Source organism: Protomyctophum bolini (assembly GCF_963924005.1).
Source record: "Protomyctophum bolini genome assembly, chromosome: 4".
In the NCBI taxonomy this organism is placed as follows: Eukaryota; Metazoa; Chordata; class Actinopteri; order Myctophiformes; family Myctophidae; genus Protomyctophum; species Protomyctophum bolini.
In genome coordinates this window covers 39,399,310-39,460,257 of record NC_137865.1, presented here as the reverse complement: position 1 = coordinate 39,460,257, position 60,948 = coordinate 39,399,310, and the positions used below count along the sequence as shown (strand labels likewise).

Genomic DNA, 60,948 nt, shown 5'->3' with positions numbered 1-60,948 from the left:
TTAAGAATATCACAGTGTACAACTATATTTGCACTTGAAGCACTTAAGTTTCCACATGACATCATCATCCATTGTCTATTAATAGCACTGGGATGAGTAAGCAGGGATGTATATGTGCGTGTGAGCCAGTGTAGGCATAATACCTGCTAAATTGAACACTTTTTAAGGGGAAGTGAAACTCAAAATATATAATTTTATCATCTGCGTATTAATCAGTGCTACTTTTCCACACGATGTAGGCCTACGTGGGCACGTTGTCACTGCATTTGCCGATGAGTCACTTTCACAGGAAGGAAGTGTCATTCGTTCAGCTGATAGAAGACCAATAAATAGCATTTCCAAACATTAAAAAAAAGAAACCAAAGCATGGTTATTTTTGCTCCACTAAAATCTTTATTCCCAAACTATAAAATACAGATTCAGTCATTCTTTGTGCAAGATGGATTACATTCATTGTGGCTGCTGTGCAGCGTTTCTCATGACCCCAGATTGATCTGGATTGGTCCATCCATTTGATTTGATTGATCTGGGAGGGACCCCAATCTAAAATCATCAGTGTTAATTAAACCCTGACGGTGTACAAATCCATGGGTAAGAGTAGTTACAGACCCGTAACTTACGGGTCTGTAACTACTCTTAGGAGAGACCTTACGGGCCGTAAGGTCTCTATTTGGTTCCTAACTATCAGCAATTTAGCCTCCTGGGGTTCACATTGAGAACCAGTGGTTTAGTGGGTAGACTTTAGGGGTGCGTTCGGAAATGCGCCCTGAACGCACTGGTGTGCTCTCTTGTCGTTCGTTTATTCAGTGCACTCTGTGTGTTGTCGTTCGAAAATCCAGGGCGCTGCACACCGGGTGTGCCGAGTGCCCGCACTGAGAGACCCTACCCTGAAGCTGGGGTTGTCCGGTGTCGGCGGTGTGAATGCGTCACAGCTGTGGTCGTTCGTAAATAAGGCACACTGTGACGTAACCGCCCACCACACTCAACAAACTGACCACATTCCCGGTGCGCATTTCCGAACGCACCCTAGACTAGACTGAGAGACTTTCTTGTAGTCAGGTCACAGGGTCACCTGTCCAGTATGTGTCGACATAGACATAGAAAGGTAGCCGCCTCCTTCGGCTCCAGAGTGTCTGTATCTCGAGGGAAGGCAAGGTTGTTTGTTTGTTTATTTTCACTTACAAGAATATTTAAAAATGATACACAAGGTCAATAAAAATGTGAAGGAGAATGCCTAAAAACCCACCAGGGGCTTCAGAAGTCGCATTCTACAGTAATATTTGTGCATTCATAGGATAAAGATTACATCAACTCAACGTTGATCTATTACACATAAGACATTAGACCTGTCATACAGAGAAAAAAATCAACATAGACAATATCACAAGTAAAGAAAACAGCAAGAGCATATCACAATAGTAAAACAAAACAGTAAACTGCTAGGGGAAATATTGAATGGACCCAGGTTAATTTGGCAGACTGTATGGAAAGTATTTGGTGTTTAAGAGAAGTGAGAATCTTCTTGAATAGGTGAGCAGACAACTCCTTAAAGGCAGAGAATTCCATATCTTAGACCCCCTGAAGCCTAAATTAAACTTAGTTTGAGACGTAATGGAGGTCTGAAGTGATTTGAGCTACGTGTTGGGTAATTATGGACCTGAGAATTATACCCAAATAGAAGAAGGGAAGGGTTTTCCCCAATGAGCCATGAACAAATAGACCAATTTGAAGATGGTTCACTTGGTAAACACTGAGGACACCTAATCGACTAAATAAAGGCTCAGATGAATGTCTCGGATGTACAAGTTATTGTTCTTATACAGCTCGTTTCTGAACACGGTATAATGGTTCACGTTTGGTCTGATGAGTACAAGTCCAGACTATATTACAATAATGAATTGTCACATAAGGGGATGTTTGGTAGGCCAATCCGAGGCAATGTAAACGTTTGTTTTCTCATGCCAATAAAGCTCCTTTGAATTTAATTGATATGTCCCGGAAAAGACGCGCTGTGATTGGCCAGCCGTCACTTGAGTGGCAGTGGCCTTCTGCACATACGCCTTCCCTGCGACTCCCTGCGATGCAGGTCGCTCCGATGAACTGCAGTGGTGAATGAGGCATCTAGGTTCTTTATCTACAGTATGTGCGTCGACATGTCCCTAAGCAAGGCACTTGTTCTAACCCCTAACAGCTCCACCCGCAAGCACTCATCATGGACATCTGAGCAACCATCAACTGGGTAAAGTGTGTACAAAATGCACATGGGTCCATTTGTACACTCTCCGAGTTAAATGAACACACAGTATGTCAGTGTAGCCGTAGCGTTAGTGGTCAGTTAGACCCGGTGCCAGCAGTGTGCTCATGTTGAATCCTTCCTCCCTGGTGCTTTATGAGGGTTGCCAACTGATGTGTATCCTACTGCCAGTGCCAAACACTAAAACCTGCATTCTAATTACAGCCTTGTGAGAGAGAAAGGTCTGGTTCAACCCAGTTCACCTTATTCGTCCTCAAGGGGCAATTGCAGGCAGGTAGTGCAATTAACAAGTAACAAAATACATCAGTGGTGTGTATGTGCTTGCCTGCCAGTGCTTTGCAAGTCTCCTTGCAAATGGACCTACGTATAGCTTTTGACCAGGTGATGAGCCTTGAAACCGATGCCCCTTAGCCACTGGATTGTGTTCAGTGTGTTGCTATGGACACAGGAGCAGGAGGAATCCTTGCGGCCTTCGAGGCAGCGTCTCTCTCCTGCGGCAGTGACATCTCTGGACAGTGAGCGATCGTCCTAATCGGGGTAGAGATGTCACATCAGACACTAATGCCTAATTCATGTTCCGTTGTACGATGATGTCACGCGTCGGACAAGCTCACAATGTTGCATCCTCGAGGCATTGTGAGCTTCTAGATTGGCTATTTTCGGTACATGCCGCCTGACAGTTTTTACAATGACTCATGTCGATCAAGGCTTTAGCATCAGAACAGATCCAACATGTGGGTTCGTTGAAATTCAGTGTTAACAATAACAAATTGGGTGATGAGAATACAGAACATTATGGAAAAAATCACACCTGTGTGAACTTAGTGGTGCAACTCCCCCCACCACCCCTTTCCCTCTCTCTTTCTCTCTCTCTCTCTCTCTCTCTCTCTCTCATTAGCAGGCAACAGTGCAGCACTCTCTCTCTCTCTCTCTAGCACAACAGCGCCCCTACTGGTACTAATAGTCATACTCGTGCTCATTAACACATAGGCGGACACATAGACACATAGGTACATACAGTAGGTGAACACTGACATTAATACGACATACAATACGCAGATCACACTGCAAAATCATCAAGTGTCAATTTAACAATGTAACCATGAACTCTTAGTAGGGTGTGTACCCACCTTGAACTAGTTTGAGTCCTTTTCTTTTCCAGTGGAGGAGTTGTCCCTTCAGGGCCTCCGACTTCTACTGGAGTTGATGTTGAAGGATCTCCTGAGTGAAGTAATGTCCTGGCACCAGGTCCATCGATTTTAACACTGCAAGCAATTACCGTACAAGTAGTTTATGTTTATGTTGACATTTTTATTTGTGACAGAGAATATACCTCTATACTGTGTATAATTATATACTGTATACTTACTCAATACTGTATATTCAACCGTTTAAGCACTATAATAATAATAATAATAATAATTATTATTATTATAATATAGCACCTTTCATGACATAAATGCAGCACAAAGTGCTTTACAGAGCAAAAAAGAGAAAAGCACAAACATAAAATAACGAGCATGAAGTAAATTTAGAATAATATAAAATAACAGAAAACTACAGAAAAAAGTCAGCAAATCAGGCAGAACAGTGAATGACATGAATAATGACATGAATAACAAAAAAAACGAAAAAACTAAAAGCAAGAGTGAAGAAATAGGTCTTGAGCTGTGCTTAGAAGCTGCCTGTCTAAAGTGTAGTGGGAGTTTCCATACAGTCACACGTACACAAGCACGCACGCGCGACATGCACACAGTCACACGCAAACATGCACACACGCATGCATGCACATGCGCGCGCACACACACACACACACACACACACACACACACACACACACACACACACACACACACACACACACACACACACACACACACACACACACACACACTTAATATAATTCAGTGTTTTCTGTTCCTAGTTGTTTTGTTTTCATTTGCCACTACACGAGAACAACTTACTGAATATGGATAACGATAGATTCGGATTCAGATCTATTTGGGTTCTTCTATCAGATCCAGAGCCAGTATATTATGGTACCTGAACTTGTAGTCTGGAGGGAGACTCTGGCCCAGTCTGTAGTCTCCTCTGGTTCTGGAGATCTGCTTCTGGAGGGTCCTGGCTGAGCAACAGTAGCCGTTGAAAATGTAATCTGCAAACAGCAGCTTCCCTCTGATATACATCTGTCACATTAACAAAGAGACCTCATGTTAACTGCGGAAAATACTGTTAAAGGTCATTAATCCTATTTATGTTGCATCGTCGCCCACATGTTTGCAAGACATAATATATGGCAGCTATGGCCATTTCTGGTTGTGATACATCAAAACAGACCACTTCCCGTAAACTGATCTCTGTGTATTCTTACGCAGTTTACAGGGAAGTGATCTCATCTCCATATACATTTCAATTACCCTCCTTCAAAATTTGAATGAATTTAATACATATGCCCTTAGGGCATTTTGTGTTATCCTTTTAGCACCATTGTATAATCGTACCACTGTACTATTTGCAAACTGTTACTAAATTATTCAATCAATCAACCAATCAGTTGTTTGTCAAACCCTGGCTTTAGCTTTTCACAACTGAAGAACCTGCTTATCCTGTATGTGATAATAGTACCTCTCTCTATGAATAAATTAGACCTAGGATCTGTAAGCCTAAAATCGGATCGTACAATGATCACTTGTGACTTTGTTCAGGTTGATTTATGACCCAGTATCTGCATTGCAAATTTCCCCGACTGCCATGGCTGTAAGCAAGATTTAAATGTAATGCTGCTGTCACTACTGGATCAATGCTGTCATTCAAGGGCAAAGTACCGTACATAACATGCATAACTACAGTATAGTCCCACACATCCCCTTCTGTCCTGAAAGCAACTGCACTGCTGCCACCCAGTGGGACACCATAATGTAGTATGGTACATTATGGTACAGTATACAGTATACAGTAACAGTGGGACACTGGGACACCATAATGTAATATGGTACATCTCACTGACCAGCACCATTCCTTGCCCAGCGTTGTGTCTGTGTTGCAGCAGAACGTTGTGTTGGACTCCAGGACAGGACCTCCCAGTAAACACCTCATACCTCACCAGGCGGAATGAGTCCATCTGACACTAGACACGACGAGGAGGAAGTCAAGTCTGTTACTGTTGCACCGTTCTGACGTTCGCCCATTAGCACATTTGATTTCTCCCTCAATATCACCCAGGAGAACCCCATCACCACCGAGGAGAACCCCATCCCCACCCCTCAGGAGAACCCCATCACCACCGAGGAGAACCCCATCCCCACCCCTCAGGAGAACCCCATCCCCACCCCTCAGGAGAACCCCATCCCCACCCCTCAGGAGAACCCCATCCCCACCCCTCAGGAGAACCCCATCCCCACCCCTCAGGAGAACCCCATCCCCACCCCCCAGGAGAACCCCATCCCCATCCCCCAGGAGAACCCCATCCCCACCCCTCAGGAGAACCCCATCCCCACCCCTCAGGAGAACCCCATCCCCACCCCTCAGGAGAACCCCATCCCCACCCCTCAGGAGAACCCCATCCCCACCCCTCAGGAGAACCCCATCCCCACCCCTCAGGAGAACCCCATCCCCACCCCTCAGGAGAACCCCATCCCCACCCCTCAGGAGAACCCCATCCCCACCCCTCAGGAGAACCCCATCCCCACCCCCCAGGAGAACCCCATCCCCACCCCTCAGGAGAACCCCATCCCCACCCCCCAGGAGAACCCCATCCCCACCCCTCAGGAGAACCCCATCCCCACCCCCCAGGAGAACCCCATCCCCACCCCCCAGGAGAACCCCATCCCCACCCCTCAGGAGAACCCCATCCCCACCCCTCAGGAGAACCCCATCCCCACCCCCCAGGAGAACCCCATCCCCACCCCCCAGGAGAACCCCATCCCCACCCCTCAGGAGAACCCCATCCCCACCCCCCAGGAGAACCCCATCCCCATCCCTCAGGAGAACCCCATCCCCACCCCTCAGGAGAACCCCATCCCCACCCCTCAGGAGAACCCCATCCCCACCCCTCAGGAGAACCCCATCCCCATCCCTCAGGAGAACCCCATCCCCATCCCCCAGGAGAACCCCATCCCCATCCCTCAGGAGAACCCCATCCCCATCCCCCAGGAGAACCCCATCCCCATCCCTCATGCCTTTTCTTGAGTTGGTAAATCCACCGTTGTGCTATGCGGTGTCATTTAAAAAAAAACCAAAGTCTGGCTTGCAGAAATTACATGTGGCAGCCATGTGGCACACCACTCATGATGTCATGATGTGGCAGCTATGAACTTACAATGTTTGATTAGCAAAGCACCTAACCCCCCAAAAACCAAACAGGACCCCAGCCAAGTCCATGGACTTTTAATGTTTGCTTTAAGCAGTGATGTCATTTGGCAGCCACAGTGAAAACAAAAAATCCTTTTCTGGCCAGAAAGTGCATTTTATACGTGTGCTCAGAGTGCGTCCACCAGCGAAAGTAGTCTTTCTAATGACCAAAACCGTATTTGTATTGGTGAGTAGCGAAAACATTATTTTTATTTTAGCAGAAGTTGAGAGGCTGGTCTGCATTTAATGCGAGGGCAATTCATTGAAAGTCCTATAGCTCAAAATTAACGGCAGCAATGGCATTAGGGCTATGGACCAGAGCTGATTATTTACTATAAGATTTATGCACACACTTTCATAAGGGGAAGGGAAATTACTTTTATTGCTTCACCCAGCAGATGGCCGCTCAGAATGCCTCTAATGAGCACGCTTTGATGGGGAACGCCGACGGGTAGCCTGGGCGAGCCTAGGGTCAAACCAGGCAACCGCCCGGTTCCCAGATGGCCTCGTCTCAACCCACTGAGCTATACGGTAGGCCACGTCTGAGCCTGCGTGTGTGTGTGTAGTAGTCGTTTGTGAACATCTGTGTCAAGTGTGCAAAACGCCGTTCAGACCTGCGTGCACGGTGCGCTCCTGCCCTTGTTCATGCTCTCGTAGAGCTGCTCGAGCGCGTCCAGCTGGCCGCCGGACAGGGCGTCGACGTGCGGCGGCGTCCCGAGGGGCTGCCGCCGCGGCGGAGTCACGCACACCACTATGATCTGCTCGCTGCAGCGCGCGGGCTGGCCGTGGATGAAGACGTCGTACTCCAGGTCTGTCACGAGCGGCATGGACCTGCAGCTGCAGCAGCACAGCCAGCGCTGCTGCAGCGTCCTCTCCCCCAGCAGCGCAGCCCGCAGCAGGGCCGGGCAGCACACGCTGATGGGGGGAAGGGAAGGAACGGAGGAGGAAGGCTGCGCGGCTGGTAGAGAGGTGAAGACAGCGGAGGAGGAAGGCTGCGCGACTGGTAGAGAGGTGCTGACAGCAGAGGAGGGACTCCTGGGAACGACCACTGAACTGGGTGAGGGATGGACGGGGAGCACAAACAACATGTCGACTGTTGAGCAGTGGTGGAGAAAGTATACTCACATTTCTTACTTAAGTAAAAGTATCAATACTGCAATGTGGAAATGCACTCCGTTAGGTAAAAGGTAAAAGTCCAGAATTCAAAATTGCCTTGAGTAAAAGCATCGAAATGTACCAAAAGTAGAAAGTACTCATTATGCAGAATTTCATACGTTTTCAAATGTATAAAGTGTATTAAAATGTTTTGAAAATAGCAGATCTACAAGCTCACAATGCGTTGCATCTCGATTTTCAAATGGCTGAAATGTATATGGGGCTGAAGTTGTTAATGTTTTGTAATAATAAAAAATCTCCAAAGTAAAGTAAGTTTAGGAGTAGAATTACAAGTACTGGAAATTGGAAATACCTCAAAATTGTACTACCTCAAAAAAGTACAGTACTTGAGTAAATGTACTTACATGCTCCGGACATAACGTACAAGCTAACAACGTGATGCGTTGTAGATCTGCTATTTTCAGCGCTGTATTTTCAGAGCTTATACTCCACTGCGTGATGCAATATAATATAAATTAGGTATGAGTTCAGATTAATGTTATGGCAATGAGGAGCATTACTGCTTGATGGCTACAAACATGGGGTCTCACTCCAGTTTGATGTTGCTGCGAACTCGAAGGGTTCCTATTTGAGTGACATGGGACTCCTCCTTCACACGCTTCTTTGGAGTCCTGATAATACACAAATGCCCAAATTAAAATGACTATACAGTATATTACATAAACATATACAGTATAACCTTTTCATAACGTTATAAATACGGCTGCTTTAACAGTGGGTACTTACGTATTTAGGTGTATCAATTAGCAATTATTATTGTTATTATTGACTAATCAGTACTCCCTTCTTCTATAGTTTATTAATATTTGTACCGAGAAACATTGACAGCTGCAGAAGCACTGTTCCACACACTGTACACATGCATACGGCCAAAGCTAATTTCCAACACTCTCTTGATGGACATCAGTAGTTGGCATGACTAAACCAGACTCGTTATTAATTTAATTAGCTGCATCTGTCTTTATTCTACTGTGACAAATACACTAATTGGGTCCATTATCTATGTACATTTCTGTTCCTAAACAGAGTCCCAAAGATGCTGGGTTTTCAATGTTCAACACGTTTTCTCCGTTGAACTCAAACGGCTGTGTTTTAGTGTTAGCCAAAACTAAATGTACAGTTGATTTAGTCGACTTAAATGTATTTTGGCGGGCCTTGATGGCGACATAAAGGCTGGTTTTACACTTGGTTGCGTGCTGAAAATAGCCGATCTACACACTCACAATGCGTTGCAGCTCGACACGTTGTGAGCTTGTAGATCTGCTATTTTCAGAGACCAAACATAAAATGACATGTCTTTTTAGTTCTACTGGATCTCTTCTCCACCAGTAAGTCCATCCCTAACATTTTAGTCTAGTTTTTATTTGTTGACGAAATTGTCAATATATTTAGTCATAGTTTTAGTCATCATAGCTTAGTTTTGATATAGTTTATATTTGGGTTTTCGTCAGTGAAAAAGGTTAGTCGCCGAATATTTTTCATCCTAGTTTTAGTGGATGAAATCAACACTATACCGTAGAAGGCAGTCTGCCGGTGCAGACAGGTGTCTTGGCGGGCCCGGCTGCCGTAACTCCACGCTGCCCTCCGATGGATGTCCTTGCTGAGTGACTGGCTGCTCCGCTGGGGTCAGGGAGGGCAGGGCGGCCGACTGTACCTCTCTCCTCAGCCTGGTCCTCAGCGGGGACTCTGGCAGCTGCTCTGTGTCGGGACACTTGATACCTGAAGGACGGGGAGAGGCCATTCAGAACTGCACACACACACACACACACACTGAGTGACACAAGTGACCGTGAACAAGATCCTTGTGTTGGAACTGCTCGATAGTGTTGAGGTTGCACACGTCGGGGCGATGCGGTAACTTTCGCTCTACCGAACAACCCTATTATGCCGTGTGAGTTTGATTTTTTCGAAAGTGTATCGAATTGTTCGGTATTATTATGTACTATATTCATAGATATTTATATAAAATCGAGTACAAGTTTAATCTGGATTACAACAACCGGCGATTGGAAGCAGTATGCATACAGGTGTTAGACGTTACATCAAAATGTAGCGCAGACCTATGCTAGCCTGGAAACCAGATGAATCTGCCACAGGAAAGATATGCCCTGGCAGATTGGGTCTGGCACTCCTCAGTTTGAATTGTTGTGGGTGTTGTGGGTGGCCATCTGATTGGCCACCCACAACTCCCGCCCACGGTTCAAAGTGAGACTTTTTGCTGTGATGTTGGAATCTGTTTGTAAATCTTCCACACCGAAGTTCCAGACTAATATCTACGCAGTGATATTAGTCTGGCCATGCCAGGCTAGACCTATGATTCCTCTGATTGACTTCCTTGACTGTGGGTACTCGGCTACAGTCAAAATTTTGGGCTCAGGTTATTATTATTATTTTTTGCTACGTCAGGCTGCTAATGTGTTCTTCAGAGGATGCGATGAAGGCCGAAACATGTCAGCTGCCTGATGTAGCAAAATGAACACTGTCAGGTGGAAACCTTGTATGTCCAAAACCGTAACTTTTCAGGAAATGGAAAAAAGAACCAGCGGATACAATGAAGTTATTATTTAGTCACTCTTGTTAATACTTTTCATTGGTCAAAACCAAATTAAAAAAAAATAACAAAAACATTGATGCCTTGATGCTACGAGTATATCGGCTATTTTCTCTTGTATAATGAAACTACATGTAAGGCATTAATTTACGCAAATTCTTATTTTTATTTCAAGGTTTCTGTCTGACGGCAATGAAATGTCTTGTGTCTTATGTTGTGGTTTTTAATACTAGGGCTTATACATCAGTGTAAAAGAAACTGAATAAAAAAAAAGAAACATTCCAGGAACACTAACAAAAGTTACCATATTAGTGTAACCTCATAAACCGTTATATTTTGGTCACATCATAATAGACGAATGAGCCGATGTATAAGTGCACAATGCATTCAGTGAAGAGATTTGTTGGTGTAGAGGGAAAACATGCAGGTTAAAGCGGTTAAGAAGATAATGAGTAATGCATAAAGACTATCGCGGTATATTTGGGGAATGTGTTTTGGTAACACCAGAAACCTCTGAAATGCATTCAGGTAACATATAATATCCTGGGAACACTACTACAGTATTGGGATCCCTGTAATGTACACTCTGAATGGAGCAGAGACTTGAGAAACATTATATATAATATTATATAACACGATACTCCCTACGAAGAAGAGCTTTTATTTTTTTTATTTTTTTACTTTTCCCAATTTTATTCTTTGTGTTGGTCTCTCTCTCGCTCTCATTAGCAGGCAACAGTGCTGCACTGTCTCTCTCTCTCTGTTTCTGACAACTATACTACAACTACTGGTACTAATAGTCATATTATACTCGTGCTCACAGTCACATAGGTGCATGGGTGGGTGGGTGGGTTAACGTCACATAGGCGGACACGGACATTGCTGTTCCTTGGAGTGGTTGCATCACTCAAAAATACAAAACATTAATGCGTGAAATATTCTACTCACATGAGAATCCCCTCTACGCTATGCAGTAGTGCTGGTGCGTACTTGCGGTAAGGGAAAAAAATCGATTCACTCAAATATCAAATGTTTAATGCCACAATTAGGCAACAAAGTCTTATGCACACCTGATATGCTCTGAGACGGGTGGGTGCGTAGGCAGGGCTCAATGTATTCAGAAAAAAAAGAAATTCGGTCAAAGACCCTTGCCTAAATAAAGTGTTCGTATTGCAGATGGTGTGTGGGTCTTTGTGCACATTTTTTCTAATGCCACAATTAAAAAAAGTGTATGGTTCAACTTTTCATGGTTTATATTGTTTATAATTGTTTTAAAGAGTAATTTGGAATCGCAACAATCATTTAATCACAGAATCGCAATCAATATGATTGGTTGGTATGTGGTAATGGTAGTGCTAGTGCATACCGGTGGCTACGCGGTAGTGCTCCAGCCAGTCTTCCAGGGTGTTGCGCACTCTGCGCTGAAGTCTGCTCAGCTCCCTGCCGTGGCGTGGCCTTCCCGTCCACATCACTGGAGGCTGCTCCTCCAAGCCCTCCATCTCCTTGTCCATCTGGAGAACCTCCTGGGAGTGCACACACACCTGCCACATGTCATTAGACGCACGCTAGAGTAAATTATATAGAACATATGGCGTTTAGCAGGAGCTCCTATATCCATAATGACCAGTGTTCTCTAAATACGGTTGCGATTTACTCAACCACATTAACCCTGACATATTGGTCTTTTTTTTTCTTTTTTCATAAATAGCGAAAATTGCAGAACTACAAGCTTCTTGATATGGCTTAGACCTAGACCTGAGGCCGATTCTAAATACACCTTCTAAATCCTGACCAAAGTTTTCTGAAAAAAAAGAATGTTGCTAAATAGTGTAAATAGCTAGCCTGGGTTACAGCCTGAATTGCTGCGTTCCGCGGGCAAAGTGACATTTCAGACCCGCGGAATGCAGCAAATCAGGCTAGTAAATAGCAACAACAACCCAAAAATTAGTTCCCGTCTTAAAATGTAAAAACCCAAAAAGGGGTTCCCATCCAGATAATTCAATCGGATTGTGCTTTACAATTAACCTCTTTCATCCTGGTGTACATATTTTTGGGTGAAAATCTTCAACATTATATTTCTAAAACAGTCTCACCGTGTCCTTTTGCCGGGCGGCATTCGATAGGGAAGAGAGAAACAACTTGACACATTCACTGTGAGTTCTAAAACTGATCATGGCAGAAGTACCACTGAACAGCCTGATTGAGATGACCTCTGACACCTGCAGGGGGACAGAAAGACTCAGCATGAGACTTTATTGTCATGTCACAGGTTTGCAAATGTGAAGAATTATAATTTATTTGTGCGCAAGCTATGTAGTTTTCAGAAAGGGTAAGGATAGAGATAGAAAAACACATTTAGTAGGGGCACGGTGGCACAGTTGGTAGTGCTGTCGCCTCACAGCTAGAAGGTTCTGGGTTTGATTCCCACTGGGGACACTGTGGCTTGCTGGAGGCGTGTTCTCTCCTCTGCGTCATCAGTTCCCATACCCGAGGCAGGGTTGGCGAAAGGGCCTTTCTCTGTGGAGTTTGCATGTTCTCCCCGTGTCCCCCAATACCCTCACAAAAAACATGCAGTAATCCTGGTCTCTAAACTGCCTGATGGAGTGGAAAGGAACTAGTTGGAATAACGTGTTCCTTCCACGCGCTACGTCCAATGAGGGAAACACATTATCACATTAGATAATTGACACAGGGGTGAACGGAGGGTTACACTCTCTGTAACCCAGGTTCTCTGAGTGGAGAGACTGGCTCTCCACTACATATTATTCAATATGTACGGGAACTGACCCGACGGGGCAGTGTACATGGATATCTCTTTAAGACACATCCTCTATGGTGGCCCTGCGCAGATGCCAATCAGCGGGCTATTTAAGCCCCATCTGTGCAGAGCCACTTCGATTAACTTGATTGACACGAATTTCGGAGCGGCTCTTTTGTGGAGAGCCAGTCTCTCCACTCAGAGAACCTGGGTTACAGAGAGTGTAACCCTCCGTTCTCTATCGTGTTCGAGACTGGCTCTCCACTACATATTATTCAATATGTACGGGAACTCTCTAAGACACACCGCGAGGAAATAAGCAGACCAGCTGCCCCCGCGGCAGCCCGAAGCAGTTTACCCTGAATTCAATCAGAGCCTATAAGTGGTGAGTGCCCAGGCCGTAGCCATCCCTGGCGCCAGCTCACCAATGTGCTCCAAAACCCTTGGATAAGAATATGATGCTCGTGGCCTAGGTGCAAGACGCAACCTAGGCCCAGCTGGCCCAGCCAGACGCTGTGGCCAGTCAATAAAACTCGTGGCCTAGGTGCAAGACGCAACCTAGGCCCAGCTGGCCCCCAGACACTGAGGCCAGTCAACAAACTCGTGGCCTAGGTGCAAGACGCAACCTAGGCCCAGCTGGCCCCCAGACCCTGAGGCCAGTCAACAACTCGTGGCCTAGGTGCGAGCCGCCACCTAGGCCCAGCTGGCCCAGCCAGACGCTGCGGCCAGTCAACAAAACTCGTGACCTAGGTGCGAGCCGCCCCTAGGCCCAGCTGGCCCTGACAGATAGTGAGGCCAGTCAACAACTCATAGACGCTAAGGCCAGTCCAAAGCTACTGCCTGGAGCCCAGTACACGCTCTGTGAACTGGGTGCTGGCTGCCACGTTCACACAGTAGAACCTTGTGAATGTGGAGGGCGTCGACCAAGATGCTGCTGTGCAAATCTCGGACAAGGTCGCGCCTCGCCACAGAGCCCATGAGGCCGCGAGGCCCCGAGTCGAGTGTGCCCGCACCCCTGACGGGGCTGGCTTGCCTGCCTGTCTATATGCCTCCCGGATGGTTTCCACTACCCAGTTAGAAAGCCTAGCCTTCGAGACCGGCTTCCCGAGGCAGTTCTGTCTATAACAGACGAACAGCTGGTCCGTTGTCCTGAGGTCCTGCGTCCGCTGATGGTACGTCCTCAGGGCCCTGAGGGGGCATAACAGAGCCTGCCCGCCCGATCCCCCTTCTCCTTGTGAGGGGTTGAGCGGGCGCAACTCAAGGGACTGACTGGCTCGAGACCCAGACCAAACCTTAGGGTGGAACGCAGGGTTCGGTCGCAATATCACCCCCGCCTCCTCGGGCAAGAAGTGGCAGCACTCCTCATGCACTGACAGGGCATGTAGCTCACCTATTCTTTTTGCGGATGCCATTGCCAGCAAAAATGCGGTCTTGCGGGAGAGCCATTCCAGCTCCACCGTTTCCAGGGGCTCGAACGGCCCGTGCCGCAAGGCCGTCAGTACCACCTCCAGATCCCAAGGGGGGGCTGTCGGCCTACCGTGCGAGGGATGAGACCTTGTGGCGCCTTTAAGGAACTGATTAATCAGGTTGCAACAACCGTCTGCCAGTTTACGGGGCCCAACCCGGTTCGCCTTTATGGCCGCCACCATGCCTCTCAAAGTCGTGGGAGACTTGCCTGCCTCCAACCTTTCCTGGAGAAACGAGAGGATGTCGCAAGCCCCACAAGAGAGGGGGTCCACCTGCCTCGCAGTGCACCATACTTGGAAATTTTCCCAGCGGTATGCGTACACCCTCCTTGTAGATGGAGCCCGGGCTTCCTGCAGAGTCCCAACCACCGATGGAGGCAACCCCATGGCTAGGAACTCGGCCCTCTCAGGGGCCAGGCCCAGAGCTTGAGTCCCTGGGGAAAGGGATGAGCCAATACTATGGCCTGCAGGTCTCTCTGTGCCTGCTGAGTGGCCTGCCGATACCCCTGGGTCATGGTGGAATACACCCAGGGGTCCGCCCCAATTGTCCCCCGGAACAATGTCTGTTCCAGGGGGCGGCGAGAGGGGGCTGAGCCCCCCCCACCGTCAGGAGCGAGCATGGGGCGCCCGGGGCCCTCTGCCCCGCCCCCGTGCACGCCTCTGGCCTCGGCCGGACCTGCCGCGCCGGAAGGAGTCCAACTGGCCCCTTAGGTCCCCTGGAGCGTCATAAGTCGGTCGGGGTGGCTCTGCCCGTGGGGTCGTGCCACGCTGGCTGCGGCCCTCCTGGATAGCCCCCGACACCTCCCTAGCACACTTGCGGGCCTCCTGGGCCTGCTGGAGCAAAGTCATGGCACTTGGCCCGAACATGGCCGATGGTACCACGGGTAGCTCCGTCAGACATTTCCTGTCAGCCGCTTCCAGCTTCGACTGTGACAGCCAGAGGTGGCGCCTTGCCACGCAGAGCGAGGCAAGCGCCCTGCCTGATGCCACCGCTTGCTCCTTCATTAATTTGGCCACAAGCGCCGACACCTGCTGCAGCTCAGCCGCGAGGTCGGGGCTTCCGCCGTCCAGCTGTCTGGCCAGACCGCGTTGGTACAGGGCTAGGATCGCTGTTGTGTTGGCCAGTTGACCCTGAACTGACAAGGCTCCGTGCACTTTGGTCAGCATGGTGTCCATGGCCTTGGTGTCCTTTGTGGCACCGGCTGGCTTCCCCAGAACTGAAGTGGCAGGGGCGATCAACGCCCCCAGGGCCTGATCCAAGGCCGGTGGTGGGCCACAGCCGATCCTCTCCCGGCCTTGCACATTCCCCAGTCGCTTAACTAGGCCTGACCAGCGATGGGCCTCCGTCGGCTTTTGGAACTGCTGGAGCACTAGGTCCTCCACATCTGGAAGTAACGGCACCGATAGGGGCTGGTCCCCCACTTCCTCGTCGAACCGGGAGGTTCTCTGTGTCCGCCCTGAGGGCAGCTCCACCCCCAAGGCCTGTGCGGCCCGAGCTATAAGCTCAAGAAGGGGGGAGGGGTACTGCTCTTGTTCCTGCTCCTCGTCCGCCTGTGCCTCCTCCCCCTCCTGCTGCCAGGGGGGGAGGTCTTCTTCCCCGAGATCATCGGGGTCATCCCCCAGAACATCAACATCCTCCTCCTCCGACCCAGCCTCCAGATGCACCTCCTCCTGGCCTACAATGGCAGCAGGGTGCTGTGGAGCCGGTGGGGCCGATATTGTGGCCGTAGGGCGCCGCAGGGTTATAAGACGCCGTAGAGCCGGAGGAGCCACCACTGTGGCTGCAGGACGCCCCGGGGTCGTCAGATCTAGCGGAGCTGGTGGGGCTGACGAAGCTGAGGCTGACGGCGGTTGCCTCTGCCGCTGGTTGCCAACGGCAGTCTTTAGCCGCTTGGCCCGAGGCTGCTGGGCTAAAATAGCCTCTGCCGGTACCAGAGAGAATGATCGAGCCCTGGCCTCCCTCACTCTAGCCGGCAGGATGAAACAGTTCATGCAAAATGCCGGGTCCAAACTGGCCGTGTGCGCATGGTCCAGACCCAAGCACAGCATGCACCTGTCATGGCCGTCCTCCATGGGCATTTTCACCGCACACACCGAACAGGTGTGCACTGGACTGGCCATGTTTATCTGTTTCCCCTATGTACCTAAATATATATAGCTGTGTGTTATAATCTACATATACGTATATTCATATACACATATATGTCCATATACTTATTTAATTATTATTTAAGTATATAGACATGTATTATAACTTCATATATTTAATCTATACATATACAATCTATACGTATATATATATAGACATATAATATGAATGTACAACTATTTATTTAGTACCTGGATAGGTATATAGATAAGTATCACAAGTATACTATCTATATATATATATAAGAGTGTGTTGTGTGTATAAACCCACTTATATAGACGGCCGGGCAGACTGTACGACGAGAGTGGGTGCAGTGTTGTATTTGCACTAGAACCCCTCCCCCCCGCCGCCGTGATGACGTCGACGCGGAAGTTGGAAGTTTGTTATTGTTTACCCTCTGCCGTGTGGTCTGACCGGGCCGCGGTGCAACGAACAACGGCCGTAGATGGCCTCAGAGTACGCCGACTGGGTCAGCTCCTCTGGGTTCTACCCCGCCGATCGCCGCCGCGGTGTACAGCCGCGATGATAGACCCGGAGGTCTCACCGCTTCTGCAGCCAGGGAACCAAGGCTCCGCCAACGTGGTCGGCTTCGCACTTGGCTTTGGCCACACCGAACGCCGTCTCCTAGTTTCCCCCAACGTGGTCGGGTTTCACTAGGGAACGGACGCACGGACCGAACGCCGTCTCAAGGTTTCCCCCAACGTGGTCGGGTTTCGCCAGGGAGCGGACGCACGGACAAGCTGAGGCTTCCTCCACTGTCTAGCGGATTAGGCCTGCAGCTTGTTGCTGTTGCTGTTTTTTTTTTTTTTTGATGGAGCTACGCGGCGCCCTGAGAGGAGTCGCGACGACCGGCTCTCTTCTTACCTAGGTAAGTGGACTGTGCCACGCAGCTGTTCTAATATAGTCTTTATGGATGCGTTTCCAAACTGCTGAGATAGCCTACGTAACGTCTGCTCTCGTGGAAATCAAAAGATCGAAGTGGCTCTGCACAGATGGGGCTTAAATAGCCCGCTGATTGGCATCTGCGCAGGGCCACCATAGAGGATGTGTCTTAAAGAGATATCCATGTACACTGCCCCGTCGGGTCAGTTCCCGTACATATTGAATAATATGTAGTGGAGAGCCAGTCTCGAACACGATAGAGAACAATGGGTTACAAAATCGTGGGATGAAAAATTTAGAAGTAAAAGAAAAACACATTTAGCAGCATATACCATGAAACGGAGGAGATATTTGGTTTGATATTAAGGAAGTAGGTTATCAATGTCAGGAAACGGTCATACATTGCTTTTGATGCATTCATGACCATCCGGCTATCTGGGTGACGGCTCTATTCTCAAACAAGCGGCCCAGCAGTCGTGGTGAAATGTGAGTCTCTTTGTGCTGTCAAATGCTGACAGTGATTGTCCATCAGTGCGTCATACGTCACGGGACACATCCCCTGCTTTGTTGTAACGGCCATTAACTTCCCTACATGCACTTTATCACAGGCTATCAAATAACTGAGGGATGCAGGCACTTTGCTCGTCTTGACTGGCGTTGTCATTGAATGGTTGTCTTTTTTAGTAGTAAGTAGGCTAGTACAGACTTTACAGTATGTTGTAAGCGGAACTGGCCTGTTTTGTTACTATGCCGTTGCCATGCAGTTTTGTGTCATGCAGGGACACACCCTACGGTACATATTAAAGTCAGATAGTGTATTGGTGCTCACGTGTGTTTCATCAACCCAAAGAGAGCAACACAGTCTGTACAGGCAATGCCGTTTGTTCTGTTGTTAAGAAGAAAAGAAAAGAAAAACGGATCACTACAAACTGCCACTGGCATTCATTCAGGATGTCGCGACTGAGTTTAGTTTAGCTTGTTTATTTCACGGAGACAGAGCACATTAATTACATTATTATATGCCAGAGTTAGCAGAAATACAGTACTCCCGTATACTCCCAAATGGCTCGTCCTCAGCTACGGCTAGCAGCATGTTTACTGTACCTGTAAAAGTGTCTTCTCCTTCAGCCGTGCTCCAGCATGCCAGGTCCATTCCTTAGTCACAGTCCCATCTGGGTCAAACATGAGTCCACCACTCTGATCCCACACAGCTGTAATGGTGCCACTAGAGACAGACGGAAAGTAACCAAGTACATTTACTTAAGTAATGTTGTACTGTACTCAAGTATTTCAAAGTTCCAATACTTAGTTCTGTCCTACTCCACTACATCTCAGATCCAAATATTTGAAAACTTTCTTTCTAGTTACTTACAGTACGTAGATTTTGATTATTATTACGAAACATACATTTTGCATCGCTACACAACGCGTAGCGATGTGACGCATTATGAGCTTGTAGATCGGCTATTCTCTAAAGCTTTGTATTTTGACCTATATATTTTGAACTAATTCTGCACAATGAGTACCTTATCTTTTGGTACTTTAAATATATATTGATAACAATACTTTTGTACTTTTACTCAAGTTACTGTAGTAGTAAGTTTAATACCCTCACCCATTTTTCCCTCTACACACCAAATAAATCTGTGAAAATAGCAGAACTACAAGCTTCAAGTTTCAAGTGGAAGTGGTTAAATGCCCCTCTTTTTAGTACCCCCTTTTAATGCCCAGAACATAAATCCCCCCCCTTTACATGATCTAAGGTGAAAGTTGACTCGATGTCACCTAGCACTACACATGGTAAATACCAATATTAATAACAAGTGGGTATTTGCATGCACTGAATCCATAAACGGACTAACCTGATAGGGTGTGTAACAGTCCCGTGCCCAAATGCTGTAATACTAGCGAGTGTAACGGGACAGTCGCTGTCGCAGAACACATTGGTGTAAAACCCTCCGCAGGGCAAACCCGAGTGGCTCTGGCACACCGCCACGCGACCCGATGGATAGCTGGGAGGTCACGATCAAGGTGTCAAAGGTCAGCCAGGTATATTAGGTACATGTCATCTCCTACAGTGGATGTTCTGGCTCAGCGGGTAAAAAAGAATGAATATTCAGCATTAAACATGAGAATAAACATGAGAAAAGGATACTATACGACGGAAGAGCCGTCGTTGATTCTGTAGTGCAGTTTTTGCGACAGAGGGACCTCTCCTTTCACCTCTGGTATCCGAGGCATCCCGTCCACTAAAGTGACAGGGCGGGCGAGGGTCTTCAAATACGGCTTGTCATCATCGCCATAGCAACGAAGGATGAGGGGCTTGTTCAGGCCCTGCTTTGCTTCTTCAGTTGCTTGCTGTTTTCTGTGGCAGATCGATGAGATCGCATTTTTATGTTTAAATGGCCACTTACAGTAGCTTGGACTCTGAACGAGTTGGCTCAGGAGTGTTCACCGGGTTGCGCCAAAATGGCTCTGGCAGTGGACCCGACACTATGTCAGGTCCACTGCCTCTCCTTTGTGAGAGGGAGAAAGCAGAAACGGATCATAGCTTCAACATAAAACACAGATTTATCGACCTAATATATCCTTTATATCATTAATATATCATTTGTACATTTGCTATAGCCCTTTTCTAAATAAAATGGATGCATAGCATTTAAATTAAAACCCAGGGGTAACAATTTACAAGTTGCATGCAGAAAGTCCAACATAGAATCTCTGATGCGCTCTCGCTCTGGATTAAGAGCGTCTGCTAAATGCCTAAATTGTAAATTGTAAATTGATGCGTGTGGACAACATACATAGGAACTGTTGCCTTCTGCAGTCGGTCTAGCACCCATTGACACGTCTGCTGAGGTTTGTCAAGGAATGAGCCCTTGCTTGGCTGAATGATCCAACCTAGACGCAAATAACATTCAACTGACTCAGCACACTGCAAAAACCATGAGTGAATAAAACTAAGTGTAACAAAAACACATTTGGAAAGATTTGTCAAACATTTTCTAAAAAAAACTACAAGTTTACACAAAGTGCAGCTATTTTCAAATAGAAAGTGTAAAACAGGGCTTATGGCTGTACGGTCACACCTAACTTTGTATCTGTGGCCGTCTTTTTGCAATGATGGTTTTCAATGGAAATTGAACATTTTCACACAGAAAGCTGCACAATGGCAACAAAAACTTTCCCTTCCCATTGAAAACCATTGCAAAAAGACGACTATACCCTAGGCGGTTATATTGAGACTGAGGATTTTGCAGTTCAGTTCAGGTGCTACACAGCAGCTGGAGAGGCACATTAAGCTGACATGATAACGAGATTGTACCACAGCTTACCTTGCTCTTTGCAGATATTCGATGACATTGAGAAGCTGATTGTCGTGGAAGCATGAGCTGTTGGGAAGTCATTAGAAAGGTCAGGAGATGGTTTAGCTAAATTCCACCCCAGGCATAAAAAGCACAACTTTGCATTGGCATTTTAAAATACTGTACAGTGTACACACTACTGGCAGTGCCAACCACAGTAGAGTGGGCTCTCCTCTCAATCATGTATTTAAATTAAGACAATATTGGGCCTGCATAATGTTGTGTTGCATGTTCCCGCTATCTTCACACATCCCTGTGTAAACCGACTCTCCCACTAGATTGTAATCATAGATCTGTGATCTCAATTAATGACAATGAGAAGCACTTAAGAGGTGTTCAATCTTTAATGTCCATTTTCATTACTTCTCACTTTCAGCCTGGTGCAGGGTGGGTTTTGAATTAAAACTGCTGGACTGTGGCCCACAGTCCATCAGTTTTAACTGCCCACAGTCTGTGGGGCTGAACAAAGGCAGTTCTAATAGTAGACTTTTATCATTTTTACACAGGCCACGATGACCTATATCCTACTTTACCTTTCTGGCCATTAGATAGGCCTCCTGACTTCTTTGTGGGTACATTTGGGTCAGCTTTTGCCTTTCTCTCCGGACGACCGACATTTCCCACAACAACCGGATTTCCATTTTCAGTTTTCCTCTTGTCACAGTTTGCATTCAGCCTTTGAAGGGTTTCAAAGGTCATGATGGAGCCTTTAGACTTTCGATCTTTCCCACGTTCACCAGGTTTTAAGTGCAGGCTCGGCGCCCCTGAGGTCATATCCCGCCAGGAACAGCTGTTGAAGATGTTCACGAACCCGTGTGGAACGCATCTCACCTCAGTCCACCTGTGTTGTTCAAGCAGGCAATCCAGTTCCTTTAGCAGCTGAGGGGCTGCATGCTTGTATATGTCCACCGAGCTGTCATCCATACCCTCAGATGTCTTTATCTCTGGGTTCGTCTTGGCAGTGGATGCGGTAGGATCATGTTTATCACTCCCATCACTTGGCACTGTCTGCACATTAATGTGCACTTCACTTTTGGATTCCTTTGCCAAATTGCTGGAAGAACACCCAATCCATTATTATTATTAGTTAATAAAAAATAAATACATACAAATAATTATAAAATATGTGTCCTCATTTAACGTTGAGATAAACTCGAGATTTTACCTTGTAATTGTATCTAATCGCACTCCTCCTGCCTTAGCCAAATTAAAGTGTAAAATGTTGGTTCTTGTGCCTTTTGTCCGATCCCGTCCTGGCTGGAAATATTAAATTTAAATGGTAAAAAGTAGGCTAATGAACTTGTCTTTCACCAACAGTGTATAATGTTTAGCCTACCTGGTCAAAGAAGAACAGCGGTCCTGATCTGAACTCTTTCAGCGCGCTGCCTGGTGAAGTAATCATTTCTTAAAAGATAGATAATCCAAATATTTTTCCAAAGATGTGATGAGCACAAGATTTCTTAAAATAACAAAATCAGCCAAACGAATCATTCAGCCACCGAGTTGTCGTCGTCCCAAAGCCATGACGTCTCTGCACCGTAGCGTAGCCTACTGTAAATGTAACCTTTATCCTCTGAGTGTATCGGCCTTGTTGCTTGGATACACTGCATGCGTGCTGCGCCCGTCTCCAAATGCACCATTACGCGCTATAAATTATCTACTACTGGCTGGACTGGTAACAATTTCAAATGCTGTCTTTCTTTACCACTATCGCCAAGACTTATTTATGCACTAAAATAGACCCTGCATGGCATGCACGTGCTGGGCATTGTGAACACACGAGTAATGTGACACATGACAAAGCTGCTCCCCCATGTGTGCAGAACGCAGTAACTTGAGCCGACATAATTGGATGGCAAATGTGCTTGTGCACAGAGAAAGTTGTTATTCTAGCATTCATTGCAGCATTTACAGCCAGGTCATTTACCGAGGACACGCGGTGCCACGATGCGCATACAGGGGTTTTAATCCAGCTAAAACATTCACTTTTGACTTATCTGCAAAATACTTCTGTAACCGTTATCACAAAAGACGGCCACTGTTCCTTTGATGATAAAATAATGTAGTTCCCCACGACAGGGAGTGTCTCTCTTCTCCCTCTATTCGGGTCAAGTTGTTGCACAGAGATTGTCTTCTCTTAATTCGCACATTATTGGCTCAGCAGCATGATCCTTCCAGTTCCAGCAGCAGCACATGCACTTTCAGTTTCAGCTCTGACCACTGGAGGCTCCCAGCATCTTATTATGCGTCACTTCATCTCTCAGTCGCTGATCATGGCGGAGCCTCGGACGGAACATGAAGCGGAGCCTGAAGTTCTCAACGGGGACGACTTGAACGATGAGAGAGAAGACGCCGACGCCTCGGAGTCAGGGAAGAGGAGGAGGAGGAAAAAGAAGAGGAACAAGAATACCGCATTAGGTGAGATGCATCACTTTGTATATCTTGAAAATCACAGAGGGAAAAAATAGCGCAACATTGGTCCCCCATCCTGTGCCAGGCAATAGAACAAGAGCATCCTCTATGCGGGACAGGAGACTTTTCAACCTGTCAGACTCAGAGGGGGCTGCTATACTATACTATCCCAGCGCTGTCTGGCTCAAACCTGAAAGTGATGGGTCCTGCTGAGAGGGGCCAAGACAAAACTGTTCATCTGGAACTGGGATAGCTAATTTGCTCAATGCAACAATAATGCTGTAATTGGATCAACATATTAAAACAACTCAAATATATTTTATTCAAGAGTTGATGCATGTTGTATACATTCATTTAGAGTTTAGACCATGTGCCATCTGTAAAATACATTTTGAGATTTTGGTGCAATCTGATGACAACCATTGGCATGAATACTAATTTCAGCCTATACCCATGAGGCATTATGGTAAATCGTGAAATTCTGAGTTGCTGAACGTAACCCAACTGTGTGTCAACTGTTGGCAACAAGCACGCTCTCTGTCATAATGCTGCATGGCATGGTACATATGCCCTTGGGGATATTGATTGCCAAGGTATAGAAACAAATTATGCATGGACTCTGCCAAGTTCTGATCACAGTCAGTGAATGCACTTGCTTGAAAAGACTCAGAAGGAACCAAGATTACTCACATACTGTGTGTTTGCGTGTGTGCGTTTTTGTTTGATTGTTTAATTGTTTGTTTGTTTGTTTGTGTGAGTGCACACATGCAATGTGTGTGCATTGTTGGGCTGTTGTATGTGAGGTGTGTGCGTGCATGCATGTTGCATCTGCGTTCACATCCATGCATGCGCGCGTGCGCGCGCGCGCGTGCGTGCGTGTGTGTGTGTGTGTGTGTGTGTGTGCGTGCGTGCGTGCGTGTGTGTGTGTGTGTGTGTGTGTGTGTGTGTGTGTGTGTGTGTGTAAGTGTGTGACTTTGCAGCAGGGACAAATGAGGCTGAGGGGAACGGAGACAGCGGAGGTGTTGGGGATGTGATGAAACTGTTGGAGCAGCAAGCTTTGGAGGACAAGGAGAAAGAGGAGGATGGAGATGAAGGTAATTCTTCTAGATCTCCTAATCTTCCACCATTTCCACAGTTCCACTGGAGGATTAAGTTCCCTCAAAGCATACAGGCTACATTTTGGACAGTTTTCAGTACAGTGTGGTTCTTTATGGTCTGTCAATGTTGGTCAGAATGGTCACCCTCAAAAAGTTGCATCGAAACAAGTGACGTTTTTCAACAGATGGAGACGAAGGGGAGAACTCTGCAGGGAAAAAGAAGAAGAAGAAGAAGAAAAAGAAACGCTGTAAGTTTTGCTGCATCACCGTCTTTCTCATCTGCCAAATGAGAGAATGTGTTCCTTTTCATTTCTCTCTTCCTTTCTTCAGAGAGAAGCAATGTTGCAGTGTTACTGCTATCAATTCTCTTTCAGTTCATCCAGTACGAAAGTCTTATGCACTCAGAGACGTTCACTCAGAGTTCATTCAGTTCCCAGTTCTCTGAATATAAAACGGTCACATGTCGACATTTTCACAGCGCAGCTTTTCCAATGTATTGTTGATAATAAAATGCACCAAATGACTGAACTGAGAATGACCCTGCATGTGTTTTTGCGATGCACTGTGTAACTAACTTATCAGCATGCCCTGCCGCGCATGCTGATATCAAACGTCCATGTGTTGAATAGTACTGTACAAAGGCTAACTACTGTACTGTTTCCTTCTGTGCTTTTTTCTAACTGGGGCAGTGAAGGGACAGACTGACCCTCCCTCAGTTCCTATTTGTGAGCTCTATCCCCACGGAGACTTTCCAAAGGGAGAGGAGTGTGAATATCCCCCATCAAAAGACGGGTATGCAACGCATGTGACCTCCACACTGTCCCTCACTCTGGCCATTACAACATGCACAGCATGAGATGTTCTTCAGCTCATACAGTATGTAGGTCTCTGTGTGGTCTCCTCCACATCGTATACAATAAGGCCATCACACGGCTAGCACTTTCGATATCAAATGACACTGATCATCCCCTGTATCGCTTCTTTAACCTCATGCCATCTGGACAAAGATACAGAACATTGCCATGGAAAAAAGGTCCGTTTAAGTAGGAGCTTTGTCCCCTCAGCCATCGCGGCATTAAACAAACTGCCCTGCCGATAGGATGGTTCTGTACACAGTGGGGACCTCATGTTTTTTTTGTATTGTCTTTGTGTAATGTGCTCTGTGTTGTTTTTGATGTGGGTGTTGAACAGATTGTGAAGACAAATATCCTTCGGGACAATAAAGATTATTATTATTATTATTATTATTATTATACTGCGTCACTGAGTGCGCTCGCTCTTCACACCTTACGTTTGACAGCATACTTTGACAGTATACCTCTGTGTTAATGTGCCTAGCTGTGCACGGATACCATACCGTCATTACAGGACATTTGCATAATGAGAAAATAAACTTCACACCTCCTCTCACACCTGCCTAGTGGTGGAAGGTAACTAAGTATATGTACTCAAGTACTGTAATAGTTTTACTTCTACTCCACTACATCTCAGAGGCAAATATTGTACTTTTTACTACACTATTTGAAAACTTAAATAAATTAGGCCTACTATATTTTGGTTATTATTACAAAACATACATTAAGTTTCCACTTCAGCCCTATATATACAGTATACTTTTCCTATTTGAAAATGTCTGAGCTTGTAGATCTGCTATTTAAAAAATAATAATTTGTATATACATTTGAAAACGTGTGAAATGGGACATTTGATGTCATGGCAATACTCTTTGCACTCAAGTAAATTTTTACAGTACAGAGTATTTCCACATTGCGACATAGATACTTTTACTTAAGTAGAAATATGCGAGTACTACTTCCTTCACTGCGTACTGTATATGTCCCCCCCGCCAGGCGCAGCGCAGCATGGCGGACCACCAGCGATGAGAAGCGTGTTCTGAACGAGGCCAACGAGGAGATGTGGAGTGATTTCCGGCAGGCGGCCGAGGCTCACCGGCAGGTCCGCACCTACGTCAGGAGCTGGATCAAACCGGGCATGACCATGATTGACATCTGGTGAGAGAGAGAGAGACGCAGTGTTGATTTTAGATTTTAGTCATAGTCTTTTGAATAAAATCCTATTTAGTTTTGGTCACATTGTAGTCATCTGAAATGTTTTTGTTTAGTTTTAGTCGACTAAATATGAGATTTTAGTCAAAAATATATCTTTTTTTCCAGCCCTTGATGGCATCGTAATGCCTGATTTTGTTTGGTAGCATGCTGAAAATAGTACATTATTACCTCTATTGAGGTTTCTGCGGTTCAATGACCTGGCTTGCAACGAGCAGTTTTTTAAATGGTGGTGTTTTGTTCATTTTATTTTCGTTACCTCTACACGGTTCATTTAACGCATTAAGACCTGAGACCAATTCTACAAAATGCCTTCTAGTTCAGTAGTTCTCACACTTTCAAGCGTTTTCACAGATTTTCAAAAATGTACAAGCCACAAGTACTGTACATCGCATGTCTGCAATTTTTTTAAATAGCCCACGCAGAAATGACACAGATGCTTTCGAGGTTTAAATGGGTTAATAATGAAAGTGTAGGTTTCAGGAGTTAAACGAACACTCCAGATTTGATGGTGTGTACTGTGTGCTTTATGTATTGTGTGCCGTGATGATTGTTCCATTGTCCTTGTCATGGCTTTGTCCCTTTGTGGCTGCTATCTTTGCGCGGCAGTGAGAAGCTAGAGGATTGCTCCAGGAGGTTAATCAAAGAGGACGGGCTAAATGCCGGCCTGGCCTTCCCAACCGGCTGCTCCATCAACCACTGCGCCGCTCATTACACCCCCAACGCTGGAGACCCCACTGTGCTGCGCTACGACGATGTCACCAAGATCGACTTTGGAACGCACATCAATGGTAAGGACCAAAGACAAATTTGCCCCCCTGATGTTATCGCCCAATATTCACGTAAAAATCACACCTGTGTGAAGTGAGGGGTGCTCTTATCATCATACATCATCATACATCATCTCATTCCGGCCAATCACAATTTGCGCCCTCACACTTTTGTCAAAGCTAGCGCCCCTCAAAAATGTAATATCGTAAAATATCAGTATTGGTTTTTGAGGGGCTAGCGCCCTCCTATGTCCAGCTTTGTGTATTTGTGTGAATAATAGCGATGATTTGTTTGGCTGATCACCCCATAGCGATGATTTGATTGGCTGAGCAAAGTACGTAGAACGGAAAGGTGTGGACCAATCATATATGATGATAAGAGTGCCCCTCACTAAGGGGTGCAACCACTCCTATAGACAGCTTTGTTTGTCCCTGGGTCTGTCCCTGGCTGGCTGGCTGGGTCTGTCTGAGCACAAAAATAGCATTGTCACTGTTGCGCAGCCTAATACACACACACACACACACATATTGCATGCAGGCTCGCCGGAACCGGGCCGGAACCCTAGGCTCGTCCCTGTGGGTCTTGAACGGGTGTGATTTTTTATTTCAACAATTAGTTCGACTGCTGCAGGCTTCAGCATTTCAGAATCTTTATATTTGGAAAGCCTTGTTGCATAATGTGTTTATTCCACGACAGGAGATATGTGAATAGTTTGGGTGAAAAGGCACAGGGGGATTTTCTGAGCTTTTATTTAATAGATATAATAGTCGAGACTGAAGAGAGAGGAAACACACAGAGAGAGAGTAGAGGGGTGACATACAGCAAATGGCCCGGCCCCCATGGGACTCGCTGTCAGCCAGGTATTAGAGCCAATGTGGTACGCACTTGGCTAGTGGGTCGCCCCGTCATAGATGTCTACTAAAGCAATAAGCCATAGCCTCAAGAGGCCTTGCTGTGGACAGCTAAGAAACATAGTGAGTCACAAAGTCAAGTGCCTGCCTTCTAAAACGGTTAACAAATATTGCAACATGGACATCACAGAATCAGCTTTATTGTCACGTAATGAACAAAGCTGATAATGAACCTGGTGGTGCTGTTCTTGATACTGTGGTAGTCCCCCTCGCCCGGCTGCGGTCGTTGTAGAGGGGTTGAACAGTTTGTGACTTGGGTGGTGCTGTTGTTGATACTGTGGTAGTCCCCCTGGCCCGGCCGCGGTCGTTGTAGAGGGGTTGAACAGTTTGTGACTTGGGTGGTGCTTGTTGTTGATACTGTGGTAGTCCCCCTCGCCCGGCCGCGGTCGTTGTAGAGGGGTTGAACAGTTTGGGACTTGGGTGGTGCTGTTCTTGATACTGTGGTAGTCCCCCTCGCCCGGCTGCGGTCGCTGTAGAGGGGTTGAACAGTTTGTGACTTGGGTGGTGCTGTTCTTGATACTGTGGTAGTCCCCCTCGCCCGGCTGCGGTCGCTGTAGAGGGGTTGAACAGTTTGGGACTTGGGTGGTGCTGTTCTTGATACTGTGGTAGTCCCCCTCGCCCGGCTGCGGTCGCTGTAGAGGGGTTGAACAGTTTGTGACTTGGGTGGTGCTTGTTGTTGATACTGTGGTAGTCCCCCTCGCCCGGCCGCGGTCGTTGTAGAGCGGTTGAACAGTTTGGGACTTGGGTGGTGCTTGTTGTTGATACTGTGGTAGTCACCCTCGCCCGGCTGCGGTCGTTGTAGAGCGGTTGAACAGTTTGGGACTTGGGTGGTGCTTGTTGTTGATACTGTGGTAGTCCCCCTCGCCCGCCTGCGGTCGTTGTAGAGGGGTTGAACAGTTTGGGACTTGGGTGGTGCTTGTTGTTGATACTGTGGTAGTCCCCCTCGCCCGGCCGCGGTCGTTGTAGAGGGGTTGAACAGTTTGTGACTTGGGTGGTGCTGTTCTTGATACTGTGGTAGTCCCCCTGGCCCGGCTGCGGTCGTTGTAGAGGGGTTGAACAGTTTGGGACTTGGGTGGTGCTTGTTGTTGCGTTGCACGTTGCCACGTTGCCGGATCTGAAACCAGCGTCCCGTTCATGTAGTTGTACCCATTATGATTGGGATAGAACCAAACTGTCTTTTCTTAAAACTATGTCGTCTCTGCACGTATCGATAAAACCAGTGACTGAGTATGAGAGCTCGTTGACATTATTCCCAGCGGCCTCTTTAAACATCCCCCAGTCAGTCTGGTGAAAACAGGATTCTAGCAGTCAGCCTGGGCACACTTTAGATTCCATGCGTGGACAGAAGAAGCTGTGTTTTGCGTAATTTCCGTTTTTTTTAGACAGCTGGTGGATGGAAAAGAAGCTCCACCCACACGGCAGGTTGCCGCTAGGGCAAGCTTTTCCGGGAATCTGGCCGACGCGGCAACCTGCCACGTGGGTGGAGCTTCTTTTCCATCCACCAGCTGTCTAAAAACCCGGAAAAGACGTCGGGAGTCGGCTTCCTTTGGCCGCGCATGGAATCTTAGATGTGCCCATAGTACCCATAGCGTCCTCAGAACAGGTTTGGACCTCCTCCTTTTTGCCTGGAGGCAGACATCCCAATTAAAACGATTTTAATATAAATGTAATTGCGAGAATAATGTCTAAGTAGTTCTACAAGAAAGTAGCGACTGCCTGCATAAACAAGGAAGTTCCTGTGCAAATGCATGGAAGGTACCGAACAGTACTGGCTTGTTTTAAAGGAATTTAAAAAGTAACACTTTTTTGTAAAATCGTGCACAAACAAAATAACCAATGGTAAATAAAAGGCTCTTGTACACTCACTTTTGTTTAACATCCATTCTTTATCTGATAAAAATGTTACGCACACACACATTGCACACTGAAGCTTATTTTTCTACTATAGACAAAGAGACAATTGGTGCTCAGCTCACCGGAGACGTATAAGTCAATAATGTTAAAATAGTATGTACCCACGCTTCCTGTTTATTTATTTTTTCAGGTGTTTTATTTTCTGCTGTGTTTCTCAGTGAGGCATGTTGTTTTCAAATGGCTATAACTGGAGAACGCATGAAGCTCGAAATGTAATATTGTTTTCCCTGTGAAATGAGTTACAAAAAAATCACACACGTGTGAACTGAGTGTTGCAACTACCCTCTCCCCCTGCCTCTCTCTCTCTCTCTCTCTCTCTCTCTCTCTCTCTCTCTCTCTCTGTAATTAGCAGGCAACAGTGCAACACTATCTCTCTCTCTCTCTGTTTCTGGCACAACAGCACCACTTTTGCCCCTACTGGTACTCTAAACATCGGGTATATAGTCCCATATACATTGCTGTTCCTTGGAGTGGTTGGAGCACCACTCAAACATATCTTGCAAAAGTAAGATGAAAAGGCCTGGCAAGGCTCCCCTTGCCAGGCTTTGGGTGAAATAAATCTGGCAGTCAATGACCACCCAATTCCACAATTGATAATGAACAGCAGCTGGCCCACACACACACACACACACACACACACACACACACACACACACACACACACACACACACACTCGCACTTGAATATTTTGATTGCCATTCCAAATTGCATTCGCATCGGAAAAATGCATGCTCGCTATAGGTTATGAGTTAGTAAGTAAGTAAGTAAGTACATATATTTATAGAGCACTTTTCGAAACAAGGTTACAAAGTGCTGAACAGTCACACAATATAAAACAATCAGGTTAAAACAAACATAGTAGTAAAATAATGCAAGAAATATATATATACATATATATACACACAAACACGTACATACACATACGTACATATACACATGTAAATGTACACATGTACACATACACATATATATATATAGATATATACATACATGCATATGTACATACGTCATAATCAATACGCAAAGATTTAAAATGGAGACAAAACAAATGGACCAGGAAATCAAGTGACAACATGGTTTTTAAACTGCTTTTAAAAACTGACTTGGAATTTCTCAGAGGCAAGGGCAGAGCGTTCCACAAGGTAGGGGCAACCACTGCAAAGGCCCTATCACCTTTTGTCTTTAACTTGGTCACTGCGGATTTTTAAAAGTTCTTTATCCGAGGACCTGAGGGGTCTCACATTATCCTTAGGATTTAAAAGGTCGATGATGTGACAGTGGGGCCAGTCCATGAAGTGCCTTAAAGGTGGTTAAAAGGATTTAAAAATCTACTCTGGCCTTGATGGGTAACCAATGCAGTCCAGCTAATACCGGGTTATGTGTGCTCTGAGAGAATGAGCCATTCTTGAATCCGCAGATAGGCTATTCAGGGTAGAGACTCAAAACACTTCAAGTGTGTGTGTGTGTGTGTGTGTGTGTGTGTGTGTGTGTGTGTGTGTGTGTGTGTGTGTGTGTGTGTGTGTGTGTGTGTGTGTGTGTGTGTGTGTGTGTGTGTGTGTGTGTGTGTGTGAGTGAGAGTGAGTGAGTTCGGACATAAAACATAATACTCGCTAGTCTTACGCCTTGTTTCCACTGAACTCTGTGTGATGCCTGTAATTACTTTTAGTACACACAATATACAAGGACATTTATTCATTTCACGGATGAATTGAAACAATAATTTAATCTAATGAGTATTGACTACCCTGAAAAGCGCTCATTAAATAAAATATTATTATATTCAAGCAACATAATTGAATGAAATTATGTATTCTGCTGTTTCCTGCACAAAATGAATAGGACTGGAATATCCTCAAAGTCCATAGACTTGGCTGGCAAACGATTGCCATGAGTGCTAACAAATGTTAAAAACCCTATAGACGTGGCTGCCATATGACGTAATCTTCAAAAGCCATGCATTGGAGGAAAAAAATCACACCTGTGTGAAGTGAGGGGCGCTAATATATTAAAGTCTAACTCATGTTTTTTTTTTAATATATTTCTTATGGAGGGACAGACAGTAGGCTGACAGGAAATGGGGAGAGAGAGAGGGGGGAAGACATGCAGTAAAGGCCGTCAGGATTGGGAGTCTAACCCGCGGCACACTGCCAGACTGGATTACCAGCCAAGCTGCCTGGACCACTGAGCCATGGCCCAGGCCCTAACTCATGTTGATTAGGTGATGTAATGGTTATGTAAAACAAGCAGTGCCAACCACCATTAACAATAAAGAGACAACATAACGTAATGAGGTACATTATGATGTACATTTTCCCTTCATTGTCAATGGCGTTTACAAAACAACCATTGAACTAAAGACAAACATTACACAGCATTGAGGCGAGGTGTTAATACATCCTTAGAACGTTATGGTGAATATTAATAACTGGAATACTGCGGAGACGGGGACACCACTGTTTCAGAACATACACTATAGCAATGATTACTATCACAATATAGAGAGAGACTATAGAACTTTAACCTTTTTATATACAAAAAGATTACGCTTTTCTATTCCAAACCACACCAAAGGGTCACCATGCAACTCCTTGCAACCGTTTGGACCCAAGGAGTTGCATGATTAGGTTTGATGTGGTTAGGGCTTAACCAGTATCTTCACAGCTCACTAGAGAACTTTGATCTCCATTAAACCACATACTGTACAGCTATTTGTTTTGTGGGGCTAAAAACACAAGGAAATGCATCATGGTGTAACAAAGAATGTAATCATACAAATAGAATATGCATGAATATAATCATACAAATAGAATAAACATGAATATGTGATGTAAAAGAAAATCTGATTATTTTCGATAGGAGAGATGTTAGATCAAATGTAGTGTCGTTTCATTGTCAAAAGGTTATTGCAGAAATCTCAATCTTAACATTATAAATAGCTCCTATAAAATGAACAGCCCCGTTTTTATGGTCATTGTCACCTTAAATGGCTGCTGAATAAGACTCGCTTTTGGCGTTTTATGTTTTATCTCCAGATAGGTCAGTCAGTGTACAGTAGAGTGTACAGTAGAGAGACAGAAAACCAAGGGCAGCGAAGACAGAAACGCTGACGAAGGCCAGAAGAGCTGAAACACATTTGTTCCTGTGATTGCTGCTGTGATGCATCGAAAATAAGCTTTGAAACTTATATTGGGATGCGATTGTTCCTATTTTTCATCAGAGATAGGGATCTGAACCTGCCTCAAGGAACACATGGCTGCCGACGTGCATCGACTGACTGAGCAAGCCACCTCTAAAACTTTAAAACAGTAGTTCTCAAAGTGGGACTCAGGGACCCTCAGGTGGTCTTGAGGGAGTTCCAGGAGAAGCATTTTTTCCCCTTTGAAAATAGCTAAAATAACAGACTTTATTGACATGCCCAAAATATGGATACAAAGTTGAAAGTGGTAAACTTCACTGTTATTTCACCTGCTTCAGTCCAATGAGAAAATTCATAACTTAGAATAATTACTTTAGGTTTCACTCTCTCAACCTGTCCTACAGTATAGATAATTTTTCTGTACTGAATTCAGTAATACATCTAATCTACAACAATAAGTTATTTTATCGGGGACCCTGGCACAAAATAATGTTCAAATGGGAGGGTCCGTAGCCTAATATGTAACAATTTGTTACATATTACATATATTTTTATATAAAAATGTTTGAGACTCACTGGTATAAATCAATTACCCCACAACAGCTTCGACATAATGACTGTGCTTGATCTTCCAGGCAGAATAATAGACTGTGCCTTCACAGTCACTTTCAATCCAAAGTATGACAGGCTGCTGGAGGCTGTGAGAGATGCTACTAACACTGGCATCAAGGTAAGGCACTTCTCTAAGACCCGCCTGCCTGTTAGCATGATTAAATTATAGGCATCACAAATGGTCCTGCCGGAGATTACTCTGGCTGGTGAAGAATAATGCTATGCATCCATGTAAGTGTAAACACCTCTTCTGTCCTCAGTGTGCGGGGATTGATGTGCGCCTATGTGACGTCGGCGAGACCATTCAGGAGGTCATGGAGTCGTACGAAGTGGAGATTGACGGTAAAACATATCAAGGTGAAGACGGAGTCATTTATCTCTCTTTCGTCATGTACACGTTAGACGGCATCTCGTATTTATCAAACTTTCCACTCGTTCCTTTCTACAGTGAAACCGATTAGGAATCTCAATGGCCACTCTATTGGACAGTACAGGATACACTCAGGCAAAACAGTTCCTATTGTCAAAGGTGGGGAAGCCACCAGGATGGAGGTTTGTATATGCTCTCATGTCCAAATCTTAAACGTTATCTTTTAACGAGGCTTATATTAGTCAAATGCATTGGGATGGTTCTTTGACAATTTGCTGAGTCTTGGGATTCCGCTAATGGATTCTGCAACAGAGAATGAGGCCATGGACTCGGTTGATCTTTTTACCGGTGCGGTCTGACCTTGAATAGAAATAATCCTGTTTTAAATGTTAAGTGTAATCCGAAGAACTTGTGGCTGGTTAGGGTTACGGTCAAGGCGTGGACAAGTGATTCCAATTTACTTGCTGTGGCAGCTCCTTAGTCGGCGCACTTTAATTACACCATTCATGAAGTCACTAGATACCATGAAGTATAGCAACACAGGCCCTAAAGTAATTGCACCGTAAAAGCATTGCATCGTGGGCATTCGTGGGCCCTGTGTTTCAGGAAAGAGAAACCCCATACATGGCTTTCTGCACAAAATGTCAAAGTACATATCACTGAGGTGACGCACGCACGCACGCACACAACCACACACACAGCTGTACACAGCCGCTATTTGGACAGAACTGAGAATTTTAACTGTCAAGCTGCTGACTTGCTGAGTCAAGCTTTTTACCTGCTGGTTCCAGGAGAGTGGAGGGTGGTGACGGTGATGTTGGGGGCTTTGCTGATGTGGCAACGTTGTGTATGTTGATATTTCCTGTTGGGAGTGTGTTGGTGTAACGGAGCCATTACTGTCGTCTGTGTGATGATGGGAGAGTGGCAGCTGGGGCGTGCCACAAGGCTGCTAGCACTTTGACTGATTGTCAGCGCAGCGAGAGAGGGTGTTGCAGTGTTATCAGCCAATACCACAGAGACCCCCACCTACAGCCACGTGCTGATAGAGATGCAGAAACACTGGTGAAGGCCGGCAACTTAATTCACATAACAGACTGCACTCCTGTCTTTAATACAATGCACAGCAGCATGTCGACTATACTGACATCTTGAGTTATTGAATCAATTTTCTCAGAGTTCTTCCTGGAAAAAGATTTGCTCGAGTCATTTTTCTTCTTTCAATTACCTCTTCATTATGCCCGTTGTGTGATTACCTTTCTATAACGGTGTGTGGACACAGCTTTCATTAAATATGGCTTGTGGAAGAAAATAGGGCTTCTAGGCTTAATAATCAATCAGGGAATCCATTAAATGCAAAATGTATTTTCTTCCATTGTGTGATAATGTATAATTAGCATAAAAAAACTTGAAACAAGCACTATGTGGACACATAGTGCTTGTTTCATCCCAGTTCCCACTCTTTATTGCAAGGTCACAAGATCAACGCTTCGATCGCCAAACTCCTTCAGGATTAAATCTTATCCTATGATACTATTTTGATCCTGATGAAGATACTTAAACTTAAACATTAATCTTGTAATCTTGCAATAAACTGTGCGAGGAAGTAACAGTGTGTGGACTCTGTTCTTATCTTTTCTATTGATCTCATGTTTGTATACTGTACTCTGATTGAATGAATTGTATTCATGAATGTCTATGATTTAAAAAAGAAAAGTGCATCATGCTTAATTTTTTTGCGTGGTACGGCGGAGTTGCATGCGGAAAATAGCAGATCTACAGTACTCTCTTGTAGATCTCCTATTTCCTATTTTTGGTACAACCAAGTATAAATGGGGCTTTAACCCTGATTTCAGAGTTTGATTGCCAAAAGGTGAGTGTGTTCTTTCCTGCCCCGCAGGAAGGTGAGGCTTACGCCATCGAGACGTTTGGCAGTACAGGGAGAGGGGCCGTCTATGACGACATGGAGTGTTCGCATTACATGAAAAACTTCAATGTAGGACACGTGCCAATAAGGTCGGAACTGCTGCCTTCCTTTGTCTCATATCGGTGCCGATATTTGAAGCACCTTATTGATTTAGAAAATGTATTTTTAGGTTGACGTGCTCGTCGCATTCTTGTTTGTACTTAACTTTGTAACGAAAAGGCCTAGTGCACTCCAAGGACAGGTGCGTCGGAGCCGGCAACCAAATGCGAATCATGAGAAGAAAAGCGTATCGCACACTGTCTTTCACTTATAGAGCAGTAGTTTTATTAGATGACAAAGTTTCGGTCTAAACGACCTTCATCAGGTATCACCTGATGAAGGTCGTATCACCTGATGAAGGTCGTATCACCTGATGAAGGTCGTTTAGACCGAAACGTTGTCATCTAATAAAACCACTGCTCTATAAGTGAAAGACAGTGGGGGACCCTTTTCTTCTCATCGAGAGCATAACGTAATGTAGTGCTAGCTAAAGTCCATAAATAAGCAATCTACATTTTTGATTAGGACTCATTTGTCCTCCTTGTCTTCCTCTCGTGGCACTGCAGGCTACCCAGGGCTAAACATCTGCTGAACGTGATCAATGAGAACTTTGGGACGTTGGCATTCTGTCGCCGCTGGTTGGACCGCCTGGGTGAGAGCAAGTACCTGATGGCGCTTAAGAACCTGTGTGACCTTGGCATCATAGACCCATATCCACCGCTCTGCGACACCAAGGGCAGCTACACCGCGCAGTATGAGCACACCATTTTACTCAGGCCCACCTGCAAAGAAGTAGTGAGCCGTGGAGACGATTATTAAAGCTTCCTTTATACCGTGTGGCAGTGGCGTGCACAGATAGACACTAGGGGGTGCTAGAGCACCCCCTGCCCTTTTGGCAATGTGCTCTTAAAAATAAATACATTCATTTTTTTCCTAATTTGTAGTGTGTGGACCATGGTGACATTGATCAAATCTTGATAAAAAACGCTTACTATATTATTTAGGCCCCCACAATCTAAAGCTTGTGTTTCTATGTCAGTGGTTCTTCTATTAAAAAAAAATAGCAGACCTACAAGTTCGTAGCGCGCCACTCGGTGGCGCGGTATGAGCTTGTAGATCTGCTATTTTTCAATAGCTAAAGCACCAAAATGGGTTCCCGCCCCAAAATGTGCTGCACAAGGTGCCCTTTTTTTTCACTTGAGCACCTGCCCCTCTAAATGTCTGTGCACGCCACTGCCGTGTGGCACAATGGCGTCGCTCGCTGAAAAAGAACAGATTTCCGGAAAGCGACACTGCCGCTACTACGGAGTATGAAGTAGGCTTAAGCATGCACTTAAGAGTCAGGATCATGACATCTCAGAGACAAGAAATAACCTCTTCAGACTGATAACAAATTATGCAATATTTTGACCTAAATTTCCATGGCTTGAAACCCATCTTTAGATAATTATTTTAGCAAGAGCAAGAGACTGGTGTCATGGCAATAGCTTACTCATGTTTTGTTTTATTTTATTTATTTTTCTCCTGAAAGGATAAAGCCAATAGAATAAGGGCATATCGTATAATCTAGACATATTGTTTTTCTGCTATACTGCTTTTAGAAATTATGACGACAAACAATATGCAAAGGATTTATGCAAAAAAAGGTTTTGGTGAATACGTCACCAAATAATGCTATGCTTCAATGCCTTGTTAACAATAACAACAATATCTGCTATGAAAGTATTTATATTTCTATATTTATTTGCTCTATTTTATTTTGAGGCAGTTTTATAAGAAATAAATTGTTATAAATCTTCCATCCATTGTCGTGTCCATGTTTACAAAGCTACATGTTTTGATACTTTAATCACACTAATCTTGTTCATTATCCTAGTGACAATGCATTTCTCACTTTTAACCAAAGGAGGGCAGTATTCAAAGTAACCAGTCACCTTCAGTGATGACTCTAGTTAAGAAAGGCAAAGCTCCAGAGAACATCACACTCCAAAATAGACGTGACCATAAAATGAAACAAAGTTATGAAGAATCTGCCCTCGAGGCACAGTTTATGCAATACCACAGGTTTAGTAAGCAAAAATGTTATAGGACACGACGAGTAGAAAAAAAACATGCTGTACAAAGAAATGTCACATTGAAGCCAGAGAATGTCATTGTCTTTTACATGTAGATTGTATCCCTCATCTCTTATAGTCAGTGAACTCATTTGGGACAAGGACATGGGCAGTGATGTCAGAGCAGAGGAATGCATCACGTCGCTGTACTCCTTCGAGACAGTAGACAGGCCTATTCTTAACTGGGCCTCGATCAAATATGGCCTGTGGACTCTAGATCTGATCACTGACCCACACGCCCCCTAAAAAAACTATGTGCAGTCTTTTAATACACATGTATTGTTGGGTCCCAGGGGGGTTGCCGGCTAATGAGAGAAACACATTTGCATTTTTTAACCACTTAAAAAAAAAAGTAAACGTAGACCTGAGTTGCAACTGGCCTTGGTTATGCTTTTTTTTCACTCTACACCAAATCTCTTCACCAAAAATAGCCGGTCTACAACTCAATCTGCACAACGCGTTGTGACGAGCTTGCCCCCCCAGAATATGGATACTGCCATTGAAGTGGTTAAATAACCGCTCCCTTATTTCTCTCTTTTTTCATTTGCTTTCTCGAACATATTTACACGCACGCACGCACACACACACACACACACACACACACACACACACACACACACACACACACACACACACACACACACACACACACACACACACACACACACACACACAGTACACACGTGAAGGTTCAAAGTGGCCGTGCCAAGTGAAGCCCTCGCAGATGGACAAGATGAACTGTCAACCCTCATTGACTCACGTCTGGTAGATCCAGTCTGACACTCATCCCTGCACTGCACACTAACGCCAGTGAACACATTCAACGAGAGAAGGATAAAGTAAAGACCGGTGGTTCCCAAACACTGCTGAGACCTTGGGATTTTGTAACAACCACACATTATTATTGCAATACAACTGCTGTATACAAAAAAGTTAAGAATAATTTCTCAATTTACTAAATTATACCAGTAGTACTTTCCCCCAAAAATATAATATATTATTAAAAAATAATATATTTTAACCACTTTCAACCTGGCGATGGCATCCCTATTTTGTGCTTGTCATCATAGGCTTGTGACTGACACATTGTGAGTGTGTAGACCGGCTATTGTTTGCCATGAATCCAGCTGTGCGTTGAGATTTGGACTTGCCGTGTTGACGCTTGCATTTTTAGAGCATGTTTATTTTCAAGATCAATCAATCGATTGTGTTCTGGTTTGGATCAATGATACTAACACAGCATTCCTATTTATCGCAATGAAAACTCAATCATTCATTACTCGATGTCATGAAGAAAGAAAGAAATAGGGGTCTACATGCAATACCCTCGCGGGCCACCAGTGGGCCCCCGGTCCACAGGTTGAGACTTGAGAACCACTGTCTGAGTAGTTCACTCATTTGCATATTGTTAGGTCCAGAGGCCAGATGTGAATGTGTTGTACCCTTGTCTTGACAGCATGGGGGGGGGGGGGGGAGTGGCATAGCAGCGGTGTCGTTTAGATTAGGTCGCCTGATTCCTTTTAATGTTTTCTTTTCCCCCCCCTTCAACCGGGTTGTGTTCTGACCTGCACAGTCCTACACTTCTCGACAAGGACATCAAACACACACACACAGTACAAACATTCTGGCGATTCATTCATGATTTATCACCATTGATGGTGAGAACAGGATGATAATTCAGTCCAGGCCTCTGCTAGGTTTCAAAGAATCAAAGAGATCATTAAATTACATCCGGACATAACCTTGCAATGTTTCGCCATGGTCAGCTTTGACAGAGTGGCCAGGATATATGCATTAACTGTGCATTGCTTTATTAACATTCTGCATTGCTTTATAAATAACCTGAACATATTTATGGGCCAAAAAATAATCATATACACATGTAGGAAATGCCAAGACCAACTTCGTTCTATGACAAAGGTCTATGATTTGACTATTTTGTCTATTCTACGTGTATATCTTGAGTTTGTCCTCTTTCATGTAGATTGTAGCAGGAGGAGACTACGAGGAGCCGTTGTCTTTCTGTTTGATTTGTACTACAGGTTTACAACCACAACACCAGACAGACCCCTAGTGTTCTCACAGTCTTTACAGTGCTGCGTTTGGAAGTGGCAGAAAAAAGAAACCTCTTTTCTCTCTGTTATTTTAGGCATGTTGTTCTTGTCAGTGTCACGTCAGTGTCCAAGCAATGTCAAATTCCAAGACATGCTACCCGCATTCTCCAAGCTAGTCCTCCACCAAATCATCAGTGTGTATCACAATAACTGTGTTGCTGTTTGTCCATCTGTCTGTCCCCGCCGTTGGTGGGAAACTACTGTTGGCCGCAGTCTTTGCTGAGCATGGCCAGGACCTTGCGTGCCAGGCTTGACCTCCATGGTTTGACCAGGCTCTTGACGTTGATCATAAGACGGCCGGTCCTCCAGTCCTCGTGGCCAGCCACCATGTAATCTGAGCCTGGACAGAAGACAAGTCACCTTTAACCCCTGTACAGCCACCATGTAATCTGAGCCTGGACAGAAGACAAGTCACCTTTAACCCCTGTACAGCCGGGAGGCGGCATTTTTTCCGACAGCATTCTAGCCGACGGGGCAACGGTCCGCTCCGCAGCGGGGGGACATTCGCTGCGATGCGAAAAAGCGATGGTCCGACATGCGCTGCTCCCGTGCTTGCGGTTAGGGTTAGGTTAGGATTGAGGTTTCGGATCAATATGCTGTCGGAAAAAAGACCTGCACCCGTACAGCCACCATGTAATCTGAGCCTGGACAGAAGACAAGTCACCTTTAACCCCTGTACAGCCACCATGTAATCTGAGCCTGGACAGAAGACACGTCACCTTTAACCCCTGTACAGCCACCATGTAATCTGAGCCTGGACAGAAGACAAGTCACCTTTAACCCCTGTACAGCCACCATGTAATCTGAGCCTGGACAGAAGACAAGTGACCTTTAACCCCTGTACAGCCACCATGTAATCTGAGCCTGGACAGAAGACAAGTCACCTTTAACCCCTGTACAGCCACCATGTAATCTGAGCCTGGACAGAAGACACGTCACCTTTAACCCCTGTACAGCCACCATGTAATCTGAGCCTGGACAGAAGACAAGTCACCTTTAACCCCTGTACATCTCAATTCTTTATTCTAATCATTTGAGTAAATATGACATGGCAAATAAATCTGAAGTTTATGTAAGATATTGTTTGCAGAGGGCCAGAATGTATGTCCATATTTCAACTCACTGTTTTCACGTGAACTAACGGCCTACTTATTCGTCGTACAAGAGCGTCGCACAAATGTAGCAAAAACAGCTGATCTACAAACCCAAGTTGCATTGCGACACCATGTGAGCCTATAGATCTGCAATTTGAAAACAAAAGTGGGTTTTTTTCTGTGGGCAATAAAATATTTAACCAATGAAAAGTATTATTTAACAAGAACTTTTAAGAAAATATATTAAATAGACTATCACTGATCTGCAGCTCTACTCAGTCAGGGGTGTATATATAAACTTAATGTTGGATGATTAAAAGTCCTTGAGCTTTATGGGATTAGTCACATGAACACTACTTGATGTAATGTCTCCAACATTTTAGCATTTTATTTAGCTTTTAACAAATAATTATTAACAGTGGATCCATATGCAACACGGTTTCTTTTTTTCATTTCCTGAAAAGTGTTCCGCCCGACAGTGACGATATAGACAAATTACTTTTACTAGCCCTAACTTGCTAATGTGCTTGTACTGTATATGGCCTGCCCAACACCCCAAAAATAAAACTGTACGACCTACCCTGAGAGGTTGGTCGTGAAACGCTCGAATAACAAAGTGGCAGTTGCAATCTTGTAAATGTCCCACTGCAAATGAATGATATGGTAGGGATGCTGGCAACGGCCCAAAACTTCCCTCACGAAGCAGCGATAAGGATTTGCTGTTCAGCACAATGCTGGCAGATTGTCCATGTGAGTACTAATTAGGCGCTCTTAGGCGCTCGCCTACAAAAGTCTGCATTGCGAGCAATTTTACGTAGATTTCAGGTTTCTGACTAGAATGCATGGTGTCAGACCTGACTCTGAGTTACGGACAGGGTAGGTGCATGGTGATCAGACCTGGGTTAAGGATGGGGCAGGTGCATCCTTGTGTGGTCCAGGACTCTGGGTAGAGAGTGGTCGTTCCCTTCTGGACCTTCGTCTGAGGCCTCTGGTACAAAATCTTCTTCACCTTGACCTCCACCTCCGCATGGGAGCCCTTGTCGTGGGCAGACACCACCCTCACCATGAGAACTGCCGAGACAAGTCAACAAATCGGTTCTGTGCGAGCAGGAGCTTAGACATCATTGCAAAATTCACCGTGTCACTCTACTGCCTTTTCATTCTCAAATGAAGAGACAGACAGATCCCAACATAAGTAAAAGACATTTCTTGTACCCATTTTGGGCGAGAACCCCTTTTGGTGTTAGCATTATGTTATGATTTAGCTATTGAAAAATTGCAGATCTACAAGCTCATAGCGCGCCACCGAGTGGCGCGCTACGAGCTTGTAGGTCTGCTATTTTTGAAAAATTGAAGAACCACTGACATAGAAACATAGCTTTTTCAGAAAACTTTCAGGATGTAGAAGACATTTTTAGAATCTGATCTCAGGTCAAAATTGGTTTTAACCTATATTTATCCAAGGCTAGGTGATTTTTCTGGACCGGCCGGCTGCTTCACAGTCATGCAGATACGCACATTGACACCTAGGAGCTGCCCAGAACAACCACAGTATTATACTGTTGGCCACTGAGTGGATCCGCTGGATCGGTTGGGGATTAAGCAGTGGTGGAAGTAAAAGTCAGGAATTCAAAATGTACTTGAGTAAAAGTACAAAAGTATTGGCATCCAAATGTACAAAGTACAAATTTTGCAGAATGTCCCTTTTCACGTCACTTTTCAAATGAAAATAGTAGATCTATACAAACTCACAATGCTACACATTGTGAGCTTGTAGATCGGCTATTTTCAAATGGACGAAATGTATATAGGGCTGAAGTGATTCATGTATTGGAAAATTGGAAATTGGAAATACTCAAGTTAAGTACAGTACTTAAGTGAATGTACTTACTTACTTTATACCACTGGGATTAAGTGCATTATGCATAATATACTAGCTCTTTCCATGGGAAAGATGACAGAATAGTTGTTGTGCCGGTGAGGTAGGGGGGGTTATAAGAGAACCTCACCGTTTACATTGCATACAATTTGCATTTATTAATATCAAAAAGAAAAACAATAAAAACATTTGGATTCTTTTCTTCTTTATGTAGGAGTCTCATGGATAATTGGATATAACGCCGCCTCAGATTCCAATAGGCCAAGGCTTCAAGCCCGTCATGGTTGACTCACTGGGTAATTAATTGATTTCCTCTGTCAAACAGCACTCACCATAGTCATACTCCATAGCACAGAAGAATTTGGGGCTGCCAAGGGTCATTTCTACACACTCGCATTTCTCTGGGAACGAGGAATATGATTGGAGGAAAGTGTGGAGGAACAAAATGTCAGAAGTCAAGAATGCACTGAAGCAGCACACACACACACACACACACACACACACACACACACACCACACACACACACACACACACACACACACACACACACACACACACACACACACACACACACACACACACACTGGGTATTAATATATTCATATACTTCCCCAAAAAACATCTGCGTTATTATGATGTGTGCGTGCAGGCGGTAGATGTGAGTGCTGAGTGTGTTCTGCCACGTTGTGAGTGACCTGTGACTCACCAGAGTGGTGCAGTGCAGAGAAAAGCTCCTCTACCCTAAAGAGTGCCGTGTCACTATAACTGCTACCGCTGCTGTGTCCCGCGCGACCGCCGGCTGGAGGGAAGACCTCCGGATCGGAGCTGTGTCGCATAACAAAAAATAACTCACAATTACTGTCTGTCTACCACTGAATCAACCAGAGGAAGCATTAGACCTTAGCTCTAATATACCTGGGAACGGTAGCTTCCACAGCCATGTCAAAGTTTACAATGATGTGCTTTTCTACTGGCACTCACCCAGAACTGCAGTCGCCGGTGTAGGGATCACAGTCGCCTGTGCAGTCACACGGTCGGCAGCCGTACTCGCTGAGCCCCCAGTGTCCAGCCAAGCAGCTCTCGCAGTGGGAACCCCCGACCCCCGGCTTACAGGTGCACCCCCCGCCGACGGGGTCACAGGAGGGGGCGCCGTCACCCGAGAGCGTAGCGCCCACACGGTGGCAAGAACAGGCTGCAAGGGAGGGTTGCGTAAAATTTGCGTAAATGTCAATCTGTTGACTCTCTACCCAAGAGACATGGTTGTTATTCTCACACATGTTCTTGCATACAACTTAAGTGCAGAATTTATACGTTACAGTAAAATGGTATGTGTTTGGGTGGGTGCCAAAAGCACACAAGCACACACATACGAACAAAAACATACATAACATGCATACGGTGAACTCCCAAGTTGGTGATGCGAACACAAACATTCCATTAGCCCTGAAACATGACTGTCATGATTATCATGACAGTCACGAAAAACGTGTACATAAACATTCAGATTTAAATATAAATAATATATCCTGCCACGGGTGTGGACATTTGCTGGTACAGCGATTAGCATTGCTGCATCCCGCAGCAAAACATATTTTTTATCTGAGCACCCCGACTACTTTTCTCAAACGGGGTTCGTTTGGGAAATTCACAGTTGCACACCGGGAGCGCACTCGCCTATTAGTCTGTATTGGCAGTGCGGTCAGCGTGCATATATCGAACACACCCAGTGCCACACTCCTCCTGGCCGATAGGGGCGCGTAGTTGAAAGCCAATGGCAAAAAAACAGCTCAGATAAAAATGCCTTTTATTAAACAACATGGGATGCAGCAATGCTGTACCAGTAAATGTCTAACACCCGTGGCACATGTGGTGAGTACTTTATATTTAAATAACGGTAGTGGGTCGCACACACCAAGACTTCAGTTCAAATTGTTTATTTCATATTTGAACAGGGACCCTGAACAGGGACCATGTCCCTGTTCAAATATGAATTTGAACTGAAGTCTTGATGTGTGCGACCCACTACCGTTATTTTGATATGTTTTGAACGGGTAACGCACCAACAGTCACAGCGCGATGGTCACATGAAGAGTACTTTATATTTGAAATCTGAATGTTTATGTACAGTTGTACACGCTTACAATGTAAATGTAGCAGTCGCGTAAAACAGGCGGAAGTTAAGCCATGACACTCGTGAAGTACGAGTGTCATGTGAACCATGGCTACCATTCCATCTGCCACCCTTCAACGGTGACAGAACAGAATATGGAGCTATACCACTGGAATATTGCTCTACACTGCTGGACTTAAAACAAACAGTAAATCATTGTCTCTCCTCATGGTCAGCAGGCCTCACTGCTTGTGATGACGGATTGATTTTTGTTTCCGTCTTGCTTCGTTTCTTTCCCAAAACGGCATGTTTGTTCTTAAAAATGCTGCAGCATGTCTGGGGAAAAGGGCAAGAATTGGAAAAATGTGCTCGCATTGGACCATGGGAATGTCTTCTCCCATTGTTTGCGATTACTGTTACACTCCATCACTCCTACTAAGGAGTGTTATATCGCTGGCACAGAAGTGATTTTGAAAGGTCCTGGAGATAATTTGTTTTATCCTGGACGGTCAGCACAATATGAAATTAATATCATTAAAGATTCCCTCACTCACATTTAATGTATTATCTTTACTCCAGGGTCAAGCTGGCTGGGAACTCAAGCTATATTCACTTTGTAACTGAGCCATTTGAGCCTCCAAATTGTCACGGTTGGCAGGGTATTTAATGAGGTTTCAATCAACCAGCATCTCTACATTGAGTATTTATTTATGTATTTATGTTGTTTTCAAAGTATAGGATTTTGGACAGTAAATGAATATCTTTATTTTGAACTTCAGAAACATTCTGGACATCAGTTCTTTATGTACATGTCTAAACTTCATCCTCAACTGTCAGTTACCAGTAGCACCTAAAGTACAGGGACTTGGGCGCTACATACTTTAAAGTCAAATGTCATGGATGAAACAAAGATACCACAGAAACAACCACAGACCCACCAGTCTCATACTGTTGGCCAGTGGCCACTGAGCAGCTCCACTGCAGCAATTGGAGACAATTGTTTTTAAAATAAAAAATTGCATCTCCTTCCTTTCACCTTTATGCAGAAAAAAAGAATTCCATTACACCAATTCTGGCTTCACTTCACTGGCTCCCCAGATTTTATGATACTGTTTTTAAATCATTTAACGGTTTGGCACCTCAGTATCTCTCTGAAGTCTGAACTCATAAAGGTTTTTACTCCCTCAAGGTCATTGGGGTCTGCAGGCTAGTTAAAACTTAAGGTCGAAAAGAAAACATGTTTATAGACCAGAGGTGATCGGGCCTTCTCAGCCGTAGCGCCCAAATTATGGAATGAGCTCCCCTCCCATATATCAAACTGGCCCCCTCCATTGAGACTGTAAGATCCACCTTCATACCTTAAATTTAATTTCGTCAACATTTCCGTGGTCTATGTTTTGTTTCACTGTCTGCTAACGCTGCTATGTCCTGTATCTCCTTTCTTGTTTATTTTATTTGGTTGTTTCTTTTTTACTGTATGATTTAGCTGTTGTTTTCTGTGTGCTTTAGCTTATAACGTGTATTTAGCTTTTGATTTTCTGTGCGGCACTTTGTAAACCATGAGTTGTAAAATGTGCTATATAAATAAAGTGGATTGGATTGAATTAAGTGTTGAGGGCAGACACTCTGGTCAAAAATAGTGTTAAGAGAAGTTGTCAAAAAACACATAATGTGGAATAGTTAATGTGAAACACATACAACTGAAAGATTATATATATACTTAAAAATATATATACATAAAAGCCTTTGTATAATTGAAAAGGTTACACAGTATGATTTTAACTTTAAGGCGAAGGAATATATGTATTTTATATTGCCTCACGTTTGCAGTAGTCAGGGGCGGACCGGGGTTTGCTGGGATCCCTGAAGAAGCCTTTCTTACAGTTGTGACAGTGAGGACCCTCGGTGTTGTGGAGACAGTCCTCACACACGCCCCCACTCCGTCTCCCCGAGGCTAACCACAGGCCACGGTCCAAGTGACAGCTCTGGGAATGGCCGTTACACTTGCACTCTGTTTCATCATACACATAGAAAACCGGTAAGAGACACACAGATACAGGTATGTTTTCCTTTGTGGGGCATCCACAATAAGACCAACTGACCATATTTCAAATGAGCTTTTTAAGCTATACTCATAGTATGAAGAGAGGATAATGGTCATCTAACTAACTAAAACATAAAATCGTATTTACACAATAAGACCAACTGACCATATTTCAAATGAGCTTTTTAAGCTATACTCAAAGTATGAAGAGAGGATAATGGTCATCTAACTAACTAAAACATAAAATCGTATTTACTGGAATATACAGAAATGCAGCATTTGACCATGGACCATCTTGCCCCTATTGTGGCATGTGGCTCAGGAGATAGAGCGGCCGTCAGGTAATTGGGAGGTCCCCAGTTCGACCCCCCCCCCCTCCAAGCCACTGATCCCCAACCACTCCTGGAAACTGTATTAAAACACAATCTGGGCCCATGACGTAAATCACAGTCAAGTTCAAGTGCACGGTCATGTGCCAGAGACGGAGATTGATAATCTCCGTCAAATTAGTGCTATGAAAACTGATCGCATCGCTCTACAGCCTAGAGGCGCTTGTTGACGATGGGCACATTTTATTAATGGATTAAATAGGCCCGGGGCCTCAAGGTGTTAATAGCGCCCACTGACGTCTAAAGGTTAGGATGGGTAAATGCAGAGGACAAAATTCCAGGTACCGTATATGTGTAAATGTAGTTTGGCAAATAAGCTGACAAGATCTTGACTCACTCTTGCACTCATGCGGCGCCCCAAGGATCCCGTTGGCAGGCCGCCAGGGCTGATCATAGTAAAGAGGTGCACAGCGCTCGCAGTGGTCGCCGGCTGTGTTGTGACGGCACACACACCTCCCATGAACCTGAACCATGCAGCCACAGATACACAGACAACATACAGACAATGGTGCATTGAGGTGCATGGAGAGAAGAGGCAAGCAGCAGTGTTTCCCCCCAAACAGTAAAAAGCCAGGGTGGGCCGTCCTGCGTAGAGATATGCCACCCTGCTTGCATTGGCACAGGTGGAGGGTTTAAGCAATAAGCATCATGTTGACTTTTGAAACTCTGTTTCAGTGGATGTATGTGTGACACTGCTGCTAAATATTTAAATACTGTATATAATTAATATATAGTGCTTCCACAACACTTCACAATTCTTAAGCAAACTGAATCGTTTCACAGTACGCTTTACACAGTCATCCAGTCATTTTAGAGTGCTTAGCTTGCAATGCAAAGTGACGTGGCAGCTATGGTACCTTAAGCCATATGGGTACTCAGCTAGTCTTTTCTATTCTCCATTTACAGTAAATAGAACAACATGGAAGAGTCTATGGGTTGTTAAAGCATTAGATTTAACGCTATAATTAAGGTTTCCACATCCTTAAATCCCTGTAATAGAGGGCAAGGGCTATGTGCCGATATGTAGTCCCCTCAGCAGCCCTCGACTGAAGCAGTGCATACCACATCACAGCTGTGTAACCAGGGAGTGGTGGGAATACAACCCATAACCTTCAACTCGCAATCCCGAAACACAAACAAACAAATACGCATACAAACACAAGGCACAAACATACGTGGCATTACACAAACTCCTGGGGAGTTTTCACAACAGAACGCACTACGCACAGAGAGCTCTGTTTTTCCACATCGGCGGCGGTGGAAAACACCAGACACCTGTGAGCAGTGTAGTTAGTACAGCTTACTCACCATATTATTGGTCCTCTGTCGACTGGGCCGATAACCATTGGCTGGCACGCAGTGCTCTGCGTGGCCATTGCAGAGGCAGCTGCCTTTGACAATGAAGTCATAGATAGCATAATGAGCTGTGGGCAGAGTGCTGGCACCAGGTCGTTTGGCCTGGCAGGGGCATGGCTGGTGCTGCAGTAGACGTACTCTGAGGTTAGTAATCATTATTTGGTCTTGGACGGCTGGACTGTAGGGATCCATGGAGTGCCAGGGAGACAAGGCCCGATAGATGACCTTGGAAGTAGAAGGACAGGACAACTAATATTAAAAGATTTATGGTGAACTAATCAAAATATCAAACCCAGAAGAACACGTGTTGTTCCTCTTGCACATTTCACAAGACTTCAAGAGGCCGCTTCCTCCTTGTGGATTCAAGGCCAAACCATTAATCATGTCCGGTTCTGCTCCTTGTTATGGCAAATAAAAAGCAGGCATCAATCTGGGCAGCCTTTAAATGCACCTGAAATAGCAGCCATTGAAGAAGCACGCGTGTGTGTGTGTGTGTGTGTGTGTGTGTGTGTGTGTGTGTGTGTGTGTGTGTGTGTGTGTGTGCGTGCGTGCGTCCATTTCCTGATGTATTGCCGATCCATTACACAGTATGCACGTGACGTGATAAACATATTGAAGTTGCAATAACTAATATTATTTATTGATTATTAATAAATAATATAGTGGGAGCAGCATATTAGTTTGATGTTCTATCTGCTCATTCTGTGCATGTCTTAAATCTCTCAACCAAGTACAGGCTATCAATTACAGTGAACTCCATTAGTGAACCCCTTCTGTTGTTGTAGGCCAGGATCACATTGGGGGTTTCCTTTGAGTGTCTATGGAGACACACAGACACTAATTATGAAGGGTGAGGGGATTAGGCAAGAGAGCTGGCATAGCAAGACGCATACCTGTTGCAAATACACTGCAATTATGAGATCAGTCAAAGCCATATATTCATTCAGACATTCAACCAGAGTAGGTCTGCATGGGGCCTTTAGAGTCAAAACAAAAAGCTACGTTTGGCCGCTCTGTCTCTGTCTCTCTCTCTCTCTCGCACTCTCTAAAAAAAGGGATGCTCATGAATAAACCATAACTAGTTACTGCTATCTGACTCAAACCTCCTACTGTTTTGGGAGAACTTCAGAGGAATGAACATTGATATTCTACCCATGCGTGTTATGGCCTTTTCCGGTACTGAAATGTGCCGTTGACAAAAAACGTTTTTTTGACAGTCCATCAGACAACATCAGTTTACAAAGCTCGGTCATCTGCTTAATCAGTGGTTTGTGTGATGTGAGGTGTGCATTGAACGCAATACATCCAAGCAGTACAGTCAATAAGAGCAGGTGTTACGTGTTATTGCTGTGAAGTGACTGGGGGAACCATGGGGAGGGGGGTGCCTATGTCTGTCAGTATGTTTTGATGTGGTCACGCTCAGATGTCTCTTAGAAGTGAAATCACTTATCCAACACTGGAACCCTTACTATGAACTTTCCCAGGCCAAAGTGTCCCTCTGATGCCTCGTACAGCTCTACGGAGATCACATGAACCCTAGCGTCTCTATTCTGCATGGGCATGTCATAATAGGAAAACATTCCAAAGAAATAGGCAAATATTTGACAAAAATTGCCCAATTTACAAGCTGATCAATTGACACACCAGCCATGATTCGGTTGCCGTGATAAGTGCATGGTCAGATGGGTGTCCCGGCACTTTGCATTTTCAGTAGAGATGTCCCGGTATCGGCCCTTATTTGTCATATCGGGTCATATCGGTATCGCAGATATGACAGTCTAACCACCAATCCGACACAGGGGTAGTGCTGACACTATGGCAGGTAAATAAAATATTGGGGCATATGGAGTTTGCTTTCGAGTTGAGTGAGGCGTCTGCAATAAACATAACACGAGATATATAGCTAGCTATAAACACAACACAAGATCACAACACTGGTAGTGGTATCGCTATCGGCTAACACAGAAATGGAATCGGGCATCCCTAATTTTCAGAGCATGTTTATTTTAATGATCAATCAATCGATGTTCCAGCTTGGATTATTGAGCAATTGTAGTATACTAAGTTCTTATGTATTGGTTTCACTATGAAAACACATAAGAAAAATACAATATTATCATTTAAATTTTAGTGTTTTGATTTTTTTTTTAATAAGCATAAGATGGACTTACAGTTATAGGTTCAAGACACAAACAAGACATTCACAAATCTCACCTCTCCTCTGGTACACGGGAAGCCTCCTGAATACTTGGAGGTGCAAGTGGCTCCTTTTCCTTCGGTGGGAGCTCCTTCAGTGAGGCCGAAGGTTCCCTCACAGTCACTGGCGAAATATTTGAGGGTCTTCCACGTGCGCCCCTTGTCCTGAGAGCGCTCCAGCACCATGGCGACGGGCCGAGGGGATCGGAAGACCAGGATGAGATGGGTGAAGCAGAACTCCGTCTCCAGGTCCAGCTGAAGAGTCTCCTCCTTCACCCCCTCCGCCGACTGCCACCAGGTGCCGGGGTAGCGGAATGAGGAGTCGCTCATCGCCGAGGGAAGGTGTGCTTGGCTGGGGATGCCGGCGTTACACTTGCTGCATTTGGCTGTGGCGCAGGACTCTCGACTATAGGGGGCAGCAGTCTGTTTGTAGAAGCAATAGGGCTCCGAGACGTTGGAGCCACAGACCGTCTGAGTGGTCAGGACTCTACCCTGGGCCAGGTTGCCCATGCGCGGGTTGCATGCTCGACCACTGCAGCGGCTCCCCACGGTTGTGCTTTTGAAGGATTTGGAAGAACCTAAAAGGGGAGAGAAAAGTTGAGTGTATATTATATAAGTATATTATAAGCCTTGAATGAAAGGTTTGCAATTTTGTAAGGACACTAATAAAGTCTCCCCCTCGATTTTGCTGTCTTCCCCTAGATCTACAGTACCTTGAATTAGACAAAATGGGGGGAAAATGGATGCTTGTTGTGCATGACAGAGACACTTGTGGACTACTGACACATGGAGTACTGTGGGACTGAACGATACTGTCCTAGTGGGTCAGATGACTAGAGGAATTTGAATGGATACAGGGAAGTAGGCACTAAGGAAGAGTGGGTACCTTGATGTAAAATGGTATATGGGACGTGCTACAACTCAAATAATTACTGAACTAACTGATCAGGCAGGATTGGGGAGAGTGTGGAAACCAGATTTGGGAGTAGACCGCAAGAGGTGGCTGATAGCTGCTGTGGAGTCGGTGTTGCTGTATGTGGCCGAGTCATGGACCCTCGCAGTACAACAGGAAAAAGCTCTGGATGCCGGAGTCTACACAAGAATGCTACGAATGGCACTAGTGTCTTATGCACGGACCGCATCAGAAATGTGGACCTCTATGGGGACCTACCACGGGTCACGTGGTAGGTCCCCAAGTCAGAGAGAGAAGGATGAGGCTGGCAGGGCACCCATAACTTCAGGCAAGTAAATTGACAATATGCTGAGCCAACCCAGGACAAAGCCAGGAGGAGAACGAAGTTACCACCTATGTAGACGTACTGCGGCGCGACAGCTTAGCTAACAACACTGCAGAGCTCAAGAACTGATGTTAGATACAGATAGGAAATTGTGGAGGGCAGCGATCCAGGAATCCTGAGTTGGCGTTGGCTATAATCTAGTCCATGCACTCTCGCAGTAACTAACTAAGATAGATAAGATGAGATGTTGGTCCACCGGTATACCTCAGAATGAGCATAATAGTCTTTGCACTGAATGACTGAACCACCAGGTCTATGCACAATATAATTTCTATTGACTGTGACTGGTAGGCTATACTGTACCTCAACTGATTCCACTGAGTGTGTGCTCTTTAATTTGTTTGCAAAACAATGTTCTCACACCTCACATTAATTGTTATATAGGCCTACTGGTAATTACAACTGCTGAGAAGAGAAGTCCTAAATACTGTAATCTTCTTAATAACTAATGACCAATATGTAGAAGCTTGTTCACTGAGTGTCAGAGTGTGTGCTTTCATTTGTTTGCAAAACAATGTTCTCACACCTTAATTCATTGTTATAGGCCTACTGGTAATTAGGTCTACAACTGCTGAGAGTCCTAAACCTAAATACTGTAATCTTCTTAATAACTAATGACCAATATTTAGAAGCTTTGTTCACTGAGTGTGCTGCTCTTTCATTTGTTTGCAAAACAATGTTCTCACACCTTAATTAATTGTTATCTAGGCCTACTGGTAATTACAACTGCTGAGAAGAGAAGTCCTAAATACTGTAATCTTCTTAACTAATGACCAATATTTAGAAGCTTTGTTCACTGAGTGTGTGCTTTCAATTGTTTGTGAAAGGTAACCTCTTATGGCCTAAGCTTGCTGTGAACTGCTGATAGGCGTTTACTGGATTCCAAGATGGCATTAGAATCATGTATAAATGTTATAGTTAGCCTAAATGTGTCCAATTGGCTAATTCTGTTCTGTCCTTGAAATTAAATGTTCATTTTTGTTGTTCATATTTAATGGGATACAAATATTTTAAGTGACCGTTTTGTCACATTTCATGACCTTAATAGTGTATATAAATTATAGGACACGCGGTGTTAATTAAGGCTCTGTGATTGGTTGATTGAATACGGGCTGCTGTGCCTGTTTCCATAAATTCCATTTTGTGGTCCTGCTGCTCTCCGTGTATTCAATTATGTTCACTGAAATCCAGATCCCCATGAATAAAATCAAAATCATGCGCTATGTTTGTTCAGACTGCTCGAACTTCGACAATCGACATATAGGTAATTGTCGTCGGTACAATTTAGGCATTTAGCAGACCAGAGCGATTTACAATAAGCAAGAACATTTCAATTTGCATAAAACTGCACGCATCATGCATCCATTCCATGAATATTTAGGCTTAGCCATGGTTCACATGACGCTCGTACTTAACGATAATCAAGTCATGTTTCAGGGCTAATTTTAGGCTATACAGTGTACAGTAGTGCCTGCAACACGCACGCACACCGTGACCACACCGCCAAACCTCGGCGCAGCGGTCCTGTTGCACTGATAGCCTTGCACTGTGCATTGGTCAACGTGGTCACGTTTGGAACCTCTATATCTACGCTGATGCGCTTAGCTCCGAGATGAGCGCAGCAGCGTAGATATAGACCGTTCTAACGGAGCTATCTGACTGTTCTGACACCCACTCACACAACTGGAGATCAAGAAAGACTCGAGCCCTCTCCGTTTGTTAGAAATATTGTTTGCGAGACGGACATATCCTCCTCCTGTGCACTGTGCAGTTATCTTATCACTGTCGCACCGAAGACTGTAGGCTACTCACCAGGCGAAAGAAGAGATGCACACATCGGAATGGTGAGAATTAGAGTGCATAGTTTCATCCTGGACACCGCTGAAGTTCTATAGTCCATCTTTTAAAGCAACCTGTTTTATATTCTTGACTATTCTATTCACGTCATTTGCTCAAATAAAAACAAAAACATTTAAAACTTGAGCAAAAGTCAGTCAGCTGATACTCGTTGATCAGTATCAAAATAAAGAGACGCGATCACGACTTCAGTTCAGTGCTGTCGAGTCTAAATAATTCCACATGATGCATTCCAGTAGGCTAAACAACCTGACAAATATAAAAGACAATCACGATGTAGACTTCATAATGAGAAAAAACACCATCTGTAGACCTATTTATGCTAGATTAATTACAGGTGGCCCTATTCCACTGTCTGTGAAAGCTAGTGTTGCTCTCTGTCATCATAACTCCTGTTACTTCAAAGTACCCTACTACTTTGTTATGAAGAGAGTTCATTGAAAATTGGGAATATGAAGTGGTTGTAGTAAGCCCCGCCTCTTACACAGTGGGCTTTCCCAAGCCCCTCCCTCACAGACTATTAATAAATCTGACATTGTGATGTTTAGCAGTTTACTTTAGACTATGCCATTGACAAAAATGTAGCCTACTTTTCTTAATGTATTTCAGAATACTTCTCCACACAGGTGGATCTCGATGTGGGGTCCGTGGCCAGTGACCCTCAGGGGCCCCCAGAAACCCAGTTAGCCTACATAACAATACAAATTATTATATATTGCCTATTGTGGTCCCAGAGATAAAGAAAAACAAAGAGAGATAACAAACAAAGAAAACAAAACAAACGAGGTCGAATTGAGGGTCCAAACAAAATGTTATGTTTCATTCTGTGGCATTACGTATAGGCTAAGTGATGAGGATGATGATGATACTAAATTACTAATTATATTTATATCATGACCTGACAAAGATGTAACTTAAACATCAAAACGTCACTTTTTACTTGCACCCTTTTATTAAACTAAGGGCCTAAATTGTCAGGGCTGCTCCAGTGCCTTCTTTTTCGTATATTTTCTTTGCTCGTCATCTGCCGATCATCATCAAACACTGTAGGCGTTTTGGAATGAAATCTTCAATTCTTTGTCATTTTACCGAAGAATCTCAGTCTCAGTTTCTGATCACAAAACACATCTGTGGAGATTTTACTTTGCCCCCATAAACCACCCAGCCAGGCACTTGAGCCCTGGCTGACAAGTATGTCATTGTGTTGCATTCCTGCTGCATATCGACACTTATAACCAACTGCCACTCAATAACCATCCTCTACCCTGCCTTGACAGACAGACAACAACCCCGTACCAGGGGGTTGCACAACTCCTGACCCCACTAATCTTAGCCATTTCATTTGCAAGACAGTTGTTTAACCTGCATGAACCCTAGTGTCCCTGTTCTGGGCATGTCAGTATAGAAAAACATTCGGTGCAAATAGCCGATCAGATGGGTTATTGATCTGGAGTAGAGGGAAAAAAGGAACAGACCTAGTGTAGACCCCTGGGGGACACCGGTCAATGAATTATAGGGTTTAAGTGGTTAACTCGTCAATGACATCAGCGTGTCAGAAGAGGACACCTCCTCTTCTGACACAATGTACAAAAGTACGTCTGCAAGCACCTGATAACATGGAACATTTTCATTCCATGAAGAAGATTATGACGATGACAGACTGACAGAAAGAGAGCGAGACAGTGACAGAGACATTGGGGACTAGGTCATACCTGTTAATACAGAAGGTCACGGGTAATCCTATGGCATGTCACAGAGTCGTTTGACTCATATATAGGTTCTTATGGTAGAGGGTAGAGGGACGCGATGGGAGGGGGGTCATAGGAGAGAGAGAGAGCATTCCCTGTCTATCCCTGAGGCATCCCACCCCTGACGGATCAGGACATTCCTGGAATACTGTGCCTCACAGTGACGGCCTCTCTCCTGTTTTAGGTGTGTGTGTGTGTGTGTGTGTGTGTGTGTGTGGGGTGGGGGGTGGGGGGCAGGGTTCACATCTGTGTGTTTTTAGATGCGTGGGTTCAGGTTGTTTTGTTTGTCTCCGGATGATCTGCCAATGGCAAGGACGATGCGATGCACCTTGAGAGTACGTCACTGTCGTGTTTTCCACTCTTCAGATCCCAGGAGTTACCGTCGAAAAGGCTTCAGGAAGGATGTCTAATCTTAGTCAGTCTATGGCAGGATGAAAGCGACCCGCATTATACCCAACAAATTCCTCCCATTCTTCTGTGACTCTCAATCCAGTTGTTTGTTGACGTCTGTGACACAAATTCTTGTTCTACCACCAAGCCATATCATTAGCGAGAAATCTATGTTCTTTTTCTTTCCATTGCAAGTTAGAGCTCAGACCTGTAGCCAGTGATTATCCCGGTGCTGTTGTATGATTAAGCAGCATACCATTCAGCTCAATCTCACAACAAAAAGGCCCTGAGTGGATTTGAGGATCCACTTGATGATGAATGGCCGGATTTCAGTTAATCAGCATCCTTGGGAGAATTAGTTGTTGTTGTTTGATGACACATGGGCAATTGCATCCAAACACTCAACGCTGTTGTCTGTATTATTTCAATTACAGCCCTCCATGTCAACCCATTTCATGTCATGCACGGTTTGGCCATGAACCCCCATCTCTACTATAAGCTTCCCACTTCCTATAGTACACAGTGTACAAATGGACCCTTGTTAGGCCTGTCACAATAATTACATAATCACCTAATCGCAATTATTTGAGTTAATGGCAATTATTTTTGCATAATCGTCAATTGTTTCCATGTTTAAAAAGAAAATAGCACATCTAGTAGGCTTGTAGATGTGCCATTTCTGCTATTTTGTACAGTTATTGAAAAGAAAGAATATATAAAAAATGATTCAATGTGTCAGTGATTTCTTTGAATATTTAAGTTATTTGTCATATCTGCCCTGTGCAATTTGTGGTTACGAAGCCTAAAAGCCTAAACAGAAATACAAATTGTAAGGCATCGTGACACAAGTGTACCTTTTGTACACAGAGTTAAATGAACACTCAGGACTTTGCCGTGTACTGGTCCACTGACACGACAGATGCGGGGGGTCTTGTTCCAGCGCCATTAGCCTGCTTTATTTCCAGACTGCAAATGGATATTTCAGTCCCTCGCCTCTCATCATGCCATGTCACCTTCTACCTTCAGCTCACTGAACTGGCCCCGTGGAAGTAATCTGTCTGCTCCCCTGTAAAAGCCAGACGGAAAAGCCAGACGTGCTCCAGGCGGAGATGTAAAGGTAAGTGGGTTGCTTAAGGGTGGGTCGTCTTCTCGCCCTCCCTGCATCTGTATCAGAGGTCCCACTTGTTTGGCCTTCCGCGTTTTGCCGCATCCATCGATGGGAGCCATGTGTTTTTAACGACCCGGAACATTCCCCTCATCTGCAATTCATCACATGGCTTAGCTTTTAACGACATGGGACGGAAGAATCTCTGTGTTGCGGTTGTAGCCCCAATGCCGAACCCTCGCTGTAAGGCAAATACATTATTACTTATTTACATCATCCCATTGAATGCAGCTGTTACCACCGCTTATCATCCCATAGCTCTGATAGGCTCTGATAGGCTGCTATGATGTGTTATCAGCCATTCTTTTGACAGCACATGCATTATGGCTGATAACAGCCTACCAGAGCCTCATTTTTGAGTGGTGCAACCATATGGTGCAGCCACTCCAGGCCACCGACATCCGCAGCAAGCTCCCAACTTGCATTCTGATTGGCTGAACGACGCCACCAAAAATACACAATCCCTGCTTGGATTGGCCGAGCGACGCCACCAACAATATACAATCCCTGATTGGCCGAGGGGACCACCAAATATTCACAATCCCTGATTGGCCAAGGCAGTCACCGACACGCATCCGAAAACAGTAATTGCGCTCTGCTCACGCAAGTAATAATAAATAAAAAGTGTGGTGCAACTCCGTGCGGGTGTCCCCGGTGGGTCCCGGGAACTCGTGTCCGAAATGGTTGAAAAATGACAGAGTTACTGTGTGGGGGAATTAGCAGACCTCTCTCTCTCTCTCTCTCTCTCTCTCTCTCTCTCTAGCACAACAGCGCCACTTTTGCCCCTACTGGTACTCTAAACATAGGGACATAGGTAGGGACATAGGTTGTGACAATGCTGTTTCTTGGAGTGGTTGCACCTTTTTAAAACATACATTGAACTAAAAACAAACATTAAACCTGTATATAGGAGGGGCTAGTGTCCCTCAAAAAAGAAAGGCCAGGGAGGAGGGCTTGTACACTACAGTACAGTACAGTAGTACAGCACCACTCACTTCAGACGGGTCTGATTTCTTATTTACAAATCACACTTCTATAACAATATTGTAACTGGATATAACTGGATATTGTGAATTTATTCACATTAGACATCTGTAAAGAGTTGTTCGGTAAGTCTCCTTGTAATTGCTAATACAGCACAGCCCCTCTGCCAGCCCCCTCAATAAGGACAGCTCTGGATGTTTTATGATCGTATTTCCGCTCAACTTTTGACATGCTCTCTTATTGCACAGGAAAGTCTCCACGGACCGAAACGCCGGCCTGAATTAGGCATCTCTATATGAAAGCCTGGCAAATGGAGCTGTCCCGTTTGTTTGTTTTTTCCTTTTTCCCCCGTATTATTGTGAGAGGAGGTAACAGAATCCCTCCAGAGAGCCCCAGACCTAAATTGCACGTGCGTCGTGCCATCTCCCTTTTGGGATGAATAACAGCATACAGTGTTGTTGAGGACAGAGGATAGAATGGCTGGGTTCCTCGCGGCGACACCTTCCATTGTACAAGCCGGAGATACGGTTTCCCACGGTACAACGGGTTCAATGTGACATACTTGAGATACGACAGTCAGTCTTTAGTTTCTACTTACTATCGTACTTTTTTTTTGTTTTTCTGTAATCCTGTAAGTTGCCACATTTCCAAATAGCCTTAGATGAAGAAGAAAAACAATCAGAATCACGTCATAAAAGTCAAAGCACATTAAAGCATATCAAAGCATCAGACTACTGATTATGAATCAAGGAGCTTGATGTCATGGTGTTATACAACGCTGTTCTAAAGTGAGTATGAGAATAGAGTCTAGTGAGGATGTTTCACACTGGGTAAACATGAACACATCCTCCTTTGAACCATGTCATGACACAGTCACTGTAGGATATGATGGACAACAGTGACCTTGGAATGGAAAGCCTCCTGTGGCTGTTATTGGTGAGGTGCCCCTATACTGTTGACCACAAAATACCTAGAGAGAGGGAGAGGCGTGAACGCACGGAGCCTGTGGTGCATGTGTGAAGGAAAATAAAAGGCTGGAAAAAAAGTCAGTCCCATTTCGTGGGTACTCTGCGTCCCTATTTCGGGCATGTCATTCATTATAGGCAAAATAAATTCCCCAAAAATAGCCTAGGCCTATTTAATTTATATAGACTCACAACACATTGCATATTTGCCCTGTGACACATTGGCATACCGCAAAGTAATAAGGCTTACGTGGTTAACCGAGGTAGGGGGCTCCCAGGGAAAAACGGGACGATAATTTGGGTCTGTGAACCATTTAATTTGGAGGGCCCCCGGTTTGATGGTTACCACACACACACACACAGACCATGCACAGACCCCCATATCTCAGAGTGTATTGTGGACCCCTTCTTTGAACCCCCCGTGGGTATCCCCAGACCCCACTTTGAGAGAAACTATGATTTGGGGATGAGGAAGAGACTCAGGTTATGACAGGAATGTGTGCTGCACCCGGCTACTGTGACCCAGTGTTACTGTAGTAGGCCCCGAGTTCTGCTTGGAGAGCAGAACACCACAGCAGTGACAAAACCACATGTGAAACACATTGCTGCACTGTCAGACGGCTCAGGACAAGGGCATGACATCTTCATTTCTGGGACTAAAGGAGTTGCACACAGAGAAGCGGCCCTGACAGTGGATTCAATTTGTCATCAGGGTATCTAACAATCTCCTGTAGTGAAACTAATAGGGTGGATTGTTGTTCAACAGAGTGATTGATCTCTGTGCTGACTCCGCAGCTTGAGGTTTCGTGTCGCTGATATTTCACCAGCAGAAACATGCAGGCGTGTGGTAGAAGTACTCAGATGTTACTTAAGTAAAAGTATATGCTATAGTGTCACAGTCCCGTGCTTCCTTCCATGACGACGACAGGCCCAGGAAATAATTCCCCATGCATATTTCCCATAGACATTTTTTTTAAATGTCTATGAAAGAAGAAAAAAGGGCAGGGTACAACACTTATTTTTGTTGTTTTTCTTCTTTG

At 44.9% G+C, this 60,948-nt stretch overlaps 3 protein-coding genes across 5 annotated transcripts; 1 reads left to right on the top strand and 2 right to left on the bottom strand.

The window, feature by feature from the left end:
* Positions 1-666: 666 nt before the first annotated feature.
* On the bottom strand, positions 667-22,911 carry LOC308314221 (uncharacterized protein C3orf20-like). Of its 2 annotated transcripts, XM_080761723.1 has the most exons (17): positions 22,288-22,911; positions 22,117-22,208; positions 21,485-22,005; positions 20,922-20,978; positions 20,391-20,487; positions 19,742-19,951; positions 19,449-19,598; positions 18,691-18,811; positions 12,425-12,550; positions 11,698-11,854; positions 9,295-9,499; positions 8,311-8,391; positions 7,219-7,657; positions 5,262-5,381; positions 4,298-4,440; positions 3,385-3,519; positions 667-2,782 (listed from the first exon to the last, which is right to left on the bottom strand). In XM_080761723.1, the coding sequence occupies exons 1-17, from the start codon at positions 22,351-22,353 to the stop codon at positions 2,680-2,682; spliced, it is 2,823 nt and encodes a 940-aa protein (XP_080617849.1). In that variant the 5' UTR covers positions 22,354-22,911; the 3' UTR covers positions 667-2,679. The 2 variants fall into 2 exon arrangements, with proteins under 2 accessions (XP_080617849.1, XP_080617850.1); XM_080761724.1 differs by lacking the exons at positions 20,922-20,978; positions 21,485-22,005; positions 22,117-22,208; positions 22,288-22,911 and having other exon boundaries at positions 11,698-11,872; positions 19,742-20,102; positions 20,391-20,489.
* Positions 22,912-22,997: 86 nt separating this feature from the next.
* LOC308314224 (methionine aminopeptidase 2-like) lies at positions 22,998-38,003 on the top strand. 2 transcript variants are annotated; one of them, XM_080761728.1, is made up of 11 exons: positions 22,998-23,369; positions 24,344-24,457; positions 24,646-24,708; positions 25,150-25,252; positions 26,311-26,472; positions 27,136-27,317; positions 33,895-33,989; positions 34,132-34,228; positions 34,320-34,423; positions 36,139-36,254; positions 36,771-38,003. In XM_080761728.1, exons 1-11 carry the CDS (start codon positions 23,117-23,119, stop codon positions 37,021-37,023), a joined length of 1,542 nt encoding a protein of 513 aa, XP_080617854.1. In that variant the 5' UTR covers positions 22,998-23,116; the 3' UTR covers positions 37,024-38,003. The 2 variants fall into 2 exon arrangements, with proteins under 2 accessions (XP_080617854.1, XP_080617853.1); XM_080761727.1 differs by having other exon boundaries at positions 24,329-24,457.
* Positions 38,004-38,008: 5 nt separating this feature from the next.
* Positions 38,009-55,055, bottom strand: LOC308314223 (netrin-4-like). The gene is made up of 10 exons (XM_080761726.1): positions 54,612-55,055; positions 51,520-52,079; positions 49,258-49,530; positions 48,287-48,413; positions 47,339-47,527; positions 44,388-44,598; positions 44,113-44,231; positions 43,738-43,806; positions 42,424-42,597; positions 38,009-40,772 (listed from the first exon to the last, which is right to left on the bottom strand). Exons 1-10 carry the CDS (start codon positions 54,697-54,699, stop codon positions 40,630-40,632), a joined length of 1,953 nt encoding a protein of 650 aa, XP_080617852.1. The 5' UTR covers positions 54,700-55,055; the 3' UTR covers positions 38,009-40,629.
* Positions 55,056-60,948: the final 5,893 nt, after the last annotated feature.

Bases quoted from the DNA above. Each gene is read 5' to 3' on its own strand.
- LOC308314224 (XM_080761727.1), top strand. From the start codon at position 23,117: ATGATCCTTCCAGTTCCAGCAGCAGCACATGCACTTTCAGTTTCAGCT. The intron at 23,370-24,328 runs GTGAGATGCATC...TGTGTGTGTAAG, and splicing joins GAACAAGAATACCGCATTAG to TGTGTGACTTTGCAGCAGGG. The intron at 34,424-36,138 runs GTTTGTATATGC...CCTGCCCCGCAG, and splicing joins GGGAAGCCACCAGGATGGAG to GAAGGTGAGGCTTACGCCAT.
- LOC308314223 (XM_080761726.1), bottom strand. From the start codon at position 54,699: ATGGACTATAGAACTTCAGCGGTGTCCAGGATGAAACTATGCACTCTA. The intron at 44,232-44,387 runs GTGAGTGCCAGT...TATGCGACACAG, and splicing joins ACCGGCGACTGCAGTTCTGG to CTCCGATCCGGAGGTCTTCC. The intron at 43,807-44,112 runs GTGAGTCACAGG...CCTCGTTCCCAG, and splicing joins CTCTGCACTGCACCACTCTG to AGAAATGCGAGTGTGTAGAA.
- LOC308314221 (XM_080761723.1), bottom strand. From the start codon at position 22,353: ATGATTACTTCACCAGGCAGCGCGCTGAAAGAGTTCAGATCAGGACCG. The intron at 9,500-11,697 runs GTATGCACTAGC...CCCGTCCTTCAG, and splicing joins GCACTACCGCGTAGCCACCG to GTATCAAGTGTCCCGACACA. The intron at 7,658-8,310 runs GTGAGACCCCAT...TCCCTCACCCAG, and splicing joins CGCAGCAACATCAAACTGGA to TTCAGTGGTCGTTCCCAGGA.